Source organism: Coffea arabica, chromosome 5e (genome assembly GCF_036785885.1).
Source record: "Coffea arabica cultivar ET-39 chromosome 5e, Coffea Arabica ET-39 HiFi, whole genome shotgun sequence".
NCBI classification, from domain to species: domain Eukaryota; kingdom Viridiplantae; phylum Streptophyta; class Magnoliopsida; order Gentianales; family Rubiaceae; genus Coffea; species Coffea arabica.
In genome coordinates, this window is record NC_092318.1 from 35,944,439 (window position 1) to 36,016,527 (window position 72,089).

At 35.2% G+C, this 72,089-nt stretch overlaps 3 long non-coding RNA genes across 3 annotated transcripts; 2 read left to right on the forward strand and 1 right to left on the reverse strand.

The window, feature by feature from the left end:
• Positions 1-9,442: 9,442 nt before the first annotated feature.
• On the reverse strand, positions 9,443-11,288 carry LOC140006263 (uncharacterized). The gene is made up of 2 exons (XR_011813900.1): positions 10,836-11,288; positions 9,443-9,749 (listed from the first exon to the last, which is right to left on the reverse strand). It is a non-coding gene; the product is annotated as an uncharacterized lncRNA (long non-coding RNA).
• Positions 11,289-12,126: 838 nt separating this feature from the next.
• On the forward strand, positions 12,127-15,567 carry LOC113688493 (uncharacterized). Its single transcript, XR_003447974.2, has 3 exons — positions 12,127-12,349; positions 14,141-14,219; positions 15,366-15,567. It is a non-coding gene; the product is annotated as an uncharacterized lncRNA (long non-coding RNA).
• An 8,997-nt stretch (positions 15,568-24,564) lies between these two features.
• On the forward strand, positions 24,565-26,695 carry LOC113687265 (uncharacterized). Its single transcript, XR_011813901.1, has 3 exons — positions 24,565-25,061; positions 25,357-25,509; positions 26,468-26,695. It is a non-coding gene; the product is annotated as an uncharacterized lncRNA (long non-coding RNA).
• Positions 26,696-72,089: the final 45,394 nt, after the last annotated feature.

Consider the following 72,089-nt stretch of genomic DNA (forward strand, 5'->3'; position numbering starts at 1 on the left):
CGATTGCTCACTTGTAGAAGTGGAGCTCTTGCCAGGGTCGGCCGTCCTTTGCTTTCGCTTTTGACGGTCTATATCACACTCCCTTTGCAATTTTAATTGGTCCTCATAAACTTGTGCAGGTGTGAGTGGTGTGAGGACCTTACGCTTGCCATCGTGCAAAAGTGTGTACGTATTTGCCCTTCCATCGAATGTGACGTGCTTGTCAAATTGCCAGGGTCTCTCCAAGATGACATGTGTAGCGTGCATAGGCACGACGTCACATACGACTTCATCTGTGTAACTACCAATTGAGAAGGGAACGCGTACCTGTTTGAAGACACGTACCTCGCCATCCTCACTCAGCCATTGGAGGCAGTAAGGATGTGGATGTCGGGTAGTTGGGAGCCCTAGACTCTCAACCATGAGCAAGCTCGTCACATTTGTGCAACTCCCACCATCGACGATAAGGCTACACACTTTGTCACCTATTTTACAATGAGTGTAAAATAGGTTCTCTCTTTGTAGTTGCTCGTCCTCCTTAACTCGGGCGGTTAGCACTCGTTGTGCCACCAAACAACCTACTTCCCCTTGCGTAGGCGAGCAAGCATCCACAGCTGAATCATCTTCCAAGTAGGCGTCGTTGACCAATTCGGGCACCTCCTCACAATCGTCATCATCGGACACGATCTCGCCATTGTGAGTGATTAGCATGACCCGTTGGTTTGGACATTGAGACTGAATATGTCCAAACCCTTGGCATTTAAAACACCTGATGTCCCTACTCCTAGTCTTAGGAGTCTCATGTGGTGCCTTAGAGGTAGACCTGGATGCATCAAGAGCTTTGTTAGGGGTAAAATTGGTATTACGGGTAGAGGCATTACCTTGAATTCAACTAAAAGATGTTGGTGTAGCCGAATTTCCAGCGTTGTGGGTTGTTCGCCGTGGGAGGTTTCCCTTCCAGGAAGGCGAGTTGGAAGTTTGGTAGGTACGGGCCCCACGCCTTAATTTCTTTCCCCTCTCGGCCTTGATGGCAAGTTCAAGAAGGTCATGGATGTCCACATAATGTTGGAGCTCCAAGGCTTCCTGAAGGTCAGGATTGAGACCTCTAAGAAACCTGGCCTTGGTCGCTTCACCATCCTCTTGAATGTTTGCCCTCATCATGGCTATTTCGATCTCCTTGTAATAGTCCTCTACACTCATGTTGCCTTGAGTGAGGGTTTGCAGTTTGGAGTGGAGATCTCGATTGTAGTACCTTGGAACGAATCGCTTGCGCATCAATACCTTGAGTTCTCGCCAAGTTCGGATGCGTGGTTCTCCCATTCTCCTTCTATGGGTCCTCACTTGGTCCCACCAGATTAGGGCGTAGTCGATGAATTCAACGGTGGCAACCTTAACCTTTTGTTCCTCACTATAGTCATAACAGTCGAAGACCATCTCGATACGGCCTTCGCATTCCAAGTAAGCCTCAGGATCACTCTTGCCTTTGAACGCGGGGACTTGAATTTTAAGTCCCTTGAGTTCGTTTATGGACGTGTCCCTTTTAGGCTTCTCGGAACGTTCATTATCCTCACTACCCGAGTTGTTTTCACTATTTGCTTCCCTGGTGTCACGGTTACTCCGGTTGTGAGATCTAGAACGAGAGCCTCGTGTGAGACTCTTGGAGAGTTCATCAAAGCGAGTGTGCAATTCCTCCATTTGTTGCTCACTAACTCGCCTGAGCTCGTTCTTCATAGTGGTGAACATCAAGGAGTAGTCAGTGGGTGGTTGTTGATGCTCCATGTCTCTCTTGATGCCCTGCAAAAGGTTAGTAACAAAAGAAATAGTGCAAATGTATCCTCACTTCACTCCCTTAGTGTATCACTCTCGCTCATGTTTGTCACTCAAGGCACTCTTTAAGCAATCTTACCCAATGCCTTTACCTGTCAGTTGAGGTGGATGAGAAATGCTGCTCGAGTCCAATGATCGTCACCAACTTTTTGCCACAAGAGTAAGCAAGAGTGTAGGACACAAATGTGGGCAAAAACGAAATGGAATGGACGACTTTTGGAAGGTCAATGGCGGCGGACAGAATTGGACATGCGCCAATGTGAATGCAAAAGAAAGAAAATCTAGTTTCCTAAAAGTAGGAGTGGTTTTCCTAAAAAGTAGGAGAGAATATAGGGAAGTGTCCAAGTGAGAACAAGAGTTATCCAAGCTATCTACTTTAGTTTCCTAATTGAGTTTGGAAAACAAGTTAGTGTTGGAAACTTCCTTAGAACACCACTTCTTGAATAACTTTAGAAACCCCCAACTTCTTCACTAAGTTGACTTGCAAATTCAGATTTGGTTCCTTCCTATGCCAACCAAAATTTCCAGATTTGTCCCTTCTTAACCCCTTTCACCAAGGTCAGCTAGATGTCCTATAAAATACCCCAAAAGCAGCCGCACCCTCTTCACCAAACACAAACCAGATTCGGCCCCCTTTCTTCTTGCGCACAACCAAGACAGATTTGGCTATGGCTTCGCGGCAAGGAGATTCAAGCGACCTCACGCAAACTATGCCCCCACGAGTTGCTCAAGATTCCTCTAAGAAGTTTACTCCTAGGCCAAGGAAGCCTTTCACCACCATAAGAGAGTATAGGAAGTTGTTTGTTCGAAGGGAGGTTCAAGTTTTCAAGAAACAAGGTCAAGAAATTCAAGAACCTTGAAGCGTGGTTCAAGTGATCAAGGCACAATGTGATCAAGAACTTCAAGAAGAGGTAGGTTAAAACTTTTGAGCACTTTTTCTTGGGGTTTAAATTTCTGTTTTGGGTAGAAACAAGATGTAACCAATCTGTTTGGGTAATAAAGAGCCGAGTTCTTCCTTTTCTTTCTTGTTCGGCCTCCTTGCTCTAGCCGAGTGGGTGTCTTTCTTTTCCTTTTCGTTTCTGTTTTCTGTTTTTTTTTCCTCCTTTTTTTTGACTCCAAGAAAACACAATTACTTGGCCGAATGAGTGAAAATTCCAGAAATTTGGTCGGCTCTCCAATGCAATCTTTCAATCTCCCAAGAACTATCAAGATACGTATCAAGGTTTTCAAGAACTTCAAGGTAGCAACCAAGAACTTCAAGAACCGTAAAATCTTGTAGGTTTTCTTCAAGATTCACAACCCAACAAGTTCTTAACCCAAAATCAGTTTAGAAAAGTTAAGCAAACAACTTGGATAAAGCAAATAATACTTGGACAGATTTGACACAAGAACCCTAGCGCAAACAAGAAACCCTAACCGCTAAGACAAACCCTAGCCGTCGCTTCCTTGTCCTCTTGTTGCTTCGGCTATGACTAGTGGCTTGAACAGATTTTGGGCAAATCAAAGAGTGATGCCACGGACAGATTGGATGGCAACGACTCACACAACAAGAAAAATTAATTGCGGCAGAATTCAACAACAAGGCAACGCAAACAACTTCGGTCAGATTTCTCTTTTCTTTTTTGTTTCGTTTTTGTTGCCTGGCCGACGACTAACAACCAAGAAAAATTGACACAACACTATGGGTCAGCAATTGACGTGAAAAGAACACAAAACTACGCGACCAGAATTGCTTGATACGAAGCGACACGATCCAAGAAGAAATTGAGCGACACAAGAACAAAGATGCTATCGGTTTTCTTTTTTTCTTTGACTAAAGCACAACAAGGGCGGACAGATTAGAGCAAGACCCAACGACAAGAACACAAACGACACAAACAGATTTTTTTTTTTTTTTTTTGCAAGACAAGGCAGCGGAAACAAGGAAAACTAAGACAAAAAAATAAGACAAACAACGGATATAACGAAAGATACCTCAACCAAAGCTCTGATACCAACTGATACGTTCCTCGATCAACTTGTTTCGAGACACGTAGCACGTTTGCCCAAGGATCTATCGAGATTGTCCAACGCTTGGATTGCAGAACCTAGAATCAAACGGACGACACGATTTGATTAAAGGCGGTAGACGACAACTCCGATGAAGGTGAATACTCCAGGGGAATAGGTCAGTAGAACAATCAAGGACAAGACGCAAGATTGCTCAACACCCTTGCCAAAGCAAGTGAAAGGCTCGAATTCTCTCTCAAGAAGAAGAATCGAAAATAACAAACTTTATTGATAAAACGTCTCCCTCAAGCCTTACAAAGCTAGCCTTTTTATAGGCTAAAGGTTACTAAAAACCCTAGAAACCCTAAGCGAAGCAGTCGGCCATCTTGGTGTCAAGATGGGCCGGCCCATGCTCTACTAAAGCGATTAAACTAACTCTAAGTAAATACTAAGGCTTAAAGCCTTACTTGGCCAACTCTCTTGGAGGCCCACTTGACTCTTCATGGGCTTGGATCATGGTGTAGATGATTTGGTTGTCTCCTTCCAAGCCTTCAATATCTCTATGGACTCCATATTGGTCTTGGACAATGCGAACAAGGGCTTGGAGGAATTCTTTGAAGAGCTTGGCCCGTGCACGTGTGACTGGACCCAATGGAACCCAGACTGGGTCATTACATGGGCTGAGGTCCATGCACAGATCAGTAACCATTGCACGATCACATCTTATTTGTTTTTTTTTGATAACTTATATATATATATAACAAACATCCATATTTCTTTTTCCCATTTTTCTTACAAAATCTCATTCTTTCATGACTCTTTCTTTTTAATCTTCAACACACACACACACTCTCCTTCTCTCCCCTCTTTTTTTTATCACTCCCTTTTTAATCAAACCTCTTTAGTTTTAATTTATTGATGTTTTCTTCCATCTTTTTAATTTTGTTTTTGTCCATTAAATTTAAAAAAGTTAAAAAAGAATTATTTTTCTTTAACCCAAATTATTTAATGCTACAACCACTCACTTTTATCTCATTTTTTGTTTCTTATCAAGTTTGCATTTCTATTTTCGATTCTCTTGACTTCCTTCGAACTCCAAACTTTCTTTTTCAAATTGCAATCTCTAAATCCCAAAGACGTAAATTAAAATTTAAGTTCACAATGTCAAATTCTCATAGACTTGAATTTTGTATAATTTCGGAATATTGTGATATTTTTGGGTTGGATTTAAGATTATTTTGGTAGATATAATTGAAATTGAAATGAAATTTATTTGTTTTAACTTATAATTTAAAAAATTTATTTTTGAAAATCCAAGTTATTCAAAAATAGTAAACTTTTCATCATATAAAGTTTTAAATTAGTCTATTGCATGTCTTATTTTGTCATATATATATTTACATAAATATTTTTTTAAAAATTCATTGAACCGGGGTTGAACCGGTCCGACCGGTTGAACCTCGACCCTTTCACTTTACCAGTTCAATTGACGGTCCGGGTTTTAAAACATTACTTGTAGGTTCTTGTGATATTTAATAGTGGGCGATAATCCACTCAACGGTTTTCATCCAGCAGCATTTTCGAGCTATTCGACTTCTCTGGAGTCTTAATTGCTACTAGCTGTAAAATCAAGGGAAACATCCCTAAAACAATCGGTAATTTGAACAGTTAACTAGTGTTAGATTTACTACAATCCTAACTTGACTAAAATACTAATAACAATATGAAAATTTCTAGTTTTGAGTCTTGATTTAATATGCCAACATTGCCTCTCTTAAATCAAGCTCTCTCTTGGATCAGGTTCACTACCATCACAATCAATAATCGCCCTTGATTTTTGCTGTTGCAATATTCCATGCACCTAGACAGATTTATCTCATCACTTAATCTACTTTTCACTTGCAAAAATAATCCATGCATTTGGATAAACTTTTTTCGTCACCCAATTTGATGTCAACTTATTGACAATTCACTTTGTGATTTTCATAATCACAATTCAACTGACAGGATTCTTCTCTTATGTCTGTCGTAAGATTCGCAATCAATCTGACAATTCTTGAACCAATCTTATGGTCCAATCTTTAGAAACTAAACACTCCACGGCTAACCTTGTGGTCTAACTCGATCAAATAATTTTTTTGCAGCAATTTTTATGTTCTAACTCTGACAGCAAAAGACACCCAAAATTAATCCTCATAATTGGGTCATCTTCAACGTGTACAGGAACCCAAAATCAATTTCTTGAATCTGGGGCTCTGATGCCAGATGTAGAATCCAAAAATTCTACCAAAAACTTATTGGAGATATATTTCACAAAATTAATGTATATGGGAAGGCAATTTACACGCATAAAAATATGTGTGAGAGAAGAAGAATAATACCAATAACAATCTATTAATCACATTATAAGAACAAGACTCTCAATCATTCACTCTTCTCAACTAAACATAATAATATGACTCCCCATTTATAAATTGGATGACTTGATAAGCAAGTCTTACATCACAAGAAATTACCTAATAAGATACTAATTTCTAAACAATAAAACTACCATAACTTGACTCCAATAGAATTACTAAAATTCTAACTTGACTAAAACACTACTAAATTATAATATGAAAATTTCTAATTTTTAGCCTTGATTTAATATGCCAACATATTAGACTTGAGCTCTAATGGAGTGAGAGAATCCTTAGACGCTTTCTGTGAAATACACAGGTTGGGAGAATTATGTTTGAGTCAAAATCTATTCATTGGTGCAATTCCTGAATGTTCGGTGAATAAGGAAAAGCTAGCCTTGAAACAGATTGATCTTCACGATACCAGCTAGCCTGTGGAATATGACAGTTGCAAAAGCTCAACCTGTCATCAAATGTTTTAATGGTTCCGTGCCTACAGAGATCAGAAACCTCATCAAATCTTCACTGTCAGTCTCGGTAATATTTGTATAACACCACTTGGTAGGCGCAGCGTGAGGGTTGAAGTAGTTTTCGGGTTATATGGGAAAGAAGCTGGCACGTAGCAACCTGACAGGTACGGACAATGAATGAATATTTGTAATAAGGCAAGTGGTGACCTATAACCGCGGTTTGGAAATGTGAATAGCGTACTGCAGAAGTTTGAAATGTATGGGGGTGTGACGGAATTAACATAAATATAATGGGCCTACGAATAAAACACCGAAAAGGAAGCGTAAGCAGTACTATCCACTTATGGGCATTACATCAACAAAATACTTTTTATTTATGGGCATTTTACTCTGAAGCATAACATTTATGTAAAATACATAAATATTTGTAACTAAAATTGAAAAACTGTTACACTAATATTTTTACGAAAGGAAAATTGATTGTTCTGTATTAAACATAAACTGATTTTTGTGAAAGTAAAAAGCGTATTGCCCATAACATACCTGCTCTTTATGATTTTTTTGCATTACATGAACAAAATGCTAGCTATTTATGAGCATTCCACTCCGAATCACTACATTTATGTAAAATACATAAATGTTTGTAACTAAAATTGAAAAAGTGTTACACTAATATTTTTACAAAAGGGAAACTAGTAAATTTTGTATTTACCAAATTTTAAATATGTGAAAGTAAAAAAGTTTTTGCCCTTAACATACCAGCTCTTTATGAATTTTTTGCATTACATCAACAAAATATTAACTATTTATGGATATTTTACTGTGAATCATTATATTTAGGTAAAATACATAAATGTCTGTAACTAAAATTGAAACAGTATTATACTTAGATTTTTACGAAAGGGAAACTGGTAGATTTTGCATTTTACAAATTTTAAATATGTGAAAGTAAAAAAGATTGCGCCCATAACGTACCAGCACTTTATGAAAATTTTAAGCATTACATGAACAAAATACAAGCTATTTATGGGCATTTTACTCTGAATCACTATATTTATGTAAACTACATAAATGTTTGTAACTAAAATTGAAAAAGTGTTACACCTATATTTTTACAAAAGAGAAACAGGTAAAATTTGTATTTAACATAAATTAAATATGTTAAAGTAATATTAAAGGTGATTTTATTAGTTACTTAATTTGTTGGTAAGAAACAAGGTTTCTTTTACAAAATTTTTTTATTGGATTTTTTCAAATAATTAGGATATAAAGGTAAATTTTCACAATCTTTTGTTAGCAATAGACTCCAATTTTCTCCTAAGCAATGACGAAACCAATATTTTTTCCTTGGAGGAAGGGCCAAAATGATTGACAAATAAAATTATTTTAATATGTTATGTTCAAAATAATTTTCATCTATTTAAATATATGGCATCCTAAAATACCAAATATTAACTTTAATTATAAAGGTATGTCTATTTAATAAATATGTAGTATAGTCATAACTAAAATTAAGACAAGAAATAACATTTGATTAAATATCTTATAGGAAAAATGCACTTTTCATTCTCAAAATTTGGATGGTTGAACAATTTCATTCTCAAAGTTTCACCCCAAACATATTGCATCCTCAAATTTTCGTAATTTTGGCCAATTAAGGACAATTGACGGGAAATGAAGAATTGATCGTAAGAACCAACGATTTTACCCAACAAAAAATGGGTAAAATCGAATGGAGTCATTTTTAATGGAACAATTGCAACGGACAAAAAGCTCAATTCTTCTCCTTCTTCCCTCTGCCTTTCTGCAACCCCAAAATTTTTTTGTCAATCTCTGGAGTTTTAACGACCGCTATATAACTTTCAAAACAAATAAATTCATTCTAAATTTTTATTTGGGATTATTTCATAAACCAAATCGCGGTCACTTTCTGTAAAGTATCACTTTCCCATAAAAGACCAGCTCTTTATGGCTTTCATCCATTATAGGAACAGAGTACCCATTTTTTCATAACTAAATTTATTTATCGAATAAAATAAAAATAAATTCATTTTCTAATAAAAGACCAGCTCTTTATGGCTTTCCTCCATTATAAGAACAGAGTACCCATTTTCTCATAAACAAATTTATTTATCAGATAAAATAAAAATAAATTCATTTTTTAATAAAAGACCAGCTCTTTATGACTTTTTCCCATTTTAAGATTAGAGAACCAATTTTTTCATAAACAAATTTATTTATCAGATAAAATAAAAATAAACCCGTTTTTTAATAAAAGACCAGCTCTTTATGATTTTCCTCCATTATAAGAACAAAGTACTCATTTTGAAGGTAAAAAGGAATTTGTTTATCGGATAAAATAAAAATAAACTCATTTTTTAATAAAACACCAACTCTTTATGACATTTCTCCATTATAAGAAAAGAGTGTCCATTTTGTCATAAATAAATTTATGTAGCAAATTGTCATGGCCCTTGTTCCTTCACATGTGTGTAGGGACGGTAATTGTCATGGATCGCTTACAACTTATTCCCTCCAAACCCTTTCTTATAATGGAGTTTCTGATTTTATCCAAGTAATAAATTACTTCCGTGAAAAAAAAATAAAAACTTTATGGAGAAAAGCCACAAAGAGCTGGTGTTTTATTGGAAACCATCGACCCCTTACTAAAGATGATCAAATGCGGTTAGATGATTTTCTTGCAAGAAAGTTGCCAAAAACAGTTTTGTGACTGTAGTTGCTACTTTTTTTCAACCATTTTTTTAGCAAGAGGTATCATTAATGTCAATATTGAGATATAGCAAAAATTTTATACGAAATAACAAACCAATTTGTCATTACAAATACAAAACGAGCAACAATATATTACAATCAATACTATCAACAGTACAAAGCACAAAGATACTCAAATCAAATCCTAATTAGGCTTTAATATGTACAACCAAAATTGTCAGGAATAACAAATGCTAAGATAGACCATGTGCCGATATACAATGAGTATCATGTTTGCATTAATTGGCGAAATCCATAATCGAAGTAGCTTGTAAGAGCTTCATAGCCAGGTTTACTACAATCCACCATCAACCTACAGAGTCCAATGAAAAAAAAAATTATTAAACAGAAATTTACATTGATAGTTAGATAAATTAAACCTGCATTAGCCTAATATATCAACTAGGACATTGATCCTTATATTGTTGCATGAAAAGAAATGAAAATGAGGGACTTTAAAAAAATGCTAAGGATCACTTTTATTAACCACAAGTACAAAATGTGAACTGAATTTCAAACTACAAGTTGGTAGCATGTACTTAAGATGAAGAAATCATTATGACCCCAATTAACATGAAATCAATTGCAAAGTAACGCCAAGACTGTTTCCTTTAACACAAAAATCGTAAATGCATTCACCCATTGCAGTTCATTCAAAATTGAGAAGTAGCTAAGCAAGCTTAACATTCGAACTTAGAAAGCATGAAATGAACTTGAAAAAAGGAATTACATTTTACTGCCAACAAGGCTTCTAAGGTGCAAATAGCCAATGAGATCCTTTTTTCTAATCTTTATTATTTTTGTCCAGTATGTTCACTTAAAAGAAAACTATATTCTATTTTCTAGATCTTTAGTTAAGAAATAAACAATAAAATTAAATCATCAAATAGCAAAAAAATCAAATGCATTAAAACTTGCACAAACATTCAGGAGGAGGAGAAGTTATCACCTAAGAGAATCACATGCAGCGCAATAAAAGCATTAGAATTAGCCCAAAGGAAGGGAAAAAATATGCTTCACGAATGGTCCTACAACACTGAAACACAAAACAATAGATAATGATGAAGCATCACAAACCAGTCCAAAGACAAGCAAAATCACCTACACCATCAATCCTAACACCAATCGGAGTAGAAAATCATCCAAAATTTCAGTTAAGTCACTGAATAAATAAGGCTTCAATCTTAGAACATGTCATAATCAGTGTTTAGCATTCAAAAATTGTGTAAGATACAGGGGGTTTGGGACAATAAAAGGGGACAATTAGGGCTGGGCAACGAGAGGTACGGAGGAATGGAAGAGAGAGTGGTAAAGAGAGGAGATTGAACAATACGACAAAGCAGGGAAAAATCAAATCGTGGAAGGAAGAATTCTTGTATGAAAATATGTTGGAGACTACCTGAAATCTTAGATCTGAAATTTTGACGGGCAGTTTTCATTTTGCCTTCCAGTAAGACCCCTTTCTCTACTCCAACCGAGATGCCCATTCATTCTAATCCACTGAAGTAGATGCTTACAATTTCAAAAAGTTTATCTTGCGATTGTTAAATTGACCAAAAATGCAAGAAAAAGGCAATTGACAAAACAGAGATGAAAATAACATATCTACTTAAAAAACCTACACCATCGCTTTTCCTTGAAGTTTGCCATTGCATCGGAAGGGTCTTTAAAGTGTGTCCATGATTGTATAAATTTAGATCTGGGTGCTAGAGAGGAAGAGGGGAACCATATGTCTACGAAAAACTGAAAATTGATAGAAAGGGAAAGAGAAATAGAAGGAGAAAGGTGCAGAGGAGGTTGCGATTGAACTTTCGAGGGCTCTGATCTGAGAACAATATTTGAAAAAGTAGCCTTGCAAGTATGGAAGGCTTGGAATTCATGTGGTGCTACGCTTGACAAGTGCTGTGCCGGGAATGGTTAAAAAATTTTCAATGCGCGGCTCTGCTAAACATTGAAAGGGACCAAAATTTTGAAATTTTCACAAAAAAGCACCCATGATTTTCCACCAATAACATGAAACTTTGGCCCACTCGAATCAGAATTTGGAGGGAAGCTTTGTGAGGACTCGTAAAAACTATTATTTTTAAGCCTAATTTGTGGCTTAATAAATTATTTAATTGGATATTTGCCTCGAGGAATATTTTCTAGTCTTATTAGACCTAAATGCATGGTAATATAACTTCGTTATATTTTTAAAGTAACTCATTTCACGAATTAATTTCCTGGAGCGCGTTTAGTAAAAATAGTGAATAGTGCTTGGAGATTTTATCCGCTTGAGAGTACAATAAGTTTGGAATATTGGAGACATGTACAATGGACCTAAATTCGGTATTTTAATGTTTAAATACTCAAGTGATAGTTATTAGTACTATCGTTATAAGAATTTCTCGAAAGTTTCGCGTTATCGCGCTTAAATTGGAGATACGCGTTTTCACACGCGCGATTTAAATTCAGGAACTTTAGACCCTTATTTTGGGACGATTGAGAGTGAATAATATTTATATGAATATAAGTGCATTAGAGGTTTAGTGCACCAGTGAAACAAATTCGAGAGGAATCGAACACGAAACGCGCGGGAAAAAGAGTTAACCTTTGAATCAATGAGAGCCACACATTTTAGTTTCACATGGGTGCATCACACCAGATCAAAACCCTCCACTTTATCACCTCAAACAGCCGTGCAACTCCTCTTTTCCTTCTTCATTCCAGCCGTGCAACTCCAAGGAAAAACAAGACCAAGTTCTTCATTTTTCCTTCATCAAATCTTCATCAAACCTCTTCCAATTCACTCCAAATTCGAACTACACTTAACTAAACATTTAGAGATCCCATTGAGCTAAGAAAAGGAGCTGCTATCCATGGTTTTCTTGAGCATCTAAGGGGCCGAAATTTCTGCCTTCATCCTCTAATCAAGTAGGTGTTAATCCAACACTTAAATCTTGCTTTATGAAGATCATCTTGCATGTATAAGGTAGTATTTGCATTTGGGTAGCTTGTTTATGGTGTAAAATGAAATGGGTGGGCTCTATGAACTCCCACCTTTGTCTTGAGGACTGATCTCATGCTTGATGATGGATTTAATGGTGGTTTAGTGCTTAAATTAGTGGATTAATGTTGTATTGTTGGTAGAAAATCATAGGAGGTGCTTGGAGCAAAAGTGACCGTTTTACCCCTGCCTTGTCCGACCATTTTTGTGCACAATTTTGAGGTTCTAATGACTTGATTATATTGTTTACATGTTATTGTGAGTGTGTACAAAATTTCATTGAAAAATAACATGATTTGGTTGGTCAAATGAGTTGATTTCCAAAGTTAGCAAAACTGGAAAATGAATCCCGTATTGTCCAGGCAGTCATTTTGTATCGGCTATAACTCTTTGCTCCGATGTCGAAATCAAGTGCCGTTTGTGGCATTGGAAACTAGAAATTCCCAGCTTTCCATTGGTATCAATTTCATGTTCTGGTTCCACTTGAGTGAGCCACACCATTCGATTGAAAATCACTGTCCTGTTTTGTTTCTCTCCAGGAGACAGGACAGGACTTGTATCTTGATTCTCAAAAACGAGCTGTTTATGGATAGAATGTCAAAATGGTTTCTTCTGATAAAATTCATATTTATGAGAGAGATTTCCAACGCCATCAACCACGCCCAATTCCAAGTTGAATTGAGTGAGTTGTGGCCAAAGTTTGAAACGGCTACAGTGATAGAATTTTTCCACTTGGACAGATTTGAAACTAACAATGACTTGGGACTTGTTATTTCGAAATTCTTGATGTAAATCACCTATCAAATGTATTTTGAATTCTTGCTAGACCTGATTATCATAAACGAGACATGTTTTAGGTATCTTCCCTTGGTCAAAAGTTTAGAAAAGGAAATTTTCATACACGAGGCAGCTTTGCCTTAAAAATTTGGAAACTTGAGTGATTTTGTTAAGTGACTTTCCGTGCATATTTTTCTATGAAATTTGACAGAGGAATAGCCCTTATATGGTAGTATAATCATACCAAATTTGGTGCCATTCCGAGTCTGTTTAGATGTTCAAACAAAGTCCCAAAGTTCATGTTTAAATCTGGAAATTCTTGATCGAGGAGGAATTTTTAGCCAACTTTGAGCTGCTATATCTTGGCGCTCAAAACTTCAATTCTTGTACCGTTTGTTTGTTTTAAACTTTGATTGTAGCTCTAATTGAGTTCTAAATTTCGGAGGTTAGTTCGTATTGTATGAATTTTGCCGGATTTTCAAAGATGGTCAAAAACCAACCCCGAAACTGTCTAAATGGTCCCAAGCAGCAACTTTGAGTCAATTTTTGAATACCTTCTGTTTGGAATCATGGAAAAGTATCTTCTAGGAACTTTTAGCGCTTTTGAAGAAGTTTCCAACGGTATCAAGCTTTCCAATTTTGGACCTACATAGTGCAAGATACGATTTTTCTAAAATTGACACCCAAAGCTGAAATTTGTCAATTTCTTAGAAAATGAGATTTTGGAAACTTGCCTTCTTTTCTCGATACCGATTGAACATTTTGAACTCGATTTCATGAAAAATATTAGTCTCTCTCTTTAGACTTTAAAACTTTACTCTTGAGCCTCGATTATTAATAATTAAGGCCCAATTAATGAATTCCCCTTAGATTGTATAACCTTCTTTGATAAGTAGGGGTTCTAAGTGATAGTGTATAATAGTTGATGGTTATTTGCCCAGGCGCTCAAGGGGACCTTCAAGAGGAACTCGAAGTGGACGTCTAGACATTTGTTTGAGTATTACTCTCTTGTTGCTATAGGTGAGTGTTCCATATAGGAATACGTAATTGGAATAAGTCTATGACATGCATAACCCATGATTATTAAGTGTTAAGTGCTATATGTTAAGTATTTACCACACTCATGCATATCTGAATAAGGTATACTTGAATTACTCGACATGAAATACCTGAAATATGTATATTTGAACTATTCGATATGAAATGCTTAAAGAGCATATTTATGTGATTACTTGAAATATTAGATATGAAATGCTTGGAGAGCATATCTACATGATGTGTTTAAATGATTAATTATGCTATGACAGCATAAGTCGGTTGGAGTGAATCTCCTCGACTCTTATGTGGAAAAAGTGAAAACGGCCAATGGTGGCCTATTAAAATGACATATGTCTACCAATTAACCGTAATTACCACCGTTAACCGTTTACCGTTAACCATGTTTACTTACCGTTTTCTAATCTATTCGGCTACTTGCTTACTTGATTATCTGCTTACGTAATCACCAACTTACTTGATCACTTGATTATCATGAATCGCATGTTATATGAAGTTGTCCATCATTGTTAGGCGAGTGTGTACTTTACCTCACTCGACCTACTCAAATGATGAATTTTACCTTTTGCCGAATTACTTGATTACTTGTGCATGTTGTAAGCTCTAAGCTGAATTGGGCCCTGCTCATCGTTACTAACCTACTCGAGCCAGGACTGGGCTCGGTCGGGTAGGTTGGAACCTTGGGACACCGTTTCGGTATACTCGAGTATTACCACTGGAGGGATAAGGTGATGGCCAGTCAAACTGAGGGGATCCGGAAGTCATAAGGTGCAGATGACCGATAGAGTTCCACTGGAACACCGTATCCTACAGTATATGTTTACCTGGTATCATGATGATTGTTTCGTGCTAAAATGCCAACATGAAATCCTGAGCTATGCCTGTAATAAGCTCCAATCACTCGTGAACTATACATGCTAATGTCTCATACCATGATAAATGTCTCAAATTACCCGTACAATGATTATCACCTCATGATAACATGCCATTGTGTAACCTTGAACCATGCATATGATATGCCCAACTTACTTGATTTATTTGAACTGTTAGAGTGTCTTGGAATCTCACTGGGCTGTGTAGCTCATACCACGTTGTGGATTTCTTTTACAGGGTTCGAGACCAAGGGTGCTCGTGAGTAGTACTAGATTGTTCTCTTTTGAAGACTTTGAGTTACATTATAACGGATGGCTATAGTACTCTTTTCCGTTGGATTGTATTTAAGTTTGAAAGCTACATAGTTGTAAGTGTAAGATATTTGAAGTACTTTAATTATGTATTGAAGTTACTTATAGTATTTCGAGCTCTTGAATGATGGATTGTAGTGAGTCCTGGCGAGAGCTGGGCAGGCGTTCCGCGGATACCCTTTGGTTCGCCTTAGGGAGAAGTGGGGGCGTCACAAGCTTTCCCGCACTCATTTTGGCTCCAATTTTTGATAAGGTATTATTGTCCTTTTCCTTGCTATAAGTCTCTTAATAGTGTCAAGCTTTCTACTTCTTGCTAACGTTGTTGTCGTTAATACCCTTTTTGTTTTAGTAAACGGAGGAAAGTTATAAAGAACTGGTGTTTTATTGAAAAATATATTTTTTTTCATCCGATAAATAAATTTATTTATGAAAAAATGGGTACTCTGTTCTTATAATAGAAAAAAACTATAAAGAGTTGGTATTTTATTGAAAAACAGGTTCATTTTTATTTTATTCAATAAATAATATTTTTTTTAGAAAAATGGGTACTATATTCTTATCATGGAGGAAAGTCAAAAAGAATTGATTTTTATTGAAAAAAGAGTTTATTTTTATTTTATTCGATAAACAAATTTATTTATGACAAAATGGATACTCTTTTCTTATAAGGAAGGAAAGCCATAAAGAACTGATGTTTTATTGAGAAACGGGTTCATTTTTATTTTTTCGATAAATAATTTTTTATCTGATAAATAAATTTATTTATGGCAAAATAGGTACACGGTTCTTATAATAGAGGAAAGGCGTAAAGAGTTAGGATTTTATTGAAAAAAGGGTTTATTTTTATTTTATCCAATAAATAATTTTTTTTAGAAAAATGGGTACTCTGTTCTTATAATGGAAGAAAGTCATAAAGAGTTCATTTTTTTATTGAAAAACGGATTTATTATAATTTTATTCCAGCCAACTGTGACCCATTTTCCCACTAACCTAAGTTAGACGGACTAAATCATTGAGTTTGTTAACCACAGTCAAAATTAACACAGAAGTAGCTGACTCAAATCATTCAATCCTTTATGACTTATACTAAATCAATACTAGGAAGCTTATTTGAAATAACAATAAAATATTTTATAAATGATTAAAACTTAGTATATTAGTTAGTAAGTACTCGTAACATACTTGTATAATATATGATTATATGTATAATTTAATATTCTTTTGTACTTATATATTTTAAAATATTCTGTGAAAAATATTTTGACCTTTCACATAACCTTAGAAAATAATAAAATTTTATCGTATTATAAAATAATAATTTTATCTTATTATATTCATAGGTGTTAAACTATAAAAATTGTGATATAGAAACAAGTGATATTCTACATGTAACTAGGAAGATTTGTTGTTATTGTTATCCAAACTTTCAAACTTTTTAAAAATTGAAAATGATTACAAACTTACTTTTCTACAATTAGTATAATTTGTTAATTAGCCAAAATTCTAGCAAAAGGCAAGCAAATGCAACTTGTAATCAATCCATTCTGATGCATGTAAAAATAAGGTAGCATTGTGCAAATAAATAAAAAAATTCACTTTATATAGTTCGTTGTGACAACCAGGCTTATTCCCACATTTGTTTGTATTTTGATTACAATGGATATAACCTATTCCCTCCAAACCCCAAATTTTGAATTATAACATTCAACCAAAACATGCTCAAACTCTCAGGCTCGGTCATACAAGGACAACTAGTGTGAATATCCATACTACGCACGGTGCTTACATTATTAAAATAAATTAAAAGATTATACCATTTTAATTTGAAAAAAGTTAAAAAAATTATCCCAACATAATTAAAATTTAAGATTTGACTAACAATAGTTCAAAATATGACAAAAACTGTAAATCATTCAAGAATTGTGTTTTTGCGAAAGATGAATCCTAAAATGATAATAATAATTTATATTAGAAAATGAATGATATTTTGATAGAAATAAATGTAATTGCATGTTTTATTTGATTTTAAAATGAAATACTTACCAATATTATGCATTCGATTTGATAATCTTGTACAAAGGTGCGAATATTTTTTACACCAATCAACTTTTAGTATAAAAATTAATATTGGTGGTTTAATTAATTCTATTGAATTTTGAAGAATTCGTACTACAAAAAAAGTTCAGCAAGACTTGTATTTTTTTGAAGTGAACTTGCTGAATCTTTTTAAAATATTTCATTGGGATCACTATGGTGTGGGATTCGCTTTGTGATTAGTTATTTTTTTTCTTTGTAATCTTACAGGTTTGAAATTAAGATACTGTTGAAATCAATAATGGAACCAATGGGGGCTAATGGAGGTCATAGCCCTCCTCCCCAAGTTTTAAAAATTTTAAATTATATAAATATTTGTGAAAAATAAAACTGGTCCTCCAAATTTATTATAAATTTAGTTTATATTATGAGAATATATAAGTATATATATGTACGTGTGTGCGTGAAATAACTACATTTGGGTGGGATCACCATAGTGTAAAATTCATTTTGTGATAAGTTATTTTCTCTTTTGTAATCTTGCAGGTTTGGAACTAAGACGCTATTGAAATTTGTTTGGATAGAGTGTTATTTAAAATATTATTTGAAATAATTATGATAGCACTTTTTGTGATATGATGTATGTGAGATAAAAAAATGGATTAAAAAATGTGTTTATAATATAAGCAAAATATTATTTGAAAAAATCTGCTATCCAAACACTCCCAAACTAATAGGGGCTAATCGGGGCCATAGGTCCCTTCTTTTCAAAGTTTTAAAAATTTTAATTCATATTGTGTAAATATTTGTGTAAAAAAAAGTTAGCCCTCCTAATTTTTTATAATTTTAGTTTATATTATGAAAAAAAAATATATGTATATATATGTATGCGTGTGTGTGTGTGAATTAACTACCTTTGAATTAATTTTTTATTAAAATTTATTTATTTTTTAATCCCTTTATAATTTGTGAATGATTGTGAGAGTAAAATATATTATGACAATAAGATACGTTGAATTGTGAAAATTGTAATTTAAACAGGCTACTGAATTTTGGATATTTAACTTTCGTAGTTGCGAATTTCTTAAATTAACGGTTAGTTATTACTATCAGTGATATGATAAGTGTCAGTAATAAATGTGAGATGTGAATTGAAATTTGCAGATATCATTTTACAGGGGTGGTTATTATCTGTTAGTTAAAGTTTAGGAGTTTGAATTTTACAGGGTAGTGAAAAAAACGTGCGGGAAATGTGGGAAAAATATGAGCATAATTATAGGATTTGTAGGAGCGGTTACATGATTAGTTAAGAGATAAACATTTTTTAATTATAAAAATGTAAAATTCTATTAAAATAGCATTCAAACTTTTGACAATTTTGGAAGCTCCCTATCCAAAACCCTCTCAGCAATACATATAGATATACTAAATGATAGTTATGGTAGTGAAATAGTTTTTACCTAATATAACATGTTGTTGCACTTTTAGCGATCATTTGATTTATTGTTGGACCTATTCACCTAAATAGAATAACACCTAAAATTATGGAAGTAAGTTTCCTATCTAAAATAGTAAGTTAAGCCTAATAGATTAGTAACTTTTATACCTCAAAAGGTAAATTGGAATAAATATTAAACTTAATTTTTAAATAAGTAGATTACTACTTTATATCCCAAACTTACTTTTAAAAGAGTAAGTTTAGTTCAAATAATAGTAAGTTTTTATACATAAATAGTAATTCTTACTAATAAATAGAAATGTATAAAAGTATTTATCGAAAAAAAGTATAAGAACGGAGTACCCATTTTCCTTAAATAAATATTTATTTATCTGACAACATTATATTGAAATGCATTTTTCGATAATAAAACCAGTTCTATATGGCTTTCCCCCATTATAAGTAAAGATTAAACCCATTTTCCGTAGAGGCCCTTTCATATATTCAAACGTGTGTTTCAATTTAAAAGTTTCAACTCTTTATGGCTTTCCTCTCTTACAACAACATAATACCCAAGGTGCCTTAAAGACACAATGTTTTATCAGATAAAATGAAAATAATCCCGTTGTTGAATAAAAGACCAGTTCTTTATGTCTTTTGGACCGTTACACGAACAGAGTAGCAAGGTGCCTTAAATAGAAATGTATTTATAAGAAAAAAAAGTATAGTTAAACCCGTTGTCTTATAAACGACCAGCTCTTTATGGCTTTCGTCCATCATACGGTCAGGAGTACCCAATTTTCTTAAATTGGGTACTTCATTTATCGGAAAGCAAACAAAATAAACACATCGGTGTTTATTAAAAGAACCTCACTTTTCAATGCTTTCGTCCGATTTCACGCTTCTTCCTTACTACTATGCATACTGTGTTTAGCTTATCCGCCAAGCTTCGCGCCTTTTTTCCCTGCCCTTACTTCAGCGTACGATCCCCTCACTTTGGAAGTTGCCTAATTTAGGCACTCCACATTTTACATTTGCAGTTGTAATCCCCCAACACCCAACAGCCCTCCAGGTTGCAGGTAAAGAAGCCCTTTATAGGTGTCCATCACCCACACTTCCCCTATCATTTGTGGTCACAATCATACCGCAGCAACTTTCCACACCTCTTCTCTGATTCCTAAACATACCGCAGCAACATCCCATAAAAGAGAGTCTGGTGCTCTCTTTAATTTTGTCAAACGAAATTCAAAAGCAAGAAGCACCAGTCAACGATGGCGGCTGGCCTTGTTTGTTTCTCCCTTTATGGTTTACAAAAACATACGAGAGAGTCTTTCTCTTGTTTCTTCAATTCGGTCAACCCAAAATAGAAAAAGCAATTCAAAAGGCCAACAATGGTGGCTTTTCTCCTAATGGTTTACGGGATGTTGCTGCAGTATGTTTAGTAGTCAAAGAAGAGGTGTGGAAAGTAAAACATATGGCAAAGAAGGTGGCACGTTGCAACCTGACATGTATAGACCAAGAAGGGAATATTTGTACAAAAACAAGTGGAGACCTATAACCGGGGTTTGGAAATATTGTGTACTGCATAAGCTCAAAATGTGTTGGGATGTCACGGAATTAACTTAAATATAAAGGGCCTAAGAATAAAACATTTGTGAGGAAGCGTAAGCAGTACTAATTACTAAACAAAGCCATCCTAGGGCCACCGATTATGGGCATTACATCAACAAAGCACTATCTATTTATGGGCATTTTACTCTGAATCATTATATTTATGTAAAATACATAAATATTTTGGATAGCACGGATATTCACACTAGCTGTCCTTGTACTAAGTTTTATAGGCATTTTACTCTGAATCATTACATTTTGGATACTACTTTGATTAGAATTTAGTTTAAAGGCATTCATTGGAGTTTGGACGTATCCAGAGAGCACCGATCGATGTATGTTCAAGCGTAAATTGAAATAAATATGCAACTTAAATTTTTTAAAAATAAATTACTACTGCATATCCGAAATTTACTTTTTGGAGAGTAGGTTTAGTTCATACTATTTTTCATAGTATTTTAAAATATATAAGTACAAAAAATTTTAAATTATACCCATAATCATGTATGATACGAGTATATTATGAGTACTTACTAACTAAGGTACTAAACTTTAATCATTGATAAAACATCTTATCGTTATTTCAAATAAGCTTCCTAATACTAGTTTGAGATAAGTTTTAAAGTAAAATAGTACATGCGTCCCATAAATCAATAAATCTTGATTATTAATCAAATTTGCCATGTTATTAGTAATAATTACTATTTATGTATAAAAACTTACTATTACTTGAATTAAACTTACTAAGGTATATTATGAGTGCTTACTAACTAAGGTATTAAGTTTGAATCATTAATAAAAACATCTTATCATTATTTCAAATAAACTTCCTAATACTACTTTGAGATAAGGTTTTAATGTAAAAATTGTACATGCATTCCAAAAAATGGTAAATTTTGATCCTTAATCATTTTTATTGCCATGTTATTAGTAAGAATTACTATTTATGTATAAAAACTTACTGTTATTTGAACTAAACTTACTATTTTAAAAGTAAGTTTGGGATATCAAGTAGTAATCTATTTATTTAAAAATTAAGTTTAATATTTATTCCAATTTACCTTTTGAGGTATAAAAGTTACTAATCTATTACACTTAACTTACTATTTTAGATAGAAAACTTACTTCTATAATTTTAGGTGTTATTTTATTTAGGTGAATAGGTCCAACAATAAATTAAATGATCGCTAAAAGTGCAACAACATGTTATATCAGGTAAAAACTATTTCGCTATCATAACTATCGTTTAGTATCTATATCTATATGAATTGCTGAGGGGGTTTTGGATAAGGAGCTTCCAAAATTATCAAAAGTCTGAATGCTATTTTAATAGAATTTTACATTTTTATAATTAAAAAATATTTATCTCTTAACTAATCATGTAACCGGCCCTACAAATCCTATAATCATGCTTATATTTTTTCCACATTTTCCTCATGTTTTTTCCACTACCCCATAAAATTCAAATTCCTAAACTTTAATTAACGGATAATAACCACCCCTGTAAAATGATATCTGCAAATTTCAATTCACATCTCACATTTATTACTGACACTTATCATATCACTTAGAGTAATAACTAACCGTTAATTTAAGAAATTCGCAACTACGAAAGTCAAATATCCAAAATTTAGGAGCCTGTTTAAATTACAATTTTCACAATTCAACGTATCTTATTGTCATAATATATTTTACTCTCACAATCATTCACAAATTATAAAGGCATTAAAAATAAATAATTTTTTTAATAAAAATTAATTCAAAGGTAGTTAATTCACACACACACACACATATACATATATATATATATTCTCATAATGCATATATATAAGATTATCAAATCGAATGCATAATATTGGTAAGTATTTCATTTTAAAATAAAAAAACATGCAATTACATTTATTTCTATCCATATATCATTCATTTTCTAATGTAAATTATTATTATTATCTTAAGATCCATCTTTTGTAAAAACACAATTCTTGAATGATTTACAGTTTTTTTCATACTTTGAACTATTGTTAGACAAATCTTAAATTTTAATTATGTTGGTATAATTTTTTTAACTTTTTTCAAATTAAAATGGTATAATCTTTTGATTTATTTTAATAATGTAAGCACCGTGTGTAGTACGGATATTCACACTAACTGTGCTTGTATGACCGAGCCTGAGAGGTTGAGCATGTTTTGGTTGAATGTTATAATTCAAAATTTGAGGTTTGGAGGGAATAGCTTATATCCATTGTAATCAAAACTCAAACAAACGTGGGGATAAACCTGACTGTCACAACAAACTATACAAATGTGGGGATAAATCTTAGTTAGTAAGTACTCATAATATACCTGTTTAATAAATGATTATATGTATAATTTAATATTTTTTGTATTTATATATTTTAAAATACTATGAAAAGTAACCTTGTAAAATATATAATAAAATTTTGTCTTATCATAAGTTTGTATTCATTTTCAATTTTTGAAAAGTTTGAAAGTTTGGATAACAATAACAACAAATCTTCCTAGTTACACGTAGAATATCACTTGTTTCTATATCACAATTTTTATAATTTAACACCTATGAATATAATAAAATAAAATTATTATTTTATAATACGATAAAATTTTATTATTTTCTAAGGTCATGTGAAAGGTCAAAATATTTTTCACAGAATATTTTAAAATATATAAGTACAAAAGAATATTAAATTATACATATAATCATGCATTATACAAGTATGTTACGAGTACTTACTAACTAATGTACTAAGTTTTAATCATTTATAAAATATTTTATTGTTATTTCAAATAAGCTTTCTAGTATTAATTTGGTATAAACCATAAAGGATTGAGTGATTTGAGTCAGTTGCTTCTGTGTTAATTTTGACTGTGGTTAACGAACTCAATGATTTAGTCCGTCAACCTTAGGTTAGTGGGAAAATGGGTCACAGTTGGCTGGAATAAAATTGTAATAAACTTGTTTTCCAATAAAAAATCAACTCTTTATCGCTTTCCTCCATTATAAGAACAAAGTACTCCTTTTCCTAAAAAAAAATTATTTATCGGATAAAATAAAAATAAACCCGTTTTTCAATAAAATTCTAACACTTTATGCCTTTTCTCTTTTATAAGAACTGTGCACCCATCCTCCATTATAAGAACAAAGTACTCCTTTTCCTAAAAAAAAATTATTTATCGGATAAAATAAAAATAAACCCGTTTTTCAATAAAATTCTAACTCTTTATGCCTTTTCTCTTTTATAAGAACTGTGCACCCATTTTGCTATAAACAAATTTATTTATCGAATAAAAAAATTTATTTATCGAAAAAATAAAAATAAACCCGTTTCTCAATAAAACATCAGCTCTTTATGGCTTTCTTCCCTTAGAAGAAGAGAGTATTCATTTTGCCATAAACAAATTTGTTTATCAAATAAAATAAAAATAAACTCTTTTTTCAATAAAAAACTAGTTCTTTATGACTTTCCTCCATTATAAGAATATAGTACCCATTTTTCTAAAAAAATATTATTTATCGAATAAAATAAAAATGAACCCGTTTTTTCAATAAAACACCAACTCTTTATAGTTTTCCTCTATTAGAAGAACAAAGTACCCATTTTTTCATAAATAAATTTATTTATTGGATGAAAAAATAAATATATTTTTCAATAAAACACCAATTCTTTATAGTTTTCCTCCGTTCACTACAACAAAAAAGGGTATTAGCGACAACAACTTTAGCAAGAAGTAGAAAGGTTGACGCTATTAAGAGGCTTATAGCAAGGAAAAGGACAAAACTTCACCAAAAATTGGAGCCATCATATACTCTGCGAGGGCAAGGACTTTTTTCGGTTAAAATTCTCGCCAAAAGAATTGCGGGAAAGCTTCCCTCCAAATATTGAATCTAGTGGGCCAAAGTTTCTATGTTATTGGTGAGAAATCATAGGTGTTTTTTTGTGAAAATTTCAAAATTTTGCTCATTTCCAATTTTTAGCAGAGCCGCGCATTGAAAATTTTTTAACCATTCCCAGCACAACACTTTTCAAGCGTAGCACCACATGAATTCCAAGTCTTCCATACTTGCAAGGCTACTTTCCCAAATATTGTTCTCAGATCAGAGCCCTCGAAAGTTCAATCGCAACCTCCCCTACACCTTTCTCCTTTTATCTCTCTTTCCCTCTCTATCAATTTTCAGTTTCCCATAGACATATGGTTCCTCTCTTCCTCTCTAGCATCCAGATCTGAATTTATACAATCATGGACACACTTTAAAGACCCTTCCGATGCAATGGCAGACTTCAAGGAAAAGCGATGGTGCAGGTTTTTTAAGCAGATATGTTATTTTCATCTTTGTTTTGTCAATTGCTTGTTTCTTGCATTTTTGGTCAATTTAACTATCGCAAGATAAACTTTTTAAAATTGTAGGCTTCTACCTCAGTGGATTAGAGTGAATGGGCATCTCAGTTGGAGTAGAGAAGGGGGTCTTACTGGAAGGCAAAATGAAAACGACCCGTCAAAATTTCAGATCTAAGATTTTAGGTAGTCTCCAACATATTTTCATACTAGAATTCTTCCTTCCACGATTTGATTTTTTCCCTGCTTTGTTGTATTGTTCAATCTCCTCTCTTTACCACTCTCGTTTTCATTCCTTCGTACCTCTCGTTGCCCAGCCCTAATTGTCCCCTTTTGTTGTCCCAAACCCCCTTTTGCTGTCCCAAACCCCCTAATTCTCTTACGCTGCAATGAAGAATGAATTAAATTCTAGCACCTGGAATTAATTTTTGCTATTTAGCTTTTAAGTTGCTATACTGAGTGATATTGGCTTGTGCTTCAGAGAACGACAAAGGCATTTTTGATGAAATCCTAGCGGGGCGCCTTGATTTCCAAAGCTCTCCCTGGCCTTCAATATCGTCTGGTGCAAAGGATCTTGTTAGGAAAATGTTAACAATGGATCCTCAGAAAAGGATCACCGCTGCCGAAGCCCTTGGTAAATAGTAAAAACTTTTGACCTTCAATATTATTATTTTCTGTCCTTCTCAAGTCATTTGGCTCTGTTTACCTGTTGCTGTAAAGAAACTATTATATATTGTACAGAGAGTAAATAGCGTATGGAGTATAACACTCCATGTAGTGGCAGTAGTTAACACTGTCTGTATTGTGCTTCTTGGAAAGAAAATAGTATATAACGTTTACATCCTCCAAATAATTGCATACCTATAATTCAGATCATCATCTAAATTTGGCTAAACATATATGAACCAGAACATCAATGGCTCAAGGAAGGTGGTGAAGCATCAGATACGCCTATTGACAGTGTTGTGCAAATAAAGATGAAGCAATTTAGAGCAATGAACAAGCTGAAAAAGCTAGCTTTAAAAGTAATGAATCGATATGTAAATTTCTTTGGACAGCGCGGTTTCCATAATGAACTAGTGAATACATTTGACAGTCATTCATAAGAGTACTTTCCCTTCTACAGTTGCTTTATGATTCTTCTTTCTAGAGTTATTGATAGCTGAAACATGAAATTACTGGAAGGTTATTGCAGAAAACCTTTCAGAAGAAGAAATCAAGGGGTTGAGACAAATGTTCAACAACATGGACATGGATAGAAGTGGTACCATTACTTATGAAGATCTCAAAACTGGGTTATCTAGGTTGGGATCCAAGCTTTCAGAAGAAGAAATACAAGAATTCATGGAAGCTGTAAGCAACCCGCGACTATAGAGGAGGTTCCTTGTGTTAACTCACACATGGGGAACCAAAGGCTAATTTTCCATTTACTAAAATAATACATGAATGTTGACTTGAACTCTAAGTGAGTGAATCTTTTAAAGCAATTAAAACATAACGTCTTTGATATATGTAGGCTAATGCAAGTTTAATTTATCTAACTACCAATGTAAATTTCTGTTTAATAATTTTTTTTCCATTGGACTATGTAGGTTGATGGTGGATTGTAGTAAACCTGGCCATGAAGCTCTTACAAGCTACTTCGATTATGGACTTCGCCAATTAATGCAAACATGATACTCATTGTATATCGGCACAGGGTCTATCTTAGCATTTGTTATTCCTGACAATTTTGGTTGTACATATTAAAGCCTAATTAGGATTTGATTTGACTATCTTTGTGCTTTGTACTGTTGATAGTATTGGTTGTAATATATTGTTGCTCGTTTTGTATTTGTAATGACAAATTGATTTGTTATTTCATATAAAATTTTTGTTATATCTCAATATTGACATTAATGATACCTCTTGCTAAAAAAATGGTTGAAAAAAAAGTAGCAACTACAGTCACAAAGCTGCTTTTGGCAACTTTCTTGCAAAAAAATCATCTAGCTGCATTTGATCGTCTTTGGTAAGGGGTCGATGGTTTCTAATTAAAGAAGTTACTTGTTTATGACAAAATGGGTACTCTTTTCTTATAATGGAGAAAAGTCATAAAGAGTTGATGTTTTATTGAAAAATGAGTTTATCTTATTTTATCCGATAAACAAATTCCTTTTTGCCTTCAAAATGGGTACTCTGTTCTTATAATGGAGGAAAGTCATCAAGAGCTGGTGTTTTATTGAAAAAACGGGTTTATTTTTATTTTATCTGATAAATAAATTTGTTTATGAAAAAATGGGTACTCTATTCCTAAAATGGAGGAAAGTCCTAAAGAGCCGGTCTTTTATTAAAAAATGGGTTTATTTTTATTTTATCCGATAAATAAATTTGTTTATGAAAAAATGGGTACTCTGTTCTTATAATGGAGGAAAACCATAAAGGGCTGGTCTTTTATTGAAAAATAGATTTATTTTTATTTTATCTGATAAATAAATTTATTTATGAGAAAATTGGTACTCTGTTCTTATAATGGAGGAAATCTATAAAGAGCTGGTCTTTTATTAGAAAATGGATTTATTTTTATTTTATTCGATAAATAAATTTAGTTATGAAAAAATGGGCACTCTGTTCTTATAATATAGGAAAGCCATAAAGAGCTGGTTTTTTATTAGAAAATGGATTTATTTTTATTTTATTCGATAAATAAATTTAGTTATGAAAAAATGGGTACTCTGTTCTTATAATGGAGGAAATCCATAAAGAGCTGGTCTTTTTTGGGAAAGTGATACTTTACACAAAGTGACCGCGATTTGGTTTATGAAATAATCCTAAATAAAAATTTAGAATGAATTTATTTGTTTTGAAAGTTGTATAACGGTTGTTAAAATTTCAAAGATTGGCAAAAGAATTTTGGGGTTACAGAAAGGCAGAGCGAAGAATGAGAAGAATTGAGTTTTTTGTCCGTTGCAATTGTTCCATTAAAAATGGCTCTATTCGGTTTTACCCATTTTTTGTTGGGTAAAATCGTTGGTTCTAACGATTAATTCTTCATTTCCCGTCAATTGTCCTTAATTGGTCAAAATTACGAAACTTTGAGGATGCAATATGTTTGGGGTGAAATTTTGAGGATGAAATTGGCCAACCACCCAAACTTTGAGGATGAAAAGTGCATTTTTTCGTATAAGATATTTAATCAAATGTTATTTCTTGTCTTAATTTTAGTTATGACTATACTACATATTTATTAAATAGGCATACCTTTATAATTAAAGTTAATATTTGATATTTTAGGATGCCATATATTTAAATAGATGAAAATTATTTTGAACATAACATATTAAAATAATTTTATTTATCAATCATTTTGGCCCTCCCTTCAAGGAAAAAATCTTGGTTTCGTCACTGCCTAGGAGGAAATTAGGGTCTATTGCTGACAAAAGATTGTGAAAATTTACCTTTATATCCTAATTATTTGAAAAAAAATCTAATGAACAAATTTTGCAAAAGAAACCTTGTTTCTTACCAACAAATTAAGTAACTAATAAAATCACCTTTAACATATTTAATTTATGTTAAATACAAATTTTACCAGTTTCTCTTTTGTAAAAATATAAGTATATTACTTTTTCAATTTTAGTTACAAACATTTATGTATTTTATGTAAATGTAGTGATTCAGAGTAAAATGCCCATAAATAGCTAGTATTTTGTTGATGTAATGCAAAAAAATCCATAAAGAGCTGGTATATTATGGGCGTAATCTTTTTTACTTTCAAATATTTAAAATTTGTTAAATGCAAAATCTACTAGTTTTCCTTTCGTAAAAGTATAAGTATAATACTTTTTCAATTTTAGTTACAAACATATATGTATTTTACATAAATGTAATGATTCAGAGTAAAATACCCATAAATAATTAGTATTTTGTTGATGTAATGTAAAAAACTCATAAAGAGCTGGTATGTTATGGGCAAAAATTTTTTACTTTCACATATTTAAAATTTGTTAAATATAAAATTTACTAGTTTCCCTTTAGTACGTAATACGCTTCCTCTTTGGTGGCCCCACGATGGCTTTGCTTAGTAGTTAGTACTGCTTATGCTTCCTCACAAATGTTTTACTCTTAGACCCTTTATATTTATGTTAATTCCGTGACACCCCAACACATTTTGAGCTTATGCAGTACACAATATTTTCAAACCCCGGTTATAGGTCTCCACTTGCTTTTGTACAAATATTCCCTTCTTGGTCCATACATGTCAAGTTGCAACGTGCCACCTTCTTTGCCATATGCTTTACTTTCCATACCTGTCTTCAAATATCCGATTACACTACAGAATTTACCTGGTTTACGTAGCAAAAACGAAAGTCAAGAAGAAGTCCTCTAGAAGTCCAAAATCCTCTCTTACGTTGGAAGCCACCCGAAAATCAAGGAGTTGATTTTCTTTTTATCGGCAAGGCCCCATCAGAAAGGAAAAATATATTTAATTCCAATTTTCCTCCTAAAAAGTTGGTAACAGACTACCAAAAACTTCATACTTAGCAAATTCTATTACAGATAATTCTCTTCAGTTTGGGAGTGACCCCACTACTTCCCAAAACTGTAGTCCGCTGCTCTACTCCCTTTTTGAAGTTTCCCACATGCGACGAACCACGGAAATCCGACTCTGAGGGCTGGAGTTAGGCGTGGGCATGCCCACTCATCAGGAAGTCCTCTGAAATTTGATTTTAAGCACTTTTTTAGCATCAATTCCTGCAATTAACACCAAACACCACATCTGAGTAGAATCCACTCAATTAGTGCAATATTTAGTCAAACAATTGTGTAATATTACCCAAAATATCCCACTAAAATGCACCCTATCATTTTATCTTCATTTGATGACATGCAAAAGTATGTTGAAGGGAAAATGTCTTTGAGTTTATACAAAAATTAACAAAAGAAAAAAGGAAAGAAGAAAAGTTTTGTCATCACAACGTGAGTTGACATAAAGCAAGAGGTAGGGGCACTTGTATAAACTACAAATGAATTGCTCTATACTCTTTATCATTTTGGAAAACAATAGGAAGTACAAATTAAATGATCTTCTTATACATGTTTAAATTTTCATGAAAAGAATTTCCAACCCATTGTATTTTCAATTATTTAAAAACAATACTAATATGAAAATAGCCTTTTTATTTTTTAGTTTTTTTGACGGTCGTCAAAGGAGAAGAAGCAAACTTCAAAGACTTCAACATTTGAAGTCCAAGTCTTTCTTGCAAGGTGAATTGTGGACTTCTTGATTATCAGTCACAGTACGCTATACTTTCGTAATTGATGACAAGTGCGCAACAATAAGTTTGTTTGGATTGCGGTTTATTTGTCAAAATATATTTGCTTACATCGTCATTACAATTTTCAACATACCTTTTTATCTTCCCAATTACCTTTTTATCTCACATACATCACATCACAAAAAGTGATACAGTAAAAATATCTCTAATAATTCACAATCCAAACAAAGCCATTAATGTCTATCACTTCACGTATTTACGAAGCATCCTTCCATTTTCTAGCAAACATCACGGCTTGACTAGCTAGCAAATTTTTCTACAACTTAAAGGAAAGATTATAGTCGTTAGGATGGCAACCGGGGGTGCCAGTATGCTCCGCCCCGCCCTGCAGAATTTTTTTTCCCCGATTTTAAATGGAGTTGGGGCGAGAAGGATACTCCGCCTATATTAGAAACTAAAACTGTGAAAGAATTAAAAAGGAATAGCTAATCTTAGCACGAATGCAAAATCTGTAAATTAAATTAGGGTAAAATACCAAAACCCCCCTGTGGTTAGCCAAATGTACACTTTACCTCTTTATGGTTTGGAAACCTACAATTTAATTTTCTGTCATTTCAACTAAAGTGAAAGTCTGAAGGAAAATATCTAAACCAACGTCTGAACGGAAAATACCAAAATTGCCCCTCTATAAGTCAATTCCTCAGAAAAATGTTTCGTGCATTTTGAGAATGGGTAAAATACCAAAAACCTTCCTGTGATTTGCCAAATGTACACTTTACCTCTCTATGGTTTGAAAACACATGGGGGTATCTTTGGCAAGTGAAAAGATTATCGCAACCACAACTCTCAGCAGAAGTGCGTGGCATTCAAATACCGTTATTGTAGATGTTTTCTGTCAGACTTTCACTTTAGTTGAAACAACAGGGAGTTAAATTGTAGGTTTCCAAACCATAGGGAGGTAAAGTGTACATTTGGCAAACCACAGGGGGATTTTTGGTATTTTACCCATTAAATTATAATTTAGGAGTTTACAGAATAAAGAAATAGATTGAATTAAAAATGAAGTAACGTGCTTTAACAATAAAGTTTAATAGCACGAGTTCATAGTTTACTAGTTTTGGTTATTCATTGAGTTATATAATTCCAAAAACCTACATATGTTTTGGTTAAGTTAATTAATTCCAAAAATCAACATACTGATTTGGTTCATGTTGCAATGCAAGTGCCACTTCCTAGTAAGGCCATTCAGTTTCATTTCCGTCTTAACTCTTTTCACAATTGCAATATAAAAGAAGTCAAGACTTTGGATCATCTTTGGATATTTTGCTCTATTTAATTGCAAGACATAGGCATTATTTAATACTGTAGGAACATTTTAGAGTTAGTACCGTGAAGTTGCTCTTGCAATAAGTTGATGCATAGCATGATCGAGTATTCAAAGTTCAAATTCTTCTACTAAGAAATGAGAAACGAAGTTCATAGCTGCATTTATGATCATAGCAGTACACTTTTTTGGTTCAAAGTCCTATCCAAACTTTTTCTTTTCTTTTCCTTTTTGGCAAAACTTTCAGGCGGATTAGACTGGAAAAGGTTGAATAAGATGTCAAAAAGATTGGCAATCCACTAATGCCTTTATGAATACGGGAAGAAAATATTGATATTAACCGATTTGTAACAGATAATCTGTCAATTATGATAAAAGTAATAATCAATTGGCTATGTTGGTTGACGACAACTTGCTAGAAAAAAATTGCTTTGAACGAAATCAAAGTAAGAATCTAATGGCCCGACAAGATGCCTCACATAGTTATAAATTGAATAAATCTAATAGAGATCAAATAGAACCTTACTATTATATGACTTACATATAGAGATTAAATAGAACCTGATAGTTTCAGGGTTGAAAGGATGTGAATAGAGGATGTGAATAGAGATTAAAAAAAAAACTTATTGTTGTACATTACAAATATTATAGAGATCAAATACTTGGCCTATGTGGTTTTACAGAACTTGCCCTGTAACAAAGTATAGTTGATAAACTAGACAAGCCAGTGTTTCATATTTCACATACCAACCAATGAATATGAAGATTAAATAAGTAATATGGATGTATGTAGAAGTCCATACTCGAGCTTTACACATAAATAGCATTTTTTAAATATATGTACTGGTTACAAGTAATGTCTACGTACATGAAAGTTTTATCTACAATTATTTACAAATTTTTTTGTAATTCGAAGTGACCCTGATATATCTCTAATTAACTACATTGTGGCTAGGAGTGTAAATTTTCTTGATATGTTTCCAATGTGCAACGGACGATATCCCAAACTAGTGCAGAGAAAAAATAAGAGTGCCTTAACCAACAAAGTGCCAAAAAATATCCCTCCTGCACGATGGAATAGCAGAAGTCCATACTTCACTTTGAAAGGAGAGTTCAGGAACGACTTGAGATGGGAGACAAGTGCTTGTCTGTTTCTTCCCAGTGCACATGACGAGAAACTAGAATGGGGAGATGCTGGAATATATCAAGAAACGGTCCTGTTTTGCACGGTGGACGCCCTCACCTTGAAGCTATGGTCTCCGAAGACTGTTCTACTCATCACCGACTTGCTGCCCTGATAATCCTACAAGAGGTTAAAACACGACTTGATGGAGGTCCATCCTTCCATGATCTAATAGTACTTGTTTGGAACTTAGCAGGAATATCAATATTACAGGCTCTTTCCATTTATTTGGTTTTATTTTTCTAAAAGCATGTTCGCTATTGCTTCCCATGCTCGTCTACAGGTATATATAGGGTTAAACTTGACCCCAATTCTTACTTGTGAGCTCAGAAAAATCTGAAATTGAACCATGAGCATTGCCATGAACAAAATCTACTACTTTTTCTTGTTTATCTTTAGTTTAGCTTGGTTAGCCATCATGGCAACCAGCAACAGTAATATTACAGCTGATCAGTCAGCGCTTCTTGCTTTTAGAGATCGCATCATCACTTCTGATTCTCACAAAATCTTGGCAAAAAATTGGTCAGTTACCTCCTCCGTCTGTGATTGGATGGGAGTCACCTGTCACGCTCGTGTCGAGTGACTGACTTGAATATTTCAAGCATGAAGCTTACCGGTACCTGTAAAACCCACGATTTTTGGCACCGATTTTATTATTTTATTTCCCCAATTAATTAAATAGATAAAATTACTAAGTAAAAGAAAAATAAAATAAAAATAACTGTAGGATGGGATAAGGGGTCTAATAAATTAAAACTCTGGCCCAAGCCACCTACTAGTAAGTAGGGCTAGGTTTAGGTTTGATCAAAACCCTAGACAGGAAAACAACCCCAACCTTACCTTTCTTTCGTCTGCCTCCCTAGAGCAAGAGCCGTCAGAGAGGAGAGAAAGAGAAGCAGGCGACACCGTCAATCGATCTGATGACTAGGCATCTAAACCTGTAAGTCTCGAGTTCACGCAAGAAAACTTTTCTTTTAAGTTGTAGTTGTTATATTAATGGGTCTAGAAATTTTATGGGCATGTATTGTTGTTATATAGGCATAGATATATATATATATATATATGTTTTGATAAGATTCGTATCTGGGTTAATAGATCGGGGGGGTTGATTTTTAATCTGGTGATTATAGGGCGAGTGAATCTGTTTTATAAAAAAAAAAATGGGGAAGAGCAGCGGCGCCGCTGCTCTGTCTTGGTATGGCTGCCATTTCTGGCGGCAAAGAAAAGAGCTTCAAGGGTTGGCCGAAAGACAGCCAAAAAAAAGAAAAAAAAAATAGATAAGGTTGTCGCTAGCACTTGCTGGCGACATTGGAGTGAATTTTCGGCCAACCAATTGAGGGTTTGGTCTGGCGGCCATGGTCAGACATGGTTGGCCTTTGGCCAACCATGGATCCCACCCGAGGGTAAAAAAAATAAAAAAAATAAAGTAAAATAAAACACATATATATATGTGGTAATAAATAAATAAATAAATAAAGGGAAGCAATTTAAATTTGGGCCAAACTATAGTATAAAATTTAGTAAACGTTTAGTAAATAAACTTTATATATAACTAGCCCATTTGTATAGTATATCGTGAATATTAGAAAATTCAAGACCCGATTTAAAGTAATTGTTAGAATTGAATTATTGGTCATGTAAAACTTATATTTAATTAATTACGTCTAAGATATTTAAAGAAAAATCTAGGATATCTTAATTTAGCCTTATGAGCTTAAGGTAGATGAGGTGAGATAAATTTATCATAATCATAATAGTAAATAATAATTAATAAACAATAATAGTAAGGATAATAACAATATGGACGTGGAGAAGAAAAATTTAAGGATATAAACGAAGATAAAAATATAAATACGAGTGGAATAAACTAAGACAATAATAATTATAATAAGTCAATATATATGTACATGTATACATAAATAATAATAACACCTACACACGCATAAAAGTGGAAATAAAGGGGAAGTAATAGTAACTATTTAATATATATATAAGTGGTAATAAAATAAATTAGCGACGACGAGAACGATAATAATAATAATGAATAATTATAAACTATAAATAAACATAGTGAGATAGTAGTCAGGATAATAGACATGATTACGAATAATTATTTTCTTTTAAATTGAGAAATGTTATAAAAAGGGAAACTTTCCAAATTAAGAAACTTTCCAAAAATGGAAACTTTCCAAAAATAGAAACTGTCCAAAAATAGAAAACATTTCAATTTAGGGAAACTCTGTCAGGGTTCATATAATGGTTTAGACACGAATATTTGACTCGCCTAGGGTTTGTATATTTATGCATCTATAGGAAGTAACCACTAATTAGGGAACCTATGCATTTGATAGGTACGATACAAGGATCTAAGGTAGTTCCTCTCGAGCAGCCAAACAGAGGTAGGTGGTACTTATCCTTCTGAGATTTTAAATGTGCAAAATGAAATGCTTGTTTTCAATCCTATTTTGTGGTGTTGACTCAGAAGGTGGTTGATTAAATGCCTTACTTGGATATTTATGAAAGTTATATTTTACTATACAAAAATGGACCATGTGACTTATTTGAAATGTTTGGATATGTTCTTATATACAAAATGAGCTGAATCTTTTATGAAAGCAAAGATTTATGTATACGATATATGAACTGAATTTTGACAAGTGAAGCTCAGAACAGTCATGGAATAGACGGTAGGGGCTATAGTCCCGTCTAATCGCCATGTTAGCCTGGTATAGAGTCCGGCCGATTGGTAAGGTCATGGTAGCCTGGTATAGAGTCCGGCCGATTGACCCAAATATGAATGAGACCAATCGGTAGTCATGAAGCTTATTGGTCGCCTACCTAGTAGGGGTTTAATCTCTAGGCTGAGTACTCAGTAGCCGGTCATTGCATGTACTTGTTATGAGCTGATCTGATGGAATGATTTATGAACTGATTTGAAATGAGACTTATGAACTGATATGAGTTGATTTACGAATAGATATGAAGAGATTTGTGACTTGAGACGAAATGATTTATGACTTTACAATTTCTCATGTACAACTATCAATAAGATGCTTTTAAATTGCTTGTCCTTATTTACTGCTGGTTGCTTTACAAATGACGTTACTTTCAAAATTACGGATGTGAATGATATGCAAACGATTTGAGTTATACTTATATTTGTATATGTATCTATAAAACTAAGAGTGCATGGTCCAACAGAGGGGTAAATATTACCTACTGAGCGATGTGTCGCTCAACCCACTTCTTACCATTTTTGTAGATTTTGAAGAGTATGAATTGGTTTACGTAGAAGACCCTGAGGATGACTTTTATTAGTTTTGGATGAATAGAAGTTGGCAGGCTGGCTACGTCCAGTTGTTGGTTTTATTTACCTTTGTTTCCGCTGTTTCAATTGGAGAATAAATGTACGAACGTCTTGATTATTCGTAGACGTCCTTTTATATGTAATTCGTACCGCACTTTATTTAGTTAAATTGTTTAGTACTGTCAAAGTTAAATTAGTTAATGTAGCCTGGTATTCCTGAGTGGGACTTGGGAGTACGGCGGGTGTCATGTGACGGGCACATGCGGGTTCGGGGCGTGACAGTACCTTACCCCCTGAACTTGGGAACCGGTCCTTTCTGGTTTCCCTTAACATTAGCAGCAACAATTTCCACGGAGAATTGCCCCGTGAGTTAGTTCACTTGCGCAGATTGAGATACCTTGATTTTGGGATCAACAATCTCTGTGGAGAGATTCCCTCCTGGTTTGGTTCCTTATACAAACTCCAATACCTGTCAGTCAGAATCTATAGCTTTACGGGTTCTATCCCGCCTTCCATCTCTAACATGTCAAACTTGGAGACTTCATGGCTGTCTTGCAATTCAATTGAGGGGACCGTTCCAACAGAATTTCAGAATCTTCATAATTTGAAGAATTTGATTATTGAGAGTAATTAGCTTTTTGGTCCTTTGCCTCTCCATGCTTTCAATCTTTCCTCAATGGAGAGCGTTTCCTTCTTGAATAACAGCCTATTTGGCATTCTTCACATCTGTCACCGCCTTCAGAAACTTACATGGCTTTGTCTAGCAGAGAACAATTTGATCGGTCGAATACCTTCAACGGTGTCTCAGTGTTCACTGCTTCGGTATCTTGCCTTGTTTGGGAACCATTTCACTGGATCCATACCTAACGGAATCGGGAACTTGACAATGCTGGAGGACCTATACCTACAGATGAACAATTTAACAAGTAAAATGTATTAGTGACCTGCTTTTGTTCCTATTTTTTAAGTATAGATTAAGCTTATGCTTCTGTTCTTGTATATGGAGGTTTCAGAGAAAAAGAATAACCATACCGACATTTTCTTTTTGCACTTTTTGATAGACAGTGATGAGGGAGCATTGCCTCTCTCTTTCTCTATTAGTCTAGAATTCACTAGATTTGTCTAGATGCAAGTTGCATTTCTAGAATCTTCTCAAAGGAAATTAGCACTGCATTAATCGTGGTATAAATAGAGGGCAAGTCTTTAGTAGAAGTGAGAGGTAAGTCCCTGCTATTGCAAATTGGTGTATAAGTTTAAGAGTTGCGTGTGGTACATAATCGTTAGTGTCCCACAAGCTCTAGTTATTTTGGTATAATGTGTTGAGTAAATCTTAGATATACTGACAATGTAACACTATCACTGTTGAATTCATGACATGTGTGCAAAAATTGAATTTCAAATTCAAATTTTACATAATTGTCATTCATCCAACGCTGTATACGTTGTCAGTGTAGGAAAGATTAATCCTAATAGATTTTGTATATAAATGCTGAGTGTTGTTTGTGGATTCCATTTTGGGTCTATCACTTGGCAATTTCTTATGAACCATACTTTAACAACTTTAAATATGTAATCAAAGTTTCAACCTTAAATATACAAATGATGTAATTGGATTTTGGGATTTACATACATATATACCCACATAGACATTCACGTTTAGTCTTCTGAAGTTTGATCAAATTACATATCAGACCCTGAGGTTTGTCAATACTATCAAAAGGTCCTACATCCAAATAGATTTATAATATAAACACCCTTATCGTATGGATCTTAAGTCTTAATGTTTACCATTTTCCTGAGGTTTTTAGCAGTATCATTTAGTGTCCATAAAGTTTTAAAAATATTACTTATTTCTCTCATTTTTAAATTTTTGTAATCCTTTTAATCTAATTGAAATATATGATTAAACTACTCATTTTAGGAAAGAGAAAATAATTTCTTTCTAACGTTGCCCTTTTGTTGCACTATTATTTTACACAATTATAATGATATAATTAAAAGTTGAAAACAAAGACAAAAAGCATGAAGATGCAAGTCTAATGCGTTAAATTATAGTAGCTACAAACATAAGCATCATGTTCATTTTATGCACAAACAAACAATAAAAGTTCATTTAAGATATTCTCAAACTGCAAAAGTAGATTTTTCTTTTGGATTTTTTTTTCTTTGGGATTTGTCTATTTGGTGATCTACAGCCACATAATAAGTAATGGACCCTTTTTACGACAAAAGGAATGAACCCAAAAATTTTGTAATTCGAGTAGTCGGTTTGTTTTTAGAACTTTAATATTGGGCCTACCTTCATTTTTAATACACCATTAGAGAACCAAATAAAAGAAATCTTTCCTTTTATGTAACATGTCCTAAGTGAATTTAAGGAATTTTATAAATTGTTTAGAGTCTTTATTTTTTATTTGTCCAAATTAATGATGAAAACCAGAAGAAGGGAAAGTGTTCAAAATTACTTTTAAATTTATTTGAGATCTTTTCAAGGTGCTAAAAAGGTGTTTTTTCTCATCTTTGCAGTATTTCATATGGTTTTTTTACGTGTTTTGTAAAATATTACAATTTTAAATATTTTTGTCCATATTATGACAAAAAAAAAATGTTAACGGATCTCTCAGATCGGTTAAGAAGTATTTCTATTAAATAACCACATTGATCAAGCTTTCAAACGTTAAGTGTTTCTAAATTATTTTATCATAACTAGAATATAACACAGCCTATTTGGTAAGATACTTCACTTGTAACTAAAAGATTATGGGTTCAGTTATTAAGGGGTTAAGTGTGAAGTCACTATTGATCCTCTTTGAAAAAAAAAATTATCATGACAATTAAGGGATCATAACAAAAGGATAACTTTGGAATGAGATTACCAATTCTTTTAGAATTAGTTTTTTAATCATATATTTTGACTTGGATTGAAAGTGTTGCAAAAAAAAAATAAATTGAAAATAGGGAATGTAAGTGATATTTTTTAAATTTTAAAGGCACTAAGTGATATTATTAAAAACTTGAAAGGAGGTTTCTGAAATTACCCCTTTTTATTTGTCGTCCGATGTCAGCATTATTTTTTATCAAAAGTCCGATAATAACCCCAAGCCCCAACTTTCTCTTTCTCTATTCAAGCAAGTTTTCCATTACCAACAAATTCTTTCTCTCATGCCCTTTTTTTTTTTATTGAGGTGAAATCTTTAGTTTGAGACATTCATGACCAGATAAACAAAGCTAAACATCCAATAAATACCCCGAAGCCCCACACTTCCTTTTTCTTTATTAAACCAAGTTTTCCATTACCAACAAATTCTTTCTCCCATGTCCATCGATTTACTATTGAGGTGAAGTCTTTAGCCTGAGATATTCATGAGCAAAAGATAAACAAAGTCAAACATAAATAATTTCAAATTTTGGCAATAATACACCCCTAGCAGCCTCAATTTCTCAAAAACAAAATCACCATATTCCTCTTTCTTCATGCCATTTTCTCATCATTTAAACCATTCTTTATCACCATATTCATCTAATTTTCACATGAAAACAACATTCTATCAACAAAATTGTACAAAAAATACACCAGCAAACTATGGCATACAGATCCATAGGAGGGCGATACGCACAACGGTAGAGGTAGTAGCAATCTGATGGAGAAATTGAAGGACAAGCAGAGTATTGGTTATTGTTTGTTAGATTATAATAACAGTAGGTTATTTTGGAATAGTTGAGGAGGAATAAGGGTTGAAGGATTTGTTGGGGAAACCGGGTAATATCCCACTCAAAAATACAATTAGTGATTAAACCGATTCAGTAATTCGCAGGAAAGATTGTCGAAACAATCTCCTTAGACAGAATTACCATTCCAAGTAAATTTCCAGGAAAGGCTGGAGGGGTCACAAGCGGTCCCACTTAAAATCCAGTCTCCTAGACAGAATTCACGTGCACGGTGTATTATCACAACTAGACCCGTGTATACATAAATATTACGTACACACGAATAAGAAAATACACCCAAATGAATCGTATAAACTCTACAAATAAACCCGACAAATATAAACAAATATATTGAATACTATACTACAATAGAAAAGAAACTAATAAATAAATGCGGAACAAATAAAAGAGATAAGGAAAGAACGCACCTGAAAAATTGATAATGGAGTTCGGCCAATTTTGCCTAATCTCCGAATACCACTCAAACAGCCTGCTCTTATAATTTAGGAGAAGAAAAGATTACAAAAGAATTACAAAATCCTTTTGGGTAATTCTTTTGTTTTTGGTACTTGGTGTCCTTGAATTGATTTGCTTGAGAGTTATTTATAACTCTCAAGCCCTTACTCAAGCTCTCAACTCTACTGATGTGGGATATAAATTGATGCCACAAATTCAACAATTGTGACTTGAAAAAGTCCGCAATTTAGGCTTTGAATTCAACAAATCTCCACCTTGGCATAATTTCTAGTCCCACCCAAAATACAAACCTTCTCACCTAAACAAATAACAAATGGCCCTAGCGGTACCTCCAAAGCAGGATGTTAACCAAGTTTAAACAATGTTCAAACTTGGCTCTTGTAACCACCTTGATCAGCATATCTGCAGGATTCTCCGTAGTCCGAATCTTCTGGAGAAAAATCTCCTCTTCTTCGAGAATTTTCCGCACAAAGTGATAACGAACATCAATGTGCTTCGTTCTTGTGTGAAAGACCTGGTTCTTCGCTAAGTGAATAGCACTCTGACTGTCACAAAACACGTCAATGTGTTTTTGACCAACTCCCAAGTCTTCAAGCAATCCTTGAAGTCAAATTGCCTCCTTTACAGTTTCTGTAATCGCCATATACTCTGCCTCCGTTGTAGACAAAGCCACCGTTGACTGCAAAGTAGACTTCCAACTAACTAGCGCCTTAGCAAATGTGAACAAGTAGCCAGTTGTAGAGCGTCGCTTATCCAAATCACCTGCATAGTCAGAATCACAATATCCAACTACACATTGACCAAGTGATTTATCCTGCTCAAATACTAATCCAACACCTACGATATTTTGGATATACCGTAGAATCCATTTCACAGCTTGCCAATGACTCTTGTCCGGATCATGCATAAACCTGCTTACCACACCAACTGCCTATGAAATGTCGGGTCTCGTACACACCATTGCATACATCAAGCTACCAACTGCATTAGCATACGGGACTTTCGCCATGTATGCTTGCTCTTCATCCGTCTTTGGAGATAATAGGCTACTAAGTTTCAAATGAGGAGCAAGCGGAGTACTTACAAGTTTTGAATCTTCATTCATGCCAAAACGTTGTAGTACTTTCTTCAAATACTGCTTCTGTGTCAGACAAAGCTTGCCTCTCGTTCTATCCCTGCTTATCTCCATGCCGAGAATCTTCTTGGTTTCTATCAAATCCTTCATTTCGAACTCTTTACTCAACTGAGCCTTCATTTTGTCAATTTCAACTTGGCTCTTTGACGCTATCAGCATATCATCAATGTACAAGAGTAAGTAGATGTAGGAATCATCTTGTAGCTTGCGCAAATACACACAGTGATCGTATTTGTTTCTTGTGTACTTCTGACCCATTATGAACTGGTCAAATCATTTGTACCATTGCCTCGGTGATTGTTTCAATCCGTACAACGATTTGCTCAGTTTACAAACCCAATTCTCTTTACCAGCAACTTTAAATCCATCTGGTTGAGTTATATAGATTTCCTCCTTTAAGTCACCGTGAAGAAACACGGTCTTCACATCAAGTTGAGCTAGCTCCAAATTCAACTGCGCTACCAAGGCCAATAAAATTCTAATAGAGGAATGTTTAACAACTGGAGAAAATACCTCATTATAATCAACTCCCTCCTTCTGAGCGTAGCCTTTAGCCACCAATCTTGCCTTGTAACGAACATCATTCTTGTCAGGAAATCCTTCTTTCTTTGCAAATATCCATTTGCATCCAATTGCCTTCTTGCCCTTCGATAGTTGTGTCAACTTCCACGTCTTGTTCTTCTGAGGAGATTGCATTTCTTCTTCCATAGCATCTTTCCATCTATCATTTTCTGTACTTCAAATTCCTTCAGAAAATGTAGATGGAACGTCATCAACAACTGAAAGTGCATAGACCACCATGTCAACAAAACGAGCAGGTTTATGAATTTCTCGTCTTGCCCTATTGACGGCAATTAACTCTTGCTGCTGTTGAGGTCCTTGGGTTAAAACCTCTTCCTCATCTGACTCCTCTTCTGTCATGGGAGAGTCACTGATGGTGCTATTTGCTGAACTCACAATTATTTGCTCAAACTCCACCTGTTTCGGCATACACTCCACCTGTTGCGGAGTACCACTAGTCCCATCTTGTGTTACCTTATTCAACATGGCAGATTCATCAAAGGTAACATCCCTGCTGATAATGGTTTTCTTTGCTTCTAGACACCACAACCGGTATCCCTTAACTCCAGCATTAAAGCCCATAAAGAAAGCCTTCTTTGCACTTGGATCCAACTTTGATTCGTTTACATGATAATATGCAGTAGAACCAAAAATACGTAAAGAATCATAATCTATTGTAGGTTTTCCAGACCATACCTCTGATGGAGCCTTGCCACCGATTGCAGATGATGGCAAGCGATTAACAAGATGTTGAGCGTATGTCACAGCCTCAGCCCAAAACTTTCTGCCTAAGCCAGCATTAGACAGCATACAACGTACTTTCTCCACTAGTGTCTTGTTCGTACGCTCTGGCACCCCATTCTGCTGCGGTATTTTTCTAACTGTGAAGTGCCGAACTATGCCACATTCTTGGCATATCTTCTGGAAGGAATCACTCTTGTATTCTCCACCGTTGTCTGTTCGGAGGATCTTGATCTTTCTTCCTGTCTGGTTTTCAACCTGAGCTTTCCATTTAAGGAAAATCCCTAGCACCTCATCCTTGCTCTTCATAGTAAACACCCAAACTCTTCTGAAAAAATCATCAATAAAAGTGACAAAATAATACCTGCCACCAAGGGATGGAGTTTTGGCAGGTCCCCACACATCTGAGTGCCCATAATCCAAAATACCCTTGGTATTATGGATACCAGTGCCAAATTTCACTCTTCTTTGTTTTCCTAGAACACAATGCTCACAAAATTCTAATTTGCAAACTTTCGTACCTTTCAATAATCCTTGTTTGGCAAGATTTTGCAAGGATTTTTCACCAGCATGTCTCAATCGCATGTGCCACAACTTTGTTGCCTCCGCATCCTTCTTGCTACTGGAAGATGTTGCTGCTGCTGCTGTCCCAACAACTGTACTACCTTGGTAGTAATATAGATTATTCTTCCTCACACCTTTCAACATCACAAGTGCTCCCGAAGTTACTTTAAGAATTTCATCTCGCATCTTCACTTCCAAGCCTTTTGACTCCAAGAGTCCCAAGGAGATGAAATTTCTCTTCAAATTCGGCACGTACCGAACATCCTTCAAGATTCTAGTGGATCCATCATGATTACGCAGTTTGATTGAACCTATCCCAACTGTTTTACATGGATTATCATTCCCATGTACACAACTCCACCATCAAGTTCTTCAAATTCAAAGAACCACTCCCGCATGGGAGACATATGATAGGTACAAGTTGAATCCAAAATCCACTCATCTGAATGGGATGTCAAAGGTGATACAGCCAAAAAGAAATCTGATTCCGCATCACTTTTGTACTCTGCAACATTTACGTCATGCGGAGCTTTCCCTTTCTTCTTCAACTTTGGACAGTCTTTCTTCCAGTGCTCTTTCTCACGACAGAAAGCACACTCATTCTTGGCAACTCTGCTTTTTGATTTGGACCTTCCTCTTCTCCCCTTTGATTGGCATTGTTGACGACCTCTTGCCACTAACGCTTCATCTGCTGTAGCTACTTTATTTTTCTTTTTATCCTACTTTCTCAATTCATGACTATACAAAGCAGAACATACAGCATCTAAAGACATATTTTTCTTCCCATGAAGTAACGTAGTTTTCAAATGTTCAAATTCATCAGGAAGGGACGACAACAACATCAAAGCCAAATCTTTATCTTCAAAATTTACATCTAAATTTAACAGGTCTGCTACTAACTGATTAAATATAGTGATGTGTTCATTCATAGTAGTACCTGGTTGGTAATCGAATCGGAACAATCTTTTCTTCATTAGGAGTTTATTCTGACCACTCTTCTTCAGAAATTTCTCCTCCAATGCCCTCCACAATTTCCATGCAAAAGTCTCGTTCTTGAAAGCATACTTTTGCTCTCTGGACAAACACGATCGAATAGTTCCGCATGCCAACCGATTTATGGTACTCCACTCCTTCTCTTCTATGTCTTCTGGTTTCTTTTCTTCAATGGCAATGTCAAGACCCTGTTGGAAAAGGGAATCCATGACCTCGCCTTGCCACATGCCGAAATGGCCAGTACCATCAAATGTCTCCACCGCCACCTTCAAACTTGACATTGGAATCCTCGACCATGTGGACGAGGAAGCCGATGCCCCAAATATAATTCTTGACGTGGAATTGTCAGATGCCATTACAGACTCAAATGATAGTATTCAATATAACAAACTACAAACAAGCCAAAGGACGAACCTTCAGCTCTGATACCACTTGTTAGGGAAATCGGGTAATTTCCCACTCAAAAATACAATTAGTGATTAAACCGATTCAGTAATTCGCAGGAAAGATCGTCGAAACAATCTCCTTAGACAGAATTACCATTCCAAGTAAATTTCCAAGAAAGGCTGGAGGGGTCACAAGCGGTCCCACTTAAAATTCAGTCTCCTAGACAGAATTCACGTGCACGGTGTATTATCACAACTAGACCCGTGTATACATAAATATTACGTACACACGAATAAGAAAATACACTCAAATGAATCGTATAAACTCTACAAGTAAACCCAACAAATATAGACAAATATATTGAATACTATACTACAATAGAAAAGAAACTAATAAATAAATGCGAAACAAATAAAAGAGATAAGGAAAGAACGCACCTGAAAAATTGATAACGGAGTTCGGCCAATTTTGCCTAATCTCCGAGCACCAGTCAAGCAGCCTGCTCTTATAATTTAGGAGAAGAAAAAATTACAAAAGAATTACAAAATCCTTTTGGGTAATTCTTTTGTTTTTTGGTACTTGGTGTCCTTGAATTGATTTGCTTGAGTAAATAACTCTCAAGCCCTTACTCAAGCTCTCAACTCTACCGATATGGGATATAAATTGATGTCACAAATTCAACAATTGTGACTTGAAAAAGTCCACAATTTAGGCTTTGAATTCAAGGTTTTGAATTCAACAGGATTTGGGATTTACTTTCCGCAAAAGGCCGACTTAAGGCGGAACCAAGTAGTTGCGCGAGAATAGGAATCCATTAGATTGGAGACTTGCACCAAGACTGGCGTGTTAATTGGACTCCATGAGTTGGACTTTGATAAATCCAATCTTGGTTTACAAAATAAATAGGATTTTCGGACTTATGAATTTTTGGGTTCAGGTCTAAGTTAGAAGGTTCAAGTTCAGCTCACACTTTAATACAAGTTTCGGAATCAAATCGAGTTTCACCTAAGCTCATAATTAAGTACATAAGTATATATATACACTTAATATTTATGAATTATTATAAATTTATATATAAATTGTTGGGTTTGAATTTTATCCCAGTTGATGGAATAAAACCTAAACCCAACAAAATAAACAATTGGTGGGATAAAATCCAAACCCAACAAAATAAATGGTTGGTGGAATAAAATCCAAATCCATAAAATCCAAATCCAACAAAATGAACGGTTGGTGGAATAAAATCAAAATGTAACAAAATAAAAGGTTGATGGGATAAAACCCAAGTCCAACATAAATTATTAATATTTCATGGTACAATATGTATAATTATATATTATATATATTACCTAATATACAATTCTATATATATATTAATAATTGTACATATGTGATTAAGCAAAGTAAGAGAAAGAGAGGAAGAAGAAGAAATAAAGCACAAAGGAGTTGATCGATATAACATAGAGAAGGAAATGAGGTCTAATTCTGTTATGGTTAGAATTATTATCCCACTACACTAACGGAATTGGGCCCTCACAAATCCAGTTCAAACCAGTTGTGTAAATCTAACCTGATCTATAATTGGGTCAAATCTCCCCCATATCATGTTATAGACATTCTATAATCATTTCCAATTAATGCATTTGGAGAATTCAGTAATCTCAATTAATGTTGTTATTATATACTTCCAATACAAGTCAAATCAATCTCATAAAAGTTGAAATTTTGCAGGTGCAATTCCAAATGAAATAGGGAATTTAACTATGTTGACAATTTTAAGTTTTGCCGACAACAAATTGACTGGTATGCCAAAGTTCCTAAGTAAAAGCTCTTAATTGCTTAAACCATCGGTAGAGCTCAGGATACGATTGGATCTATAAAATAAAAGAATAATGACTATTTTTCCATTACAAGTCAAATCAAACTCATAAATGTTGCAATTTTACAAGTGCAATTCCAACTGAAATAGGGAATTTAGCTATGTTGATGAAGTTATATTTTGAAAACAACATAGTGATGGGTATGCCTTCATTCCTAATTACAAGGTCTTAATTTCATAGACTATCTTTAAAACTCCACATTAGGTTGATCTATAGGTAATATGATAACTTGAGGTGCGTTTGATAAAACTGAAGTCTGAATCTCTTAAATTATTGAATTGTTAAGTATTAAATCTAATATATTTGTGTGTATATTACATTCAGTGATAAATGAATAACTTATCACTTTGAATATATTAAGATTTGAATCCATTAAATTTAAGTGCTAACTTGGATTATCAAACAGAATTTAGCCTTATATTCGGTTAAATGAAATCAACTTTTCCTTTCTAGACAGTGCTAACAGAAAGCTGCTGACGGTATGCTAATGCAAAAGTAGTTCACTCTATTACAGGTGGAATACCCGAAAAGATTGGGAACCATCACAAATTGGAGGAGCTTCATTTACACAACAACAATTTTTAACATCTCATCTCTCAAAAGAATTGAACTCTGCCAGAACAAGTTTTCAGCAACTATTCCTTTGACAATGAGTAATAAGCTAAGCAATCTGCAGTATTTTAATATTTACCATAATTACTTGAGTGGAGTTATACCTAGCTTCATCTCAAATGCTTCTAAGCTAGTTGCTTCTTGCTTGACAATAACGGGCTTATAGGTTCAATCCCCGACTCTTTAGGAACTTTAAGAAATCTAAAATTTCTAAACTTGGCTTTCAACAAGCTGTCAAGCAAACCTTTATCTCCAAAATTAAGCTGTTTCACTTTCTTGATGACTTGCAGATTCTTGAGATATCTGGTAGTGGATCAGAATCGTTTCAATGGTTTTCTACCTGCTTCTTTTTCTAACTATTCAACTCTTGAGCACTTGAATGAATTCAGTTGTAAAATCAAAGGAAACATCCCAGCCGGAATCAGCAATTTGAGCAGTTTACTAGTTATAGATTTTTTAGGTAATGAATTGATTGGATTTGTACCAATCCATAGGTTGACAAATCTTCAGGAGTTGAAACTGGACTTCAATCAAATAAGAGATGTCTTGGACATTTTCTGTGGACTGCATAGTTTGGGTTTGTTACAATTGAGTTAAAATCAATTCTTTGGTAGTTTTCCAGAATGCTTAGGAAATATGACAGATTTGAGAGAGCTTTATTTGGACTCCAATAGGTTGACTTCCATGATACCTGCTACCCTATTGAGCATAAAAGATCTCGAAATTCTCAACCTTTCATCAAATTTCTTAAGTGGATCGCTACTTTTAGAGATCGGGAACCGCAAAGCAGCATATAGCTTGGATATCTCGTTCAATCAATTATCAGACAAAATCCCTGCAGCAATTGGAGAGTTGCAAGTCTTATAGAACCTTTCATTGGCGAGAAATAATTTGCAGGGTTCTATACCAGAATCAATAAGTAATATGCTCAGCTTGGAATTCTTGGACCTTTCACACAATAATCTCTCAGGTGTGATACCCTAGTCAATGGAGGCACTCAAATCTCTTAAGGAATTTAATGTTTCTTTAAATAGATTAAGCGGCGAAATTCCTTGAGATGGTCCCTTCAGAAACTTTACAGGTCAATTGTTCATGAATAATGAAGGACTCTATGGTGACCCAAGGCTTAGTGTTCCACCATGTTAGAGTAATTCAATTAGAAGATCAAGCAAAAGAAAAGTGCTTTTACTTGTCATTAGTCTATCAGTGATTGCAGCAATACTGATAATAGCAATTGTAGCAATATTGGTTCTATGGTGGCTGAAGGAGCCAAACGGTTCAGGTGGAGCAGCATTGATGTCAGTGGCAAAATATGAAATATTTTCCTACTATGACCTTTTGCACTCAACTGATAACTATAGTGAAAGCAATTTGCTAGGAGAAGGAAGCTTTGGTTCTATTTACAAAGGGATCCTAAGTGATGGCATTGTTGTGGCTATCAAGGTATTCAACTTGCAAGTGGAAGGTGCATTAAAAAGTTTTGATAGAGAATGCGAGGTACTAAGGAGTTTACACCATCGAAATCTTACAATGGTGTTCGGTAGCTACTCCAATCCTGATTTGAAAGCCTTGGTACTCAAATACATGCCTAATGGGAATCTTGATAAGTGGTTGTCCTTTCGTGACCATTTCTTAGATCTATTTCAAAGAGTAAACATAATTATTGATGTTGCTTGTGTATTGGAATATCTCTATTATGATTATGATACTCCTGTGGTACATTGTGACTTGAAGCCTAGTAATATCTTGCTTGATGAAGATATGGCTGCTCATGTAAGTGATTTTGGTATATAAAAAATGTTTGGCGAAAGAGAAAGTATTTTGCATACCAACCGCCTCGCAACACATTGCACCAGGTTAATCTTTTATCTTTCTCTGTCTACATTTTCTTTGCTTCTACATTTGTCCATCTATTGTTAATCTTTTAGCTAATTCCATTATTCTGACTATTGTAATCTTATGACAGAGTATGGATTAGAGGGGATAGTTTCGACAAGAATTGATGTATATAGTTTTGGAATAGTTTTGATTGAAACTTTTTCTAGGATGAAGCCTAGTGATGAAATGTTTTCAGGAGATTTGAGCCGTAGAAGCTGGGTAGAAGATTCTCTTCCCGATCCACTTCAAGTCATTGATGCAAACTTAATAAGGCCAGAGGATGAGCATTTCACTCACAAGCTGAAGTGTGTTTTATTGATCATGAATTTGGCTCTAAACTGCTGTAGAGAATCTCCAGGAGAAGGATGAAGATGAAGATGTTTTAGCAAATTTGAAGAAGATTAAACACCAGCTTCTTATGACAGTAAGTACTTAGCATTTTTGTGCAAATTTTATAGGAAGTTACTTTCCTTATTCGATTGCGCTCATGGCCTACTATTTCTTATAGCCAACTCTCAGACCTTGAGTGGATCAGATACAATGTTTTGACCAGATCAAACAGATATTGCTATATAATTCAACAGCTTGATTATTTTGAAGGCTCAAGAGTTATTTAGTTGATTCCATAGGTGTCATTATATATGCCGAATTTGTACTTTCAATTATGGGGCATAATAGATAATTGGTTTTATTTTGCTTTCTTTGAATTTTGATTAAGTTCTTGGCTACTTTTTATGTGGACTTGATTATGTATCTTTTAGCCTTATCATGCATTAAGATTGCAATAAATATTTCGTTTCTACAAATGAATGCATCAGGTTGCTTAGGTTCCTCTCTAAACAATAGAAAGAATAGTAGCTGTCATTTGTTCTTCTTCCTTTACAACAGTTATATCCTATAAGCCGTTTAAAAGAGTTAAGTGAAAGCATGGCTTTTGTTGGCAACTGTCACTTCCCTTTGTTCTACATCACAAGTCTTTTGGGATTCTTTGAATCTTCACATATCAGAACTTTAATATCCTTACCTAATTTGAGTTGTCCATTTATACGTGGAATGAAAACTGTGAGAAGTGAATTAGGTCGATATAAAACTTTATTGGACTTGGGGTATGGAACAAAAACTGAGTTGTGCAAGTATGAATTATCTAAGAATTGGTGAAGCATTTTTATAAAGAATGTAGTTAATCAAGCTTCAGCTATCAGCCTATAATGCACCATTTTAATTTAAAGAATGGTTAAGTATTGACTGTACTGAGGACACTGATGTAATAGTTACTAGCTGGAGATAATAACAACGTCCTTGTTGTTGGAGTCTTCTGATCTTATGGACTTTCTGCCAACATCCTTTGCTTTTTTTTTTTGTGTTAATAAAAAAACAAGTCAAGTCTAATAGAATTCATGTAGATAATATTAAAGTGAAACATTACAATTCTTGACATAGAGACAATTCTTGACATAGAGATTAGTTAAAAAGTTTCCAAGACTGGGGTGGTAGAGGTACCTCGAAGGAAAAGTCTACTGACATGTGAGGCAAGTAAAGATGAATAAGCTTCCACTTACCAGGAAGTTTCTAGCAAAAGTCATCCTAGACCTAAATATATGTCCTTTCAAACTATTTACTTGTACACAATATAAAGAAGCTCAGTTAGCACAGATTCTCTATTCGGTTATGCTAAGTTGTTTAGGGAACTGAAGTGAACCAGTATTACCAAAAAGAGAGCTTTATCTTGATTAAATTCAATAAATAACATACCCAAAAAAAATGTACGAGTAAAGGGGAGAATTATATACATGCTTTAGAGGGCAACATTTGTTAGCTGTTTTACAAGAGAAGAAACAAAGGCTACAATCACTTAGTTCATATAAAATCAAAAGATCAGTGGGAATATTTACGATGACATCCAGTTGTATCACTCTAAATTTCTCTTATGCGTACTATCTCTGGGGCTTTTGTTAGCTCTTAATGTGGAGAATTTTAATTTTTTTAAAGTGAAGTTAGAACATCTCCAATTAGTATCCTCTCCTCAGGTTGCTCTGCTGAGCACTTGAAAGGTAATTCCATTATTGATGGCGTGCACTTTTACTATCTCTATTGGACTCTCGTTAAATTGGCTTAATTTCTTTTAGCTGGGTTCTTTATTTTGTATGAAAATAACTAGTTTCCTAATTGTTTTAATTACTTGAAGTAGTAGTTAAAGAATTTCCTATTTATATGAGTTTAGGAATTAGGAGCTATTTTCTATTTTGTATGAGTTTAGGAATTAGCATTTAAATCCTATTATTATTTTGATGTTGCTCCAGTAATGTGACTTATAAATAGGTAGAGATTGGTATACTACAAAATGGCACACAAGGAGTCATGTAGCTTTGTACATGAGGTAAGAGAGGACTCTTATGTGTGAGAGATAGTATACAAACGTTGGGTTTGGATTCAAGTTATATTCTTGTATAAGGTTTTTTCTCTCATAACAAAAAATGACTATTCTCTCTATGGATGTAGACTCAATAAGGAACCACGTTAAATTTTGTGCATTTGATAGTGAGACAATTGTGCATTTTATTTGATGGTATTTGGTCTCAATTTTGGCCATTTATTATGCAAAGTAATGGGCTTCTGCTTATAATTGGTATTTATGTCAGTTGCAGGCGAAGGGTGTCAAAAGTGGTGAAAAGAGGCCAAATTTCAGAAGGCTATTCATTCTAGAGCGTGCCCACGTCAGAGATCGCAGAGTGATGTCCAAAAAAGAAGGACCATGGGACTTATCCCTGGAAGCCGCCACTATTTTTGGGAGACATGTTCTGAAGTTGCGTGGGATTAGGAAACATCTTCAGAGAATCTTTTGGCAACAACTCAAGGAGGAAAATAAGGGAAGCTACCCTTCGTAGATACAGACACGGATTTGGCTAAAGGAGGTGGCGGCGGAAAACACTTTAAATAGAAAGGCAACAGACTAGCAATTTATTTTTTTTTATCTTTTGTCTTTATCTTTTGCTTCGAAACGTGAGTTAGAGACTAGCGACTATACCTTTTACTTATTCATCAACTAAATTCTAGAAAAGCTTTCAATTGCACTATCTTTATGAGGCAAGGCTAGATTCCTTTATCTAGTTGAGGAATAATCAAGGCCCGGTGCACGGATAATTGTGAGATCTTTTTAATTGTTCTACACTATTTTAAATTCTGCGTTAGTGGGTATTTAATTATTCCTTGTTTTAATAGGCTATTATTGTTTGGATCTATTAGATTAATGTGGCTAGTTATTCAATTGTCTGAATGTTACACTGCCAATTAAGACGGTGGTGCGTATCACTTGCTCGTCTTAAAATTAGTGGCAAACGGCACAATTTAATTGCCTCGCAAGTAATTTAATCTGTGTCGTAGGAATAGTTAATCTAGTTTAAATGAACCCGCATGTGTGTTTGTTAACTAGAATTGGGTCTCTCTAATTCCTAAAACTGTGAATAGATTAAATCCTACGAGCGTCTCTGGACTATCATATAACTAAGGAAAGATTGGTAGTTTAGCGGTTGTTGAATTGCTAGAACCAATTTAATTACGAATGTGTGAATTATTCTAGGTATCCATGATCAATTGTGTGTGCCGGTGCCGTAATTATTTCCTTGACTAGATTATGTCAATTAATTGTTTATTATATCCTTTAGCTACTGCACTATTTGTGAAGTGGAAATTCAGTACCCTTACATCTTTAATTTGTTCTTTATATCTCCCTTCCTGAAACCCCTCCCCCCCAAATTATCTGTGTAATAAATCTGCCAGTTTTCTGAGGAGACGACCCTACTTATCACTATACTCATTTAGTTTTGAGAGTAGGTATTGATATAAATTTTATTTTTGGTTGTTTGACAGACACCAAATTTTGGCGCCATTGCCGGGGAACTGATGTTTGAAGTGATTTATTGCATAGGCTTTGTTTAGCTCATGTTTTATGCTTCGATCTTCCCGTACAGGAAGACTCGAATTTGACCTAGAGATCGAGAAAACAGCAAGGAGGTTGACGAAGGAGACTAAGTTGCTAAAGCAACAAGTTTCAGTAGCACTACCCCCCGGATTTGAACAAAATTCTGACTTAAGTGATTCATCAGTTGAGTTGGAAATAGACTTGACTGGACCCAATGAAACAATGGTAACCCAAAGGACTTTGAGAGAACTTGCAACCCTGAATGTTAACCAATAGCCTCTATGCATTACGTATCCTGACACTGAGGAGGCTTTTGAATTTAAAATCTGGTTTGATCCATTTATTGCCTACTTTTCGTGGTGTTGCAGGTGAGAACCCACACAAGCATTTGAAGGAATTCCATATGGTGTGCTCGACCATGAAACCTCAGGGTGTTATGGACAAACAAATCAAGCTGCGTGCTTTTCCTTTCTCCTTAGCAGACAAGGCTAAGGACTGGCTGTTCTATTTGCTATCGGGGTCCATTACTACTTGGAAAGGATTGAAACGGCAGTTCCTTGAGAAGTTCTTTCCAGCCTCGAGGGCCGCTAACATCAGAAAGGAATTATGTGGAGTTAGGCAAGCCAATGGAGAGATTCTCTACGAATACTGGGAGCAATTCAAATAGCTGTGTGCTAATTGCTCGCACCATCATATCCCTGACCAATTGTTGATCCAGTATTTTTATGAGGGACTGCTACCTATGGATAGAAGCATGGTAGATGCAGCTAGTGGCGGCGCCTTGGTAAATAAAACAACAGATGAAGCCAAATGACTGATCTCTAACATGGCTGAGAACTCTCAACAGTTTGGAGTCAAATCTGAAGGGATGACTAGAAGGGTTAATGAGGTAAATCATTTTGACCTAGCAAATAGATTAACTGAGCTAACTGCGTTGGTTCATCAAATGGCTGTAAGACAAGTACAAGCAGCTAAAACATGTAGGATATGTGTTGCCCCTGAATATGCGATCGATATGTGCCCGACCCTTCAAGAAGACCCTTACGAGCAAGCCAGCACCATGGGAGGTCTGCCTGGACCACCTCAAAGGAGAAATGACCCATATACGTCCACATACAATCCGGGGTGGCGAAACCACCCCAACTTCAACTATGCTCCGAAACCCTCAAGTTTTTAACAACCATTCCAACAGAGACCACCAGTACAACAACCATCCACATCTAATTCAGGTATATCTCTTGAAAATATGGTTAAATCACTATCTAATAGCACTTGTCAAATGCAGCAGGACTTGCAGAGATTCCAATAAGAAACTCGCGCCAGCATTCGAAATTTGGAGGCACAAATATCACAACTGGCATCTTCAGGAAGCAACCTTGAGAATGGTTAAGGGAAGCTACCATCTCAGGTAATTCCCAATCCAAAGGAGAATGCAAGTGCCATGCTTCTAAAAAGTGGCAAAGAAGTGTAGTTCTCAAAATCGGAAGCAGCAGGGGTTGAAGATGAACAAGTGTCTAGGGAGCGTGAGGAGGAAAATGTAAGTCACCAGCAAAATGTTCCTAAGACATTTGATATTAACCATCTTTTTCCTGGCAGGTTGGCTAAAGCCAAGAAAGAGGAGTTCGAGAAGGAGATTTTGGACACCTTTAGGAAAGTGGAAATCAACATCCCGTTGCTAGATACGATCAGACAGTTACCAAAATATGCAAAATTTTTGAAGGGGTTGTGTACTAACTGGAACAAGTTGAATTTTCACGACAAAGTAAAGATAGGTGAGAATGCGTCAGCAGTCCTTCAAAGGAAGTTGTCGCAAAAATGCAAGGATCCAGGTATGTTCACAATACCATGCATCATAGGTCAGAAGAGGATAGAAAGAGGTATGCTTGATCTAGGGGCATCTATTAATATTATGCCTTTGTCAATATTTAGGGTCTTAAACTTAGGACCTCTAAAAGATATAAGGGTAATAATTCAACTAATCGATAGGTCCGATGTTTACCCTGAGGGTGTAGTTGAAGATGTCCTAGTGAAAGTTAATGAGTTTATCTTTCCTGCTGACTTCTATATTGTTGACATGAATGACGATAACTCAGTTAATTCAGTTGTACTTCTTCTGGGTAGACCATTCATGAGTACGACCAGGACCAAGATAGATGTGCATGAAGGCACCCTATCTGTAGAATTTGACGGGGAGACAATTACTTTTAACATTTTTGATGCGATGAAATACCCGGATGATATTGAGTCAGTTAATTATGTTTGTATCACTAATTCAATTGTGCAAGATCACCTTGAGCAGAATCTTATGGAGGACAAGCTGGAATTCATGTTACAGTAGAGCAAGACGAATGCGGACGTGGAGAGCATGGATGAAGAGGATACTAAAGGAGCAATTATGTCGCTACATTCACTTCCGAAATTTCCTGTCAGATTGGTCAACTCATATTTACCATTGCCTACTTCTAATAAGAGAATCTTGCCCTCTGTTGAACAGGCACCAGAGCTGGACTTGAAGGAATTGGCAAAGCATTTGAAGTATGCATACCTGGGAGATCATGGCACTCTGCCGATCATCATTGCGAGTGATCTGATAGTAGTACAAGAAGAAAAACTCTTACGAGTGTTGCGAGAGTTTAAACCTGCAATTGGATGGACGTTGGCAGATATCAAAGGCATAAATTCATCCATTTGCATGCATCACATTTTATTGGAGCCGGATGCAAAACCGGTAAGGGAACGTCAAAGGAAGCTTAACCCAGCCATGAAAGAAATGGTAATGAAGGAGATTCTCAAACTATTGGAGTTAGGAATTATTTTTCCTATCTCCGATAGTCAGTGGGTGAGTCTAGTGCATGTTGTCCCTAAAAGACCAGAATTACACTCGTGCGAAATGAAAAGAATGAGTTGGTACCAATGAGACTCCAAAATGGGTGGAGAATGTGCATCGACTTCAAGAAATTGAATGCGGCCACAAGGAAAGATCATTTCCCGCTACCGTTCATCGATGAGATGTTTGAAAGATTGGCAGATTAGTGTTTTTTTTGCTTCCTTGATGGCTACTCGGGGTATTATCAAATTACTGTTGCCCAAGAGAACCAACACAAAACCACTTTCACCTGCCCGTTTGGCACTTTTGCTTACCACCGTATGTCTTTCGGGTTGTGTAATGCTCCAAGAACGTTTCAAAGATGCATGATGAGTATTTTTTTTGATATGATTGAAAACTGCATTGAAATATTCATGGTTGATTTCACAGTTTACGGTGATTCTTTTGATCAATGCTTGCATCATTTAATAAAAGTTTTGCAACAGTGCATTGAAATGAATTTGGTCCTTAATTATGAAAAGTGTCATTTTATGGTGAAGGAGGGTATTGTCTTGGGCCATGTTGTTTCATCTAGGGGTATCGAAGTTGATAAAGCAAAGGTTGACTTGATTACGAGCTTACCTTACTCTACTAATGTTAAGGAGATTCGTAGTTTTCTTGGGCATGCAGGTTTCTACAGACGATTCATCAAAGATTTCTCACGAATTGCACAGCCATTGTCCTGATTACTTCAAAAGGAGGCACCATTTGATTTTGAAGATGCATGTAAAGTGTCATTTGATACACTAAAGAGCATGTTGACCACGACACCAATCATTCAATCTCCGGATTGGAGCCTGTCATTCGAACTTATGTGTGATGCCAGTCAGTATGTGGTGGAAGCTGTGTTCGGTCAGCGAAGTTGGAAGTGTAGTCATGTCATTTACTATGTATTAAAAACTTTGTCGCCGGTTCAATGCAACTACACCACCATCGAAAAGGAGCTTTTAGTGATTGTTTTTGCTTTTGAGAAAGTTCGATTGTATTTGTTGGGATCAAAAGTAACAGTTTTATCTGATCATGCAACCTTGAAATAACTTTCGGCAAAGAAGGAGTCCAAGCCAAGACTCATTCGTTGGATACTCCTGCTGCAAGAATATGACTGGGAGATCAAAGATCGAAAAAGGGTGGATAATTCAGTGGCAGACCATTTAAGCCGATTGATTCGAGAAGAAGAGGGAGTGCCCATATCCGAGGTATTTCCAGACGAACACTTGTTTCAATTTAGAGTTGAGGAACCTTGGTTTGCTGATATTGTTAACTTTCTGGTCAATCACAAATTTTCAAGTGGTATGAGTAAGAATAAGAAGGATAAAATAATACAGAACTCTCAATATTACATTTGGGATGAGCCCTATTTATGAAAAATAGGCTTTGACCAGATCATTCGTCAATGTGTTTCAAATGAAGAAATTTCCTCTATACTTACTCATTGTCATAGTTATGCTTGTGGCGGTCACTTTGGTCATAAGAAAACTGCTCAAAAAATACTTGATTGTGATTTTTATTGGCAAACTTTGTTTCCTGATGCTTACTTGTTTTGCAAAAGATGTGAAAAATGCCAAAAGTTTGGGAGTTTATCTCACCGGAATGAAATGCCTCAGGTTCCTATGTTATTTTGTGAAATCTTTGATGTTTGGGGTATGAACTTCATGGGACCGTTTCCCAGTTCTTTTGGCTTTCTTTATATTCTATTAGCCGTAGACTATGTATCGAAATGGCTAGAAGCAAAAGCCACCCGAACTAATGATTTACGAGTTGTTGCAGGATTTCTTAAATCCAACATTTTTAGTAGGTTTGGTGTGCCAAGAGCAATTATCAGTTATCAAGGTACTCATTTCTGTAATCGCACCATTGAAACATTGATGCGTAAGTATGGAGTTCACCATCGAATAGGTACTACCTATCACCCGCAGACCAACGGGCAAGCTGAGGTCTCTAATCGCGAAATTAAAAGTATTTTGGAGAAAACGGTCAATCCAAATCACAAGAATTGGAGTACCCGATTGGATGATGCCTTGTGGGCATATCACACGGTGTATAAAATACCAATCGGAATGTCTCCTTATAGGTTGGTTTATGGGAAGATGTGTAATTTACCAGTTGCAATTGAGCATCGTGCGTTTTGGACAGTTCAGCAGTGTAATTTGAACGCGGATAGAGATGGCAAGGAAAGGAAACTCCAACTTCAAGAGTTGGAAAAAATCCGCTTGGAGACTTACGACAATGCACGACTTTACAAAGAGCGCACAAAGTCCATCCATGACAGACTATTGTGTAATAAGCAATTTTCTATAGGTCAAAAGATACTTCTGTTCAACTCACGGATAAAATTCATGCCAGGTAAGTTGTTGTCCCGATGGATCGGACCATCTATTGGTGTCAATGTTTTCCCCAATGGTGTGGTTGAAATTAGAAGTTTAGAGACTAACAGGAGATTTAAGATCAATGGTCATCGTCTCAAGCCGTTTATTAATGTTTCAGAAATTGGTGCTATGGAAGAGGTCTATTTGCTCGACCCCGGTTCTAATTAATTTGTTAAATTACTTTTGGTCTGGCCACAGACGTTAAATAGAGGCGCTACTGGGAAGGCAATCCAAGAGTTTCAATTTTTAGTCATTTTTGTGTTTTTATTTCGTATTTGTGCGTTCAAGATCAGGTTGTTTGGGTTCCTATTGACAGAAATTCTTTATTACAGGCCATGGGTGTGTTCTATGCAGTTTTATTTTGGATTCGAGGCATAATTTTTGTGCAGGAGACTTTCCATTATAAGGCGTGCCCGCACTTTATGTTAGGTGCACTTGGTGCTTTTGATGTTTTTGAAGATTGAGTAACAAAGGACTGGGGTTTCCAAAACATGCCCATGCTTTGCAGGGATGCTCCAGAAGAGCAGTTCAAAAACGGGTAAACAGACAACCAAGGGTTCAAAGGCATGCCCACGCCTTATGTTAAATGCAAATGGGCGCTTTTAAAAGATTGATGAATAGAAGACTTACGCTTTCAAGGCGTGCCCACGCTTCACAGCAACTCTCTTAGACGCGTTACACAGAGATGGGCAGACGACTTCCGTCTCCAAGGCATGCCCACGCCGCACAGTGAATCGCAACGGTCTTGTGACGAAGAGTTGGGCAGATGACTTACGCTTCGTAAGCCTGCCTACGCCTTCCTACCACTGCAACAACATAACCCACTCTAAACCCTAATTTTGTTTTCTCCCATGACCAGCGATGCTCATCAACGGCCACCGCGCGCCGCTGCCACTGTACTTCACCCCCGTGTGTCTTTCTCTCTCGCGCGCGACCCACGGCCATCCGCACTAACAGCCGTCCCGATTTCTGCTCCACCTCCTCCTTTACGTACACCGCTCCCCAGTCCTTTGGTCAAGCCCGCCGCCCGCCGCCATTCATCTCTACTGGCGGCTGCTCCCACGACCCATGATGTAACCCCGGCCATCCGCCGCTACCCATGGTCGCCGCGTGTCACCACCGTCGTCTCCCGCACGGAATCCGCTCGTCGTGGTTGTCTCCCGCAAAGTTGCAAAATGTTACCCCTAATTACTATCTTTTTGCCACTGGTGACTCGAATTTGGAGTGTTGTTGAAATATTTGACTCGAATTTGGCTTGAAATATTTGTTGGTTTTCTTGGGTTCATTTGATTGTTGACTGCATTTCAGGGGTCTCATGTTTGCCCTTTCTTACTTTTATTGGCCTTGGTGACACCAGTGGGGCCTCAGGGTTTCTTCTCTGTGAATTTTTGTTGACTATTAACTGTGGGTATTGTCAAATGTTGTCCCTTATCTCCATTTTGTGTTTTCTTGTCGGCTTCTGTGCTTTTGGAATTGACATCTGTGGCCCTATATGGCTCCCAAAAAAGCTATTCCGTCTGAGGCATCGGATTCCAATCCTTGTAAGAGGCGGGCCCTGATTCAACCCCCCACTAGGTCCCGATTAGGTCTATTTAAGAGTACTTTGTCTCCTGGGTGTAGGGGGGAATCTTTAAAAAAACCTCACCCCTGAGCAGAAGGAGCGGTTGAACACCTTGGTGGTGCGTCAGTTCGCCCCGTGCAAGTGTTTTCATCCCCCGACTCTCGACCGGTTGAACATTGCTAGGGAGGTAGAGCAGTTGTTTTCTGCCATTGGGTGGGATCGGTATCTGGTTATTGACTACCCCGCGTATGAGCTCTACTATGAGTTTTACACCACTTTCCAATTTGAGAAGCTTGATTCTCTAGCTGTAGATACACAGGGGTGATCAAATACAGGTTACAGGATACCCCACAAGCTCATTCCATTAATGAGTTCAACTTGATCTTGGGGTTTGTGAGTGAGGACACCCTCACCTCCGGCACTTATATCAATAGTTCTTGCGACTTCACCCAACCTTTTGCGAGCAATTATATCGAGATATGGAAGGAGTGGTTCACGGACATTCAACTCTACGACCCGAGTCAGTCTAGGGTCTCGTATCTTAAGGATCCAGTGCTAAAACTCATTCACAAGTTTCTGGCCTATAACTTCTCGGGCCGGAAGGATTCCTCCGGCACTCTCGTCAAACCTGAATTCTATTTCCTCTGGTGTATGCGTAATAAGGTGCAAGTCAACTTTGGCTGTTAGGTGGCCTCTCAGTTACAGTCCGTCCTTCACAAGCGCCATAAGTCCTTGATTATGAGTTCGCTCATCACTCACTTGGCCTTCTATTTGGGGGTGTTGGACCTTGATAAGGACCACAAGCTCACCTTGGCTGGCGAGCTTGAGAATTTGGACCTGCACAGTTTGGAGCGGATGGGTGTTTTTTGCAAAGTCAGTGATGCATATCAGATAACGCCTTCGGGAGATGATGTGCCCCAATCCCGGGTCCCTTCCACTGCGCCTACCTCAGAGGCTGATCAGGCGGGTCCTTCCTTCTCCGCGGCTCCATCTTCTTGGGACACCCAATTCCGTACTTTACAGGACTCCATTCATGAGTTGGGCGGCCGAGTTGAGCATTTGGATGACCGCCTAGCAGTCTTGCAAGTCAATTCTACCATTCAGATAGAAAATCTAGCAGCCTTCTTTGCCCACATTGACTTTCAGCCGCCTCATCCTCCTCCCTCATAGTACTTTCAGGGAAGCTCTAGTTCCTCTCTTTTTTATTTCTGTTTTTCTTTGCTCCATTGAGGACAATGTGGATTTCTGGTGTGGGGAGGCTTAGTTCTAACTCTTTAGTTCTAGCTCTTTTCGTTTGATAGGAAAACAAAACAAAAAAAAGAGGAAAAAGAAAATCCAAAAATATGTATGTGATGAGTTCATTTGGCTACAGTTGAAAATGTCTAGAACTTGATGCTATGATGATTGCAATTACTCTACAAGCATGAGCAGTGATATTATGTGGGCCATATGTCTTGTCTTCTTGATAATGGAATTGAACGATGAATTTTGCAAGACTTGACAATTAATATCCTGTTGTGAGCTGTCAAGCCAATGAGCGTTGCATTGATAACTGTTCTATGCTCTTTCATTGAATGATATCACACATGATTTGATTGTTCTAGAACTTGTTTTGTTATGTATATCAAGATCACATTCTTGAATTTGATGCATTAGAATGATAAATGCACTTAGGTTAACCATTTTTGGACTTTCTAAAGACCGACCCCAATTATATCTCCCCTAGTTGACCATGGTTGAGCCTAGACCTTTTCTTTGTTTAATAGCCCATTTTGTCACCCTTAACCCCATTGTGTTTGAACCCTTTTTGTTTTTACCCCGTGTCAAAGGAATGCCTTGATTTCATTGTATGATGATTTCGAATTGGGTTGAAAGGGGATGATTGAATTTACCAAGAGTGTCTATATTTCTATGTAGTTATGCGTATTTGAAAAGGACAAAAGAAGAAAAAAAAAGAGAAAAAGAAGAAATGGAACACAAAAAGAAAAACAAAAGGGAAAAAAAAAGAGAAGAAACAAAAAAGTTCTGAAGTGCTATTGTCAATAGGGTTAATTCCACTTTGTCCCCCCAAACTTTGGACGATTATCCACTTAAGTCCCTAAACTTCAAAATGGGACACTTAAATCCCTAAACTTATAAATACCTCCCACTTAAGTCCCTGAACTTATAAAATGGGACACTTAAATCCCTAAACCCTTATAAAATGGGACACTTCGACCACCAACGGCATTCAGAATTTGTTAAAAATTTTCCTTAAGTGGGAGGTATTTATAAGTTTAGGGACTTAAGTGTCCCATTTTGAAGTTTAGGGACTTAAGTGGATAATCGTCCAAAGTTTGGGGGGACAAAGTGGAATTAACCCTTGTCAATATGTGTTCTGTTGAGATAATTGGGTGAAACCCTTGGTTGTGCTGGCACTTGCTAATTTTTTGGAGAAATTTATGGGTATGCTTTGGAAAGATCATTTGAATGAAGAAGGAAATTTGAATCCATGCAGTGGGTCACTAGTCTTTCCTTTGACATAATGAGGCTAAATTACCTGTTTGATCCAACCCGTGCCTGAACCCCATTACAACCCGCAACACTAACCTTTGATTTTTTCATTAAATTTGGTTTCAGTGGTGGCGATGTGATATATTAGCAAGCATATAGTAACATCATTTTATCGTGTGGTGAGAGTGACCCTTTTGTGCCCCATGTCGGGTGGTGAGTAATCATATTTCATTCTATAAGAGAGGGTTAAGTCTTGAAATTTCTGAATTTGATGACATTGTTAGGAGGATGGGACACTTGAGCTCGCATGATTGAACTGCTACATGTGTGTAGCTATAATTGTATCTCTGAGTTTTGAGAAGCTTGAGGACAAGTATTGTCTTGGTGTGGGGGGATTTGATAGTGAGACAATTGTACATTTTATTTGATGGTATTTGGTCTCAATTTTGGTCACTTATTATGCAAAGTAATAGGGTTTTGCTCATAATTGGTATTTGTGTCAGTTGCAGGCAATTAGTGTCAAAAGTGGTGAAAAGAGGCCAAATTCCAGAAGACTATTCATTCCAAAGCGTGACCACGTCAGACATCGCAGAAGTGACGTCCAAAAAAGAAGGACCGCGGGACTTATCCCTGGAAGCTGCCACTATTTTTGGGCGATATGTTCTGAAGTTGCGTGGGATTAGGAAACATCTTCAGAGAATCTTTTGGCAACAACTCAAGGAGGAAAATAAGGGAAGCTATCCTTCGTAGATACAAACACGGATTTGGCTAAAGGAAGCGGTGGCGGGAAAAACTTTAAATAGAAAAGCAACAGACTAGCAGTTTATTTTTTTTATCTTTTGTCTTTATCTTTTGCTTCGGAACGTGAGTTAGAGACTAGCGTCTATACCTTTTACTTTTTCATCGACTAAATTCCAGAAAAGCTTTCAATTTCACCATCGTTATGAGGCAAGGCTAGATTCCTTTATCTAGTTGAGGAATAATCAAGATCCGGTGCACGGACAATTGTGAGATCTTTTTAATTTTTCTGCGCTATTTTAAATTTTACGTTAGTGGGTATTTAATTATTTTTTGTTTTAATAGGCTATTATTGTTTGGATCTATTAGATTAATGTGTGGCCAGTTATTCAATTGCCTGAATGGTACATTGCCAATTAAGACGGTGGTGTGTATCACTTGCTCGTCTAAAAATTAGTGGCAAACGGCACAATTTAATTGCCTCGCAAGTAATTTAATCTGTGTTGTAGGAATAGTTAATCTAAGTTAAATGAACCCGCATGTGTATTTATTAACTAGAATTGGGTCTCTCTAATTCGTAAAGTTGTGAATAGATTAAATCCTACGAGCGTCTTTGGGGTTATCTATTTTATAAGGGAGTAGTTTAAGAGCGTCTTTGGACCACCATATAACTATGGAGAGATTGGTAGTTTGGCGGTTGCTGAATTGGTAGAACCAATTTACTTACGAACGTGTGAATTATTCCAGGTATCCATGATCAATTGCGTGAGTCGGTGCCGAAATTATTTCCTTGACTAGGTTGTGTCAATTAATTGTTTATTATATCCTTTAGCTACTGCACTATTTGCAAAGTGGAAATTCAGTACCCTTACATCTTTAATTTGTTCTTTATATCTCCCTTCCTGAAACCCCCCCCCCCCCAAAATTATCTGTGTAATAAATCTGTCAGTTTCCTGAGAAGACGACCCTACTCATCACTGTATGCATTTAGTTTTGAGAGTAGGTATCGATATAAATTTTATTTTTGGTAGTTTGACAGATACCATTATTGTTTATTTTTATGCTAGTGACTTGTTTATCATTAAATTATTATGTACTTAATATTTTAATAGTGATTTATTTCGCATCGGAACCCACTAAACTGGTATTAGAGTGGGATTCATGATTGGATCTTGATTGACTATTGGCATCAGAGGTTTGAATCCTGTCAAACTAAATATTTTTCCTTCTATTCAAAAGGATGTTGTTATTTTGAGATCTAACAAAACGTTTTATTAATGGCTAGGAAAATGATTTACAGGCATTGGTGCTCTATTAGGACTTAGAATTGTCAACTACAAAAAATCAAATCTAGAAAGCAGAGTTTTACTATTTAGGTCCTACCTAATCATAGAAACTAAACCTTAATCTTCCCTAGAGCTGCAAGAGCATCTTTCATGCCGATCCTTTCTTTAGGAGATTTTGCAGTGCAATGCAAAGCCAATTCCATGACTAAAGAAACACACTCCAATTTTCTTGTGAAGTTCTCTTCATTTGGGTTTAGTAAGTTATCATCCAAAACTTCAATTATACACTATGCGGCATGGAGTCTTTCATCCAAAGTTTGAGACTCGAATTTCCTGTAAACTTTTCATCACTGGACTTTGTTCTCATAAAAGTTTCCATCAATATGATTCCAAAACTAGAACCATCACATCTCGTTGATACTAGTCCTTCCAAACCATATTCTGAAGTGGTGATCCATTGTCTTTAAAGAATCAATTACATCCTCTGTTGCAAAGGACTTGAAGCAAAATTGGAATTTAAAAGAAAATTGAAGAGTTAGTTTTAGACTTTACCCGGTGCAATATAACCAAAGGTGGCTAGCGTCCTTGTGTAGACAATGCTGTCGTCTTTATCCATAAAGTCAGTTACATGAGCAACCATTTCTGCATCTAGCAGGGCATTACTAGGCTTCAAATCGCAATGAATCACTGGTGTCAAGTAGCCATTATGAAGATAATCAATTGCACATGCCACATCTATCATTATGTTTAATCTCTACATTATATCCAAGAAATAGTTGTGGGAATACAACCACTTTTCAAGACTACCATTAGGCATGAATTCAAGAACTAGAGCTTTGAAATCATTATTATCGCGACTACCAAGTACTTTTGTGAGATTTTGATGGTGAACGTTGCAAAACACTTCACATTCTCTTCGAAACTCCCTAGTGAAATTTCCACTTGCAAATTGAACACTTTAACCGCCACTAGCATCCTATCTTTTAAAATCCCTTTGTAGACAAATCAGCAACTCCCTGTGCCAAAAAAATTGTTTTCCTGGTAACCATTAGTTGCTTGTAAAAGCTCATAATATGAAATCCTTTGTAAAGTTCTAAACTCCAATATCCCTTCTGTCCTACCAACCTCAGTTTTGTTTCGATACCTTAGATATACTATTGTTAAGGTTGTTAGAAAATTGGGTTAATTTCTTTTAGGTAGGTTTCTTGTTTTGTGTGGAAGTAACTAGTTTCCTAATTGATTTTAGTTACTTGAAACAATAGCCAAGAAATTTCCTATTTAGTTTGAAATTAGAAGTTATTTCCTATTCTATGCAAGTCCAAGAACTAGAATTGGTTTCCTGTTGTTATTTGGGTTTTGACCAAATAATATTATCTATAAATAAGTGGGTTGGCATACTACACAACAAAAACACAAGGAGACACAAGGACATCATGTAGCCTTATACATGGGGTATGAAAGAGGGTTCTTGAGAGATGAGAGATGGTATATAAGGGTTGAGTTTGGATTCAAATTGTATTCTTGTATAGCATTTTCCTCTCATAATAAAGAACGGATTTCTCTCCGTAGACGTAGGTTCAATGGTAGAGTCGAACTACGTTAAATATTATATGTTATTTATCTTTCATGTTTGTGGCTTGTTTGTTATTAAATTGTCGTGTACTTGATATCTCAATAGTTATGTGTTCCGCGCTTGAATCCTAATAAGTAGTATCAGAGCTTGGTTGCCAAATTGGGCTGCTCACAAGCACTTGGATCCCAACAAATGGAATGGTTGGATTAAGAGTTTGGTTGTTCAAGATTGGATTCTGGTTAACTATTAAGATCAAGTGGATTGGCAGCTGTTACCAATTGAACAATTTAATGGGTTATGTCCTTGTTTCAATGGTTTGGCAAAAAGCATTGAAGGTGAAGAATGGAAAGCTGAAAAGTATGGACACTTGACAGTGAATCTGGGCAGGTGATTCAAAAGTCAAGAAAAAGGCGGAGTCCAATGTTGATTTTAGACGTAAATTGGTGGAGACTTTCTCACATCTCCAATGGCAGTTGATACTTCATCCCGATGAATTTTAGATTTTAGTTATGTTTTTTGGGTGATGGCACATGTCCCAAATAAACAAAGAGATCTAATTTTCATTCATCAGAAGACTCTGACAGTTACTAGTTTTTCGTTTTAGGTGGAGTCTTGGAAACCACACAGGACGAGATAGTCATAAAGATGGGAAGAAGTATGGTGATTTTACCACTTGGTTACCTCAATGATTAGGGTTAGAGCTCACAAAAGAGAATGTCGGATTGCAAGTGGTGATGAAAAGAAATCCTGCAAAGGGAGATGGTGAATTGAGATACCTTCTTACTAGTCAACTGGAGGTTGAATTCGGAATAACTACACAGTTTCATTTGTTAGAAAACACAAGTTCATTTGGTATCAAGACTGTTTGATTTGGGTATGTAGTTTGATACCATATTATTTGGTAGTTGAAGGCAAATGGTTGCTAAAAGAAATTTTCGCCAAGGTGGAGATTTGTTAGAAAAAAGGTGGAGAAGAAATCCTGCAAAGGGAGATGGTGAATTGAGACACCTTCTTATGAGTCAACTGGAAGTTGGATTAGGAATAACTATATAGGTTCATTTGCCGATTGAATCAATATGGTATCAAGACTATATTGATTCGGGTGTGTAGTTCGATACCATATTATTTGGTAATTGAAAGCAAATGGTTACTAAAAGAAATTTTTGCCAAGGTGAAGATTTATTAGAAAATTGGTTTAATTTCTTTTAGGTAAGTTTCTTGTTTTGTGTGGAAGCAACTAGTTTCCTAATTGATTTTAGTTACTTGAAGTAGTAGCCAAGAAATTTCCTATTTAGTTTAGGATTAGAAGTTATTTTCTATTCTATATAAGTTTAGAAATTAGAATTGGTTTCCTATTGTTATTTGGATTTTAACCAAATAATATTATCTATAAATAGGTGGGTTGGTATACTACACAACAGAGCACAAGGAGACATAAGGGCATCATGTAACCTTATACATGGGGTGTGAGAGAGGGTGCTTGGGAAATGAGAGATGGTATACAAGAGTTGGGTTTGGATTCAAATTGTATTCTTGTATAGGATTTTCTTCTCATAATAAAGAACGGGTTTCTCTCCGTGGACGTAGACTCAATGGTGGAGTCAAACCACGTTAAATATTGTGTGTTGTTTATCTTTCATGCTTATGGCTTGTTTGTCATTAAATTATTGTGTATTTGATATTTCAATAGTTGTATGTTCCGCACTTGGATCCTAACAAAGGTTATAGCCATTAATGCTGCTCCAATGCCTGATGTAATTAATATCACATGAGATGTTTTCTTCCTGGTTGACTTGTGATCTATGGAAGTGCTACATGGAGGAACAAGAAATCTTGTAATACCTCATGGCCCTTTATTAGACATGAATGCTTGACTCGTGAAGTTTTTAAAAGGACCATCGAAGGGAATTTCACCCCGTAAATTGTTTAAAGAAAGATTGATGTAACTGAGAAATTGAAGTACCACCATGGACTTTGGGATTAGACCTAAAAGATTATTATTGGATAAGTCCAAGAACACCAAATTTGATATGTCACCCATAGAGTCTGGAGTAGATCCTTGTAGCTTATTTTCTGCCAAAGAAAGTGTTAGTAGCATTTGCAGATCTCCAATTGAGCTCAGAATGTTTCCTGAGATATGATTTGCTGCCAAACTAATATATGTTGCCGCCTTCAAATTTTGAATTTCTTTAGGTAGTATGTCACTGAAGAAGTTGGAAGACAGTAGTTGGTATGCTGGAGTTCAATGAGTTTTCGGCAATGCTGAGATATCTCAAAGAAGTCATGTTACCTGTACATGAAGGAAGTGAACCAAAAATTTGGTTTTTGTGCAAATACAAATTGTACAAGCTCTTCGAGGTGCAAATATCTTCTGAAGCGGTTCCAGTCAAAAGGTTTTCATTGAGAGATATACCTTGGAGGTCTTGAAAACCTTCAATTGATGTTGCAAAACATCTAGTCAAGCGATTTTTGGACAGAGTCAATATCACTAAGCTGCTCAAATTTTCAAGTCCTTGTGGAATATTTCCCCTAATTTCACAGTTGTATGCATAAATTCTTTCTAAAGAGGCTGAAAGATTTCCAATAGATAAGGGAAGACTACCATTCAAAGGATTATCATTCATACCCAATCTTGTTAGATTTTTGCAATTTGTTAGGGAAGCGATGAAGCTCAACTCAGAAGATGAAGGTTCACTTGTAAGATTATTCACCATGAAATCCAATTTTTTCAGATGCTTTAGACCTCCAAGCGACATGGAAATCAAGCCACTGAATTTGTTATTAGATAAGTTTAAGTAAGCTAGTTTTGAAGCATTTGATATGGAGGGTGCTATCACTCCATCAAGGTCATTAAGGCTCAGGTAGACAGTTTCCAAATTGGGTAATCGACTACCCATGCTTGATGGAAGATTTCCAGAGAGATGATTTCCCACCAATGAAAGAATTACCAGAGTTGAGATATTGAATATTTCAACTGGTATTGGACCAGTTATGCTGTTGACTATCAAGCTAAAATCTTCTAGCTTGCTAGATTGCCTACCTTGTGATATTTTGCCTATTAAATTAGTGTTTTTAAAAATGTTTATATCTAGAAATAAAAATGTTTGTGTCTAGAAATAAGCTGAAAACATGAGCACACCTATTGGAAGGTTCTACCATTTCTGGGAAGTTGCCATACATACCTGTGAACTTATTATGCCCAAGGTAGATTCTCGTGAGAAATGTCAGGTTCCCAATTGCTCTTGGAATGGTTCCAGTGAGTTCATTTTCTTCTAAAGTAAACTCTTGAAGTGCCAAGCATTCAAGTAAACCTGTTGGCATTTGTCCATGCAATAGGTTTCCATATAGGTAAAGCCCTTCAAGGTTTGGAAGCCTATGGCACATATTTTCTGGAATGGTGCCATTTAGTTTCTTAACTTTCAAAGAAATAACCCTTAAGGATGAGATATTGAATATGTTAGCCGGTATAGAGCCCATAATCTGGTTATCGTGAAGGTATAAATATTCCAAGAAATGTAGATTATTGATCTCTTCTGGAATTTCACCTGCAAAATTACATGATAAACTGTCAATTTTTACTACATTATTTGTTCCCCTAATTTGACATCTTGTATAACTGTCAAGTTGTTGAAACCAAGATACAACCGCTTGAGCATTGTCAGATTGCCAAATTTTCTTGGTATAGAGCCCTCAAACTAGTTTTCCTCCAAACCTAACATCTTTAAATTGCATAGGGCACCAACTGTTAGGGTGGTTGTTTATATTAATCCTTTGGTGAAAATCATCATTTATTAAAGCCAAAATCTATATAGCGATTATTAAGAAATAAATTGACAGTACAATTGCGAAAGCGTACCTGAATTCATATTGACAAACTAGTATTTAAATTCTTAGAGATTTTGGGGTGGATTTCCAGGTTAACACGTATTTGCCAATCCTTGAGAGAACCCTTTAATTTCTCTCTGATATTTTTTTTTTTACGATGGGATATCAGAAAAGAACTATTTTGTAGTACTAGAAAATACGACAATAAGAATCCGTGCGATCTGAGAACCATAACCCTATTTATAGATAACATTCTGTTACCTTTTGAATTCTTATTTCAACCCATCATAGAAATAAAAAATACTCTTAAATCTCTTCACATTAAAGGTCCACACCCTAATAGATACATTAAACTCAAATCATATTTGATCACTTTAATTGGATTTAATCTTATTTGACAGTTTGCAATACATAATTATTCATATATAAGTCTAACGTTGGATTAAAAATCTAACAATCTCCCACTTGGACTATATGTGTAACCTTAGAATTATGTTTTGCAATTAACCGTATGAGCTCAACTTTACTGTCATTATTGAAATGTATCTGTAGCTAATTTAATCCATCAATTACATTAACATAGGATCAAAGCGGTCTTTGTTACAGTTTCGTAACTCGACCCATCAATGATCACATATATTGATATAATTGAATGACATGAATCATGATGTGGATATGTAACATGAAAATTTCATGTAATATGATCATAACATGCCTATTTTCAACTCGTCCATCTTAAATTTTCATGAAATCAAACCGTACCAAAGTCAGAGTGTAAATAAATTCAAACTTTATTTATGTATAAAATATTCTTAAAATATTAATAACTGAAAATTATCGCAAGAGTATTTAAAATAATAAATTCTCACTAAAACTGTACATCATTTAATAATAGGACACCCATATGAGCAGTGTGCTCATGAAATATTTTGGGTGGCAATCCCTTAATAAACAGATCCGCAACCATGGCGTTTGTTCCAATATGCTCTATCAATAATTGTCCACTCTGTACTCTTTCTTTAACAGTCAGAAACTTGATATCTATATGTTTAGATTTTGTCGAATTTCTGTTGTTATTGGAATATAGAACTGCTGACTTATTGCCACAACATAATTTGAGTGGTTTTTTAATACTATCCATTTTACGTAATCCTGTGATAAAATTTCGCAATCAAATTTCCTGGTTGGACGCCTTATAACAAGTTATAAACTCTGCGGTTATAGTAGAAGATATTATAAAAGACTGTTTAGCACTCTTCCAGAATATGACACCTCCAACCAATAAATCAATATAATATAATGTTGACTTCATAGTATCTTAGCATCCAATATAATCGGAATCAGTATACCCATGATCTCGAGTTTATTTGATCTCCGATACGTGAGTATGTAGTCTTTTATTTTTTGTAAATACAACAAGACCCGTTTAATTGCTTTCCAATGATCTAATCTAAGGTTGCTTAAATATCTAACCAACATCCCATTAATATATACAATATTCGGACGCGTACAAATTTGAACATATATCAAACTCCCTACTGCTGACGCATAAGGAATCTTTTGCATCTCTTTTTTCCTCAAAAGTATTCTTAGAATACTGTTCAAAACTAAACTTGTTTCCTTTAGCTACAGGGGTGTCACCTGATTTACAATTTTACATGCTATATCTTTTTAAAAATATTTTCAATATAACGCTTTTGTGATAGTTTCAAAATACCTCGAAAGCGATCCGGGTATATCTGTATGCCTAACACAAAAGATGTATCACTAAGATCTTTTAACTCAAAATTCTTAGTTAGAAATCTCTTAATTTCATGCAACAGACCTATATCGTTGCTGACAAGTAAAATATCATTAACATACAATACCAGAAAAATATACTTGCTCCCATAGAATTTATAGTATATACAATTATCTACTAAATTCATGTCAAAATCAAATGAAATGATTATTTGATGAAATTTGAAATACCATTGTCGAGAAACTTGTTTGAACCCATAGATGGATTATTTAAATTTGTAAACCATATTTTTTAGATCTCTTGATACAAAATTTTCGGTTGTACCATATAAATCATCTCATCAATGTCACCATTGAGAAACGCTTTTTTACATTCATCTAGTGTAATTCAAGATTGAAATGCGCCACTAATATCATGATAATTCTAAAAGAATCCTTTGAAAAGACCGGAGAGGAGGTTTCTTTATAGTCGATACTTTCTTTTTATATAAATCCCTTAATGACAAGACGAATTTTGTATATTTTCACATTATTTTTTGAATTTCTCTTGATTTTAAATATCCATTTACAACCAATGGGTTTCGCACTTTCTAACAATGGGACAAGATTCTAAACATCATTGTCTTTTATAGATTTAATCTCCTCATTCATAGCATCGATCCACTTTTGAGAATTTAAACTTTTCATTACTTGACGAAAGTTGATTGGATCATTTTCCATCAATCCAGTGTCATTTTCATGTTCCTGAAGAAAGACAATGTAATCATCTGGTATTGCACTTCTCCTTTCTCTAATGAATATTCTTAATGGCATTGGTTCTTGGAAATAAAGATTTTGTT